Here is a 54,553-nt window from a genome sequence, read left to right as displayed (position 1 = left end):
CAAGTGTCTAATAGTGTGTGTGGTGAGTCAGCTACTTTAACAGGAGGTCTATTCACAAAGAGAACACAGATTAGACTGAAGGCAAACAGACGGGTGAAACAGTTCGTTAGAGCCGGGGCCATAGCTGGACTGGCCCAGTATGCCCGATGGTGATTTTTCATTTTTATGGGCCGATGGGTTTTTTTTTCCGTTTTTTTCCGTAACGGTATAAACACTGAAAGGTGGCGGATTGGCCAGATGCTGGGAGATGTGTAAAAATAACTCAGTTGTTTGGTGGTGGCTATTGCGGGGCTTCCACAGATTCAGTAACATTAGCAAGTGGTGGAGGCCAGCAGATGCAACACGCTGGCAGGTGGATGACGGAAAGGCAGGAGGAGCAGAGACCCGAGGTGGTGAACTGAACTTCAGGTAAGAAGTTATGACCTGCAGTCTGCCTGGGTCAGATATAAACCAAGATTAGGTGGAGTTTATTTTCGTTATGCTGACTTTTTACAGTCAGTTACAATAACTCGTACTGTGTACTAGCTAGCATGACGGAGTTTATATACTGCTGGGTGGGTGCTATGACATTATTGATGTTGAACTTGTTTTATCTTATTTTATTTATAAGGTTAGTTATTGGAGTTTCCAACCGTCCCGTAAAAAACTTAATCCTCTGGTATTCTGTGTCTTTGCTGCACAGCTGCCTCTTCTTCTTTCATTCTCCCCCCTCCCTCTCCTGTTTCTACTTCAATCATGAAACTGATCAATGATCAGGTGATCGTCTCTCTTGTTTGTTTATCGCCCACTTTGCGCCAGAAAGAGGAAACCAGCGGATGTCGTACTAAACAACAGCAGCACGTTCAAGCTTGATCAGCTGTTGTTAGAATTTATTTAATATTAATTTCTAGTATCAGCTGATGTTTGCTGGAGCCACAGCTGTAAAGCTGCTGGTCATGATGTTGGTTTGGATATGTGGTGAGAGGGAAACATGAAGATGAAACCAGGAGATGTCCTTACTGAATCATCAGAGCTGAACAGGTGATGGAGAAACAGGTTTACCTTTTAGGTGACATGAATGAGTTGAAGGGAAGTTATGAACCGTTTCTGAGAGACAAATAACACCACGATCCTTTTCTATGCAGCTGACAGCTGGTAACTGTGCAGGGGCGGGTCTAGCAAAGTTTTGCCAGGGGCCCAGGTAGGGCATTAACAGGGAAAGGGGGGGGGGGGGGGGCACAAAGAAATACTTTTCTTTGTTATGTCATTTAAAAACTTTGAATAAATATTTATCTGAATCTTACAACAAACGTTTTCATCTGATGTAAAATGTATAGAAATCCATTATTGTACATAGTAATTTTTTTAGGGTCCCATCATAATTTCTTCAGAAGTAGCTAAGTACTGTATATGATGCCAGTATTTTCCCACATTTTCTAGATTCTGTACCAGTACTGTGTGTAAAATGCCATCAAAAAGTCCATTAAGTTTTATTCTTTCTCACCTGTCTTTCTATCTCCTTTCACTTTTTAAAAGTTGCCATGTTAGAAAAAATATTTTGCCCTGCCATGCTGTTTATTGATGTAGCAAATGAATGGTTTATGAAAATATATCTAAATCTGTCATCAGTAATCAGTAATGATCATGTCTCACCTCTAGTCTTCTCTGTCTTAATTTCAGGTTTTCACCATGTGTTGTAGATAGTTCAGGAGGTTAACTCGACCAAGCAGTCTACTTTCGGGTACTGTTTAGAATACCAGAATAGGGAGGATGGTGTAGATTTAAGTTTATTAAATTGATACATATATACCAACAAGACAGTGTGCATTACTGTCACAACAGCATTTGTTTTCATTCAAAGGCTTTATGGTTTTTCCTATAATACCTGGTGGGCCAGTCTCTAGTCAAAATGCCCGGGCCGATTTTTTGTCCCAGTCCAGCCCTGGCCGGGGCTACACTGACGCGAGTGGTACAACGATCCAGTGCAGGCAGAATATATATATGTGTATATATTATTCTGAAATTTCAAGATTAAAGTTAAAAATCTATTTTGAGAAATTGTGGCGATTAGAGTTGTTGTTTCAAGGCAAATTGCCATGGTTGCCATGCCCTCTGAGTTAGTGAAATTGTACTTTAAAAGCGGTTTCAGTAACAAGGAAGGAAATGACTTTTCTTTTAGCACATAAACACAGGCTGAGGATGAGTGTAAGCACACTGAAAAGATCTGTTGAGACGGATAAACAGACAAACTTGGAAGAGTGGATTTGTAAAATAATGAAGTGGCTGGCAGTGGACTGCAAAGGATATAGATGCTTACACCCTTGTGCAGTAAAGAGGATGTAAGTTGTGGCAGTTTGTCTTGAAACAACAGTTGTTTTTGACATTTTGACTTTTTTTCTTAAAATAGTAATACGACTTTTTTCTCATGACTTTTGTGATTGGTTATTAAATGTTTGCTGTTTTTTGTTTACTATTTGTATAATTAAATAATATTTATTTCATTAAACTGTGGATTCCAGTGTTCAAGTAATAGTCTATAGTCAATAGTCTGTATTGGTCTTCACAGTCCACAGTAATTATAATGAGAGATAAGGTATTGTTTTCTTTTATATGTGTGCGTGTAATAAATAGCAGTCATACTATCAAAAACATTAATTCAGTAAACACAAACAACCCTGGTTCTTAAAAATAGGAATCCTGCCACCCAGCACTGCCTAGCAGGTAAGACACCTGTCTAAATCTCGGATTTAGTCATGATCACGTGACCTGGGTTTTGAAACCCACTTCAAAGCAGTGTTTTGAAATATCTGTGCTTCAGAAACTCAGCACGGAATTGAAAAGTCAGTATCGAGCGTTCATCCCTACTGACCTGCTTCACACCCAATTACAGGCTCAAAATGATTCATACAGAGATTTCCCTAACTTGAGGAAACTTACCGTTATCTTGGTGTTTGTTTGTGCTTTTGTTTTTATTTTTCCCCCTCCCTTCTTTTTCTTTGCTACGGAAGAGGATTAGGGCCACCGGAAAAATAGTGGCCATTTTTTTCTTCTTTTCCAGAATTCTGAGAAAAAAGTCAGAATTCAGACTTTTTTCTCAGAATTCCAACTTTAATCTCAGAATTTTTACGGGTTTTTTTTCTGACTTTAATGTCAGAATTCTGAGATTAATGTCAGAATTCTGCAAAAGAAAAATAAGATGTGTCCACTTTTCTTTCCCCAGTAGCCCCAATCCTCTTCCGTACTTTGTGCCTAGAGGATATATTCTTCTAACATTGTTTTGTTCTTCAGCCTGCTCGTTGGACATTACCAGCAGGGCTCAGAGCAGAGGGGCAGGACAAATCGCTACACAAACATTCCTCTGTTTGTATAATACTCTTTGTACACTGATACCTTTAACATATGAATTATCACTCACACGTGCAAAAATAAACCCTCTGTCCTCAGGGACCCTAAGCAGGCACTTCGTATTTGTAATGCCTTGGGCTGACTCTGCATTGCAACGTAGTTACAGCATAAAGCACTTTGAAACAACCTTTTTGACACAATTTTGTGTCTTTTCAAAAAGATACTTGTTATCCAGTGCAGCTGGTTGTCACTGAACAAAATTTCATTGTACATTTTTATAACGGCAGTTATATAACTTATTTATTAACCCCCCCCCCGCGCAAGATGTTAAAAGAGCTAAAAGATGCTGCTAAATGGGAATTTTGTCTTGTGTAAGATTAATGCCAGTGACCAAATGCACTAAATGTTAAGCACTTGCTAAACAGACTTGCTCAGTGCTCAGCCAGGCAAAACACACCAAAAATAAATATTTTGATGAGCACACAGTTTTCCAAAAGGGCCATTTTAAAAACATAAAAAAGTAACCAGGGGTCCTTGCAGGTTAAAGAATCGGATGCTGTATTACCGTGATACATGGTAATATGATACAGTGGGCTTGGGGTAACTGGACTGGTACTTACATGGCATGTTTGTACTCTGCTTGAGCACTTGAACCACTGGCGAAATTGAAAAATGGTTCCTAAAACCAACTCTGTGCTTTTTCAGTGATATTAGGGTCATTGCGATAAATCTAGGTAGGGTGCCACATCCAAATCTCGGCAAGTAACAGAAAACAACACAGCAAACACCAAAAATAATAATAAAAAAACAACACTGCAAAATGAACCTAAATGCATGATAAAATGTCTGCTTTCTTTAGACCTGCATCACTCTCAGTCTCTCTTGTTTCAGCCAATCTTTGCAGGGCTCCTGCAGCACTGTGCCTGGGGTTACTGTAATCACCCTAATACGCCTGAAAAGCGCGGAGTCGCTGCTTTCTTGAACCTTTGGAATTCTTTCAGTTCAGTAAACGGTTCAGGTGTTACGGGAGTTACAGATGAAAAAAGTGAGCTCAGCGAAGATGTGAGCACCCAGAAACCTGAAGTGAGGGGAGGGGACCTGTCTGTGCCCATAGGAGTTCTTTTGTTTTAAGGATGTTTGGCTTCAGGTTTTTTCTGAGCACCAGCGGGACAACGTCTGCCTCCGCTCTGTACGCTGTCTTATCTTTATGGGTGATGAATTAGTTGTGTAAAACGCTTTGAGTGCTCAGATAGAGTAGAAAAGCGCTATATATGAACCAGTCCATTTACTATTTGGTATTATAGCGTTGAACACTGAGCTGTAGTCTGTGAGGCAGTGTAACACAAGTAGTTAGGAAGGTGATAAGTAGACAGCATCAGCAGACTGGTCATGTTTCTTCTTGGTGTATTTTATTTTTCTGATATTCTGCCATTGTAAACCACTGGTTCCTCAAATCTTACTGGTTTTATACAGAATTTTACACACATCTGAACCTCATTAGTCTCTACCTGTCATGGTCCTGGGTCGGTGACCCAGCGCTTTGAGTTTATGATTATTATTTTCTAGTTTATTCTGATTTTGTATTAGTTCTTTGGGTTTGGTTGTCGTGTTTATTTTCCTTACCTGTGTCTCCCTCTGTGGTCTGTACGGGTCCCCGAGTTTTATGTTGTAAAACAGTCTGCGTGTTTCCTGTTTTACTTTGTAGGTCTGTGTCTCGTTATGCCCATTAGTTCCAGCTGTGTCCCCTCCTGTGTGCCATTTCCTGATTACCTGGTGTGTGTATTTATAGTTTGTGTCTGCCTGTGCTTCTCGTGGCGTTGTCTGTGTTTCTCTGTGTATCTGCCGTGTATTTAATGTTTTTCCGTGTTTCTCCGCGTCTCTCTGCTCCTCGCTCCATGTCCTCCTTTTGTATTAGCTTTTCGAGTTTAGGTTTATGTTCAGTTCTGCCCACACCTTGGTTATTGTGCATTGTAAATAAAACCCACTTGCACCTCCGCCACTGTCTGCTTTTGGATCCTCCTTCCTCACCTCCACACGACTGCCGCCCCAGCCGTGACACTACCATTAAGAAATCAGTAATTTGATTTTTTGAGTTTTCTTTGTGTTATTGTGGGATCTTTACCTTACAATATAAAGCACCTTGTGGTTGTTGTGATATGGTGCTAAATAAATACAATTTTATTGAATAAAATTAAATTGGAATTGAATCGCACTTTTTATAACTGTCCACATTTCTGTGGACTTACACAAGGGCCATGTATCATAAACCAAGACTGTGCGGATTGCTATAGTAACCAGGTGATTTACATTATGCAGCTGGGTTTTCTACATTGCAAAGGTCTGTCTGTTCTTACTGGGATATATTACCATGGTAGGTTTTTCTACAAACATATCACTCTTCCTGAACGATCCCTTGGTTCTCAGTGTGCAGGTAGGAGGGTCTAAAATGTTTCAGTAGTGTTTAAATCTGTCCATCCTTGATTATTCTTAGATGCAACTTTATTCCTTGACTGGACTGTTCCCTGTAAACTGCAAAAAATGTTCCCATTCTTCTAATAAGCATCAATATGTGATTCAGGACAGGACACCAATCTGTTGATTATTTGTGGACTTTGTGGAATTTCCTGTGATCTGAAGGTAACAGTTTGGGCTTTCTTCCTCGCAAAGTGGTGACACATCTGAATAACTTCTACTTATGTACAAATGTTTGAAATGATGACCTTGGGATGTGTAGTTGTTTAAAAATGGATCTAACTTGTGTAAATATAAATTCTCCTCAAATCTTCACTGAATTCCTCAGACTTTCCCATTGTTTTAAATACTGGTTCTTTTAAAAAAAAAAAAAATTTATGATGGCAAAAAGAAACTAGTTGTTGTTGTTCGTCATGATCACTAACGAAAATAGGCTTTGGCTTTGTTAAGTAAAAGACACATTAGAACTTCCAACAACGCTTACTACAAAATGTAAATGATTTCGGTTTTTAAAAGTCATTTAATATTGTTGTACAATCGTTCCACCACGCGCAACGAGCCGCTCAAAGAATTCAAAGAACCAAATTACCATGAAATCCATGTCACGGTGAGTGTATGTAATTTAACCATAACTGTGAGTCAATTCAGATAACGAAAGCATACCCCGAGTATGTGGTCAGTTTCAAAGTACACCACAAAAATAATATGTAGCTGTGTTCTAATCATTGTAAAGAACTAGACTACATGTTTAGAATAAAAACAGATCAAAGGAACAGGAGAAAAGAGACAAAAGACTCTCTCAGTTTATAAAGGCAACAATAATTCACACGTGATCATTTAAAAGCAAAAACATTCAGTCAGGTAGCCTCATTTCTTGTTTTTTCGAGCCTTGTCTCTTTCTGCTTTGAAAACTTTATTTCTCAATCACAGCAGCTCGTTCATTCAGAAGCAGTCAAACACGTATCGTATAGCTGATGTTTTTTGCTCAGCTAAGAACTCTGCCTCCGTGTGGACTGGAAAACTCAGCAGGAACTCAGATTCATTCCCAACCGCACATGCTAGTATCAATAAAGACGGATAAATCCAAAAGAGTTGGGGTACACTGAGCTCAGTTCATACTACAGAGAGGAGAGATTCATTTTTTGTGTCTGTTGGACACTAAGCAACACAGATGAGTAAAATGATGATGAGAGAGAATGAGAATAAAACTCAGACTGACATTTTTCTACACAGTTATATAATTACAAAATGCACTGTATTTCTACCCTGGGATTAAATTAAAACTTCCAGACACTGACAGCAGTTAGGCTATATAACACAGATTTCCCACATATTCATGAACCGGAAGGGCCATGATTTCTCTCTTTCATGTACTCAGCCTCCCAGTGAGCTCTGAGGTCTTGACAGGGCAGATGTTAGCACACCAGCAATGCTAAAATGTGTGAAAGTTAATCGTGTGCAGGACAGTGAAGCTGTAGTTAATGTCTTGGAGTATAGGAGCCTCTGACTGACCACCGAGTCACTCACCTACTCGCTTTTTTGGCAAACAACATCACAGTATGTCTGTGTTTTAGAGGTCAGACAGATTTTGAGCTCTGCTTTGTACTGGAATTGACTCCTTTAACATTTGTCAGTGTAGTTTTGCAGAAGGAAAATCCTTTCACACAGAAAAGTACTTCTGTGCCTTTTTTGGTACATCCCAATAATGGCCTCCTGTTAGTCCATAAACAAGAAAGGCTGATCTGTAAACCACATATTTTGCTCTGTCTTCCAGGATTGCTTTCTTTCTTTAGCAGTGAATCTCATAAGCAATGGGAGAGTCTATGAAGAGGCCTGTGTGGTTGAGAAACATTCCTTCTGCCTCTAATGTGATCACGGGCTCTGCCTCCCCTCCTTCCCCTGCCATTCTCCTCATGGTCCGTATGTCACCATCCTGCTGCTGCTGCTTGTCAGGGGCCAGAGTGGGGCTCATGGTCTGGCCAGGGCCCGAGGAGAGGGTGTGGCTGGAGGTATCGGATGGTGCTGAACAGCCCAGGTTAGTGGTGGACACAGCTGTTGGCGGAGCAGGAGGAAGCACAGGCTTGGCCCTGTTGAGGACATACATTTCATGGCCACGCTCATCACGATACTCCTCCAGTTGGGCGAAGGTAGTGGGGCCATCAGAGTAGTCATTCACATACAAGATGCTCTCCTCCTGTGAATTCAAATTCACCTTCATTAATATAACAATGTAAAAGACAAAAACCCACCTTACAATATACACCGCCTAGAGGTGACTTTAATTGAATTGAATTAAATTGAATTCAAACAGGCGTTACATGTAGGGACTGCAGCCTATCCCGTGCTCAGGTGACCACAGAGAGACAGACCATCATTCAGACCAACAGGTAATTTAGAGACAAGCATTTGGACTGTGGAAGGAGTCTTCACATAGAGAGCCCACACTGGCAAAAGAAGGTGGTGCAAATCCAAGACCCTCAGTGATAAATACTGCAGTGCTGCCCCCATTTAATTGATTTCATTTTCTTTCCTTTTATTGGATTTTTACTGAATTCCCAGTGCCCTGCAAAAGTCTTGAGTCACCCCTCTTTTTATATATTTTGCAAGAAAACTCAACACAAAGCTCTTCATCAGACTATCAGTGACTGATAGAGTTGCATTGTATTTTTCTATCCAGGTATCCTGGCACTGTGTTTCTGATTATTATCTGGCAGAAAAATAAAGTTGTTGCCAATCAGACTCTTTATGATGATATTGCTTGGTCAATCAAAATATAAAAAATACTTCTCTGTGCTCAAGATTTCATCAATTTTGACAAAATATCCAACATTAGTGGCTGAAATGCAGACCCAAACCTTGACAGAGCCTCCACTGTGTTTTACAAATGGCTGTACACTTCAAACTCCTGACCTCCTCGATATATATATTGATATCAATTTGAACCAACAATTTGGATTCATCACTCCATCAGATTTGTTGCCAATGATTCTTAGTTCAGGTCATGTGTAACACACCTCAGTCTTTCCTTCCTTAAAAATGGCTTCTTGACAACCACTAAGATTGTTTCTGATAAGGCTTTACAACAGAGGCTCTAGATACATTACTTAGGTCCTGTGTCAGGTCTTTGCTGGATCCCCTTTTTCTTGAAGACATAAACTTTTAGATATTGTTCATCTTCATCTTACAGATAGTTTCTTCAGTCTTTTTAAGGATAGACTGCAAACCACGCTGGGATATGCAAGATTTAGGCTAATAGCTATTTAGAAGTTGCTAGCACAAAAATACTAATTTATACCTGTCAAATTGAGTTATGTGTGGCATTACTTGGTAGATTCAACTAAAGAGTGACAAAAAATACATGTGTGTTTTTGCCACAGACTGCTGGTAAGGGGTCTAAATATACATGTTAGGTTCCCTGTATGTTTGAGTGATTCACAGGTCAGTGGTAAGTAGTTTTGACTAATAACATTATCTGAAAATGATCACATACAACAACTAGACTGAAAATAATCTGCCAATGGCCGAAGAAAAACTTTAAGCTACTTTCAGATGGATTGGAGAACTATTACTCAAGACCTCTTTAAAAAATTACAAGTCTTACTCCTCCATCCATCTATTTTCTTCCACTAGTCCTGGGCCAGGTCGTTGGGGGAGTAGCTTAAACAAGGATGCCCAGACCTCCCTCTCTCCAGCCAACCTCTCATGCTTATCTGGGAGAACACTGAGACAATCCCAGGCCACCCAAGAGATCTAATCTCCCTAGCATGTCCTGGGTTTGCTCCAGGGCTGCCTTCTGGTAGGACATGCCTAAAACACCTCATGCAGGAGGTGCCCAGGAGGCATGTCCGAATCACCTCATCTGGCTCCTTTCAATGTGAGTAGTAGCTGTAAACTGAGCCAGTCTCAGATAACTGAACTCCTCACTAAATCTCTAAGTGAGATAGCCACCCAGTGGGGAAAGCTCATTTCTGCCACTAGCCTCCATGATCTCATTCTTTCGGTCAATACCCAGAACTCATGATAGCAGGAGAGAGTAGGGACATAAATCAAGAGCTTTTCTTTAATGCTCAGCTGTCTTTACCACAATGGACCAGTCCAGCATCTGCATCACTGCAACTGTAGCCCCAACCCATCTGTTAATCTCTCACTTTCTTCTTTCCTCATTCACTAACAAGATCCCAAGATACTTAAACTTGGTTGGTGGCACTCTCACCTGGTGTTTGCTCTTTCTGTGGTACACTATCACTTCTTGTGTTTTGTGTAGCTAGCCCATTTAATTTAAACTCTTGGAAAACATATTTTTTCATAGTGTATAAGTGTATTTTTGTAGTGCAGATAATATCATCTGCTTTATCCAAAAGCAAACTCTGTTAAATCACCTGCTAATTATATTCAGAGTTTTAGTCATTGTGCCTGTAGGGATTTGCTAGCTTAGCTTAGCTCATAGCTAACTTGCTATAAGCATGGCATCTTCACCCGTCCATCTTGCACCTTCTTGCTCCATGTGCAAGATGTTTAGTTACTCCTTGGCCTCCTTTATTAATAATGGTTCTTGTAATAAATGTAGCCTGTTTTTAGCTCTGTAGGCCAGGATTCCTAAATTGGAGTTGGGACCATGAAGCAGACTTGCTATCTACATCTCTCTGCAGCCTGTCTCCTTCTGTCATCCCATAAAACTCCATCCCCTTAGAGACTCCAGTTGCTCCCAGACCACCAAAAACAAACCAGAATTATTTTATTTTTTTTTTTAGCAAAAATGATTTAAAAACATTTAAAAAATAATAATAAAAAAAATCACAAAGAAAGAACAATATAGCACCAAAGAGTAAAACTGTGGATTCTTAAACTTTAGTCCCTGTTAGTAAATGATTTAATAATTGATCAACACTGGAAATGGCATCTCACTAATTTAGAAGATCTTCATTTAGCCTGGAAAAAAGATTGTTGCTCTATTTAAAATAAAGCTCTCCATAAAGCTAGAAAGTCTTACTATTCATCCTTGTAGCCAGGCTGACAAAGAGTCAGAACTCTGTCGAGCCAAGCATTTCACCAGTCGTTACTTCACATTTCTTGAAAATAGAATTTGACTATTTAGAGAAAAATTATTCATAACCATCTGACTGATGTATCATTATGTACAGCTTCTTCCAATTCTATTGATAATTTAGCCTCTCTATCTATTAGCCTCTGATTTGATTTTTCTGAGTTAACTCCAATAATTACTTCCTCCAAATCATAAACATGTCCATTAGGCCCCTACATCTTACAAGAGTGTTTAAAGAAGTCCTTTGAGAAGTCTATTAATGCTTCAATTTAAAATATGATCTATCAATCCCTATTACTGGGCTATGTACCGAGCCATGTATCAGAAGCTTTTAAACTGGCAGTGATTAAGCCATTACTTAAAAAGCAATCATTTACTGTTTAGCTAATTATTTCAGGGGCACCACCAATGGCTGGCCAAAATTTGTAGGACCCCCAGTGGACCCCCAGGCATATGTTGGTAATAATTTTAATAAACATGAGTACAAGAGAAGACACTCTACAGTGAGTTGAAACATTAATGTGTTATTTATTCCTTCCAATTTTTGTCATTCGTTTTGTATTTGTATTTCGTATTCTATGCAGATGACACCCAACTTTATCCATGAAGCCAGATGCATCAATTAGCTAAACTGCAGGACTGTCTTCAAGACATAAATACCTGGATGACCTCCAATTTCCTGCTTCTAAATTCAGATGAAACTGGGGTTATTGAACTTGTAAAATTGTATTGTAAAAACTTAGAAATATGGTGTCTAACATATGCTTACCCTGGACAGAGGTGGCAGAAGCACAGGCATTCTCTACTGCAAATATCTATACTTCTACTTAAAAGCTACTTTTACTTTCGTACTTGAAGTACATTTTAAAGCCTGTACTTTTTCATTTTTATTTGAGTAAGGAAGTTTCTTCAGTACTTCAACTTTTCTCTAAATCTAACCTTTCTTCTTCTTCTCCTTTCCTGTCTGTCGTCCAACATCGAGTGAAGTTATCTGGCACTCTTTTCTCTCCTTTAGCTAGCAGACACAGTGCAACAAACTGCACACAGTTTGTGTGCTTGCTGATGTTTGTTGAGCTGATAGAAACATTGAACTTCAAATTACCTGTTACTTAAAAATATCCCTCTTTTCATACTTCCTCCTCTTGTGTAGAGGTAGCTAGATTCTAAAGTACCACAACCACAACTTACGGAAACCTGCACCCCTTCCGGCCCATTTTAACTCGGATTATAAACGCTATAGATGATACAGTTAAACCTAAAATAATGAGTTTGTTTTGAAAATGTAAGGAGTAGAAAGTACAGATATTTGTTTAAATCTGAGGGGAGTAAAAGTAAAAAAGTTATCAGAATACAGAGTAGTTGTACTTTACTCAAGTAAAGTATTGTGTGGAGGAGGTGTGGTCCCTGGCTCAGCTGTGAGCCAGTCTTTATAGAGTGATACTGGAAAATTCTAAGTAGAGTAACAAAGTATTTGTACTTCATTACTTCCCATCTTTTAATCTAAATGGGATTACACTGGCCTCCAGTAACTGTGTGAGGAATCTTTGAGTCATTTTTGACCAGGATATTACACAAATATGTAGGACTGATTTCTTCCATTTGTGCAATGTCTTTAAAATTAGAAACATCCTTTGTTGAGTGATGCTGAACTTGTTGATGCATTTATTATTTCTAGACTGGATTATTGTAATTCGTTATTAACAGGATGTCCTAAAAACTCCCCAAAAAGCCTTCAGTTAAAGGCTGCACTGAGGGTACTGAGAGTATATTTCGCTCATATTGGCTTTTCTTCATTGTCTCCATGTGAAATCCAGAATCAAAGTTAAAATCCTTTTCCATACAAGGTCTTGAACACATAAGGTCAAGCCCTACACTTTACTCTTAGACTCCTCGGTTACTTGTGGGATATTTAAAAGTAGGATTGTAACTGGTGACAAAGGGCAGCCCTGATGGAGTCCAGCATGCACCATGAACAAGTCGGACTTGCAATGTAAACCAAGCTACTGTAATAGCAATAGCAATAGGACAGACACACCGTGGTCCCAAAGCATACCCCAGAGGATACTCCGAGGGATGTGGAAAAGTTTCCTCCACAGTCCACAGAACACATGTAGACTGTTGAACAAACCTAAATACATAAAAGCACATCTACATCATCAGGTTGTGTGTATCTCTATTGTTATATGACTGCTGAAGATTTGTTTGATCACACATAACAAATTTTAAAGTTATAACAAGAACAGTTATTTTGAACCAGATACACTGATTGTAACATAAGCTCATAAAACATATCTTGACACATGTGGTCATAAGGTACCGTTTGTGCCAAATATTTGTTAACACGAACACTGTTTACATGGACAATACATTTGTCTGTATTTTCGACATTGCACTTTACTTCAGTTGTAACAAAACTCTTTCGACAAACAGATGGTCCATGTCAAATGCTCACCTGTCAAAACATTTGTGTGTGTCAATGCAGTTTTACTTCTGTCATCTTGTTGTGCTTCCTCTGATTTTGTTGTGTTAAACTGACACAGACAAATAATTGAAAATTAATTCATAAATTCCTATCTACTATGAGGATAAATGCCTTTATTCTACTTTTAAATATGCCAATCACATTTGTAGTATTGAACATATATGCACCTTTTCAGCCCCATCAGCCTCTTTGTCCCGTTGGTGATGTCGACTGTAGATCATGGCGACTAGCAGCAGAGCAGTCAAAGTCAGCAGTGAGATGCCCACAGCAATGGCAGTCTGAGTGGCAGCTCCCAGAGCACTGAAGGCCATGCTGCCCAGAGCATACAGGGGTTCCCGGCTTACATCTGAGCCCAAAGCAGGACCGTGGCTCCTCAGTCGAGGCCAGGCAGGTGAGTACGGTAGAGACACCTGGGACCATGAAGCCCAGATGGAGGAAGAAGATGAGGAGGATGTTGATGAGTTGATGGCAAGTTGAAAGGTGACTCTAGCCACACCTCCTGCGTTCCATGCTTCACATTCATAGAAGCCTGCATGAGCCACAGTTACATTACTGAGAAACAACATGCCACTGCCAGTGTCGGGGTCAAAGAGTTCGCCATTAGTCTTCTGGAGACTGACTCTGCCTTCCTGCGAGGGCTCCTCTGCTCCTCCCATTCCACCTCCACCTGCATCCAACTCCTGAACCAGGCCTCTTGGAGAAAGGACTACTTTACCCTGGGAAGCCTTCCTCCAGGTCACCTGCAAAAGGTATTGACATTTCTTTCTTCAGTGGTCTTACAAAGGATAAACCATTACAGTACAAAAAGAAAAACAGATACTACTGTTACAGTACTGTCAACCTGAACTGGAGTATGTAACTGATGATTCATTCAAGATGTTTTAAATAAATGAAAAAAGGAGGAAAATTGAAGTAACCACTTTAGCTGACCACACTGATTACATGCAGTGTATTTGGAACAGTCAAAGAAGACCAGTACAAACAAATTCACTCATTTGATAGGCAGGACTTATGGCAAATGGTGGGGAAAACAAAATAATTTAAAAGAATATTAAAACTTTAATTATCATTACCTGTGGCCGAGGATAACCAGTGGCATGGCACGACACCCTGAGGCTCTCTCCCAGATGCACTGCAAGCCTCTTGGGCTCCAGCTGCACCAAGGGAGGGATACAGACCAAGCTGTTGAGAGGAACCTCCACCAAGCTCAGATGGGACAGGCGTGGTGGCTCGGTGCAAACTAGTCGACGTTCTGCAGAGCTAAGCAGACGCTGACCCTCTTCATCAATCCAGGTCCTCAGCCAGTGCAACGCACAGTCACAGCGCCATGGATTATCTGCAGCATAGCACAAGACAGAAGCCACTTAATGTTCTGCCCTAAAGAGTCATGATGATTACCATATTACTAGGCTCTACATGAGTAGCTATCTGTAACTCAGTGAACATATGTTATTATGCATGAAACTGTATAAAAAACCCAACAAAAAAACCCAAAACACAACATGGGTTCCAATGTCATCAGTAAAGGAGCCTCACCTGTGATACGCAGGACCTGCAGGCTCACTAGAGGCCGCAGTGTTGCAGGGCCAATTGTGTGGAGGTTATTCCTGCTCAGGTCCAGCAGAGCCAGAGAAGTCAAACCAACTAAAGCCTGGTCGGCTAACGTCTCTATACTATTATGCTGTAAGTGGAGCTCCTGCAGACGCTGAGACATCAAGAGAATGATGTACATTATCTATGAAGCTTCATACAGGGCTCAGCAAAGCTGCTGTGTTGAACAGGAAAGTGAGACTGTACCGGTAGGCCACGGAAGGTGTAGTCCAGGAGCCGTGTGATGTCGTTTCGTGCCAGGTACAGAATGCGTAGATGTTCGAGTCCCTGAAACATGTCAGCGGTCACCAAATGGATGCGGTTTCCATTCAGTGCTAGCTCCAATAACTGACCGAGGCTCCGGAAAGAGCCAGGCTCCACGGCTGAGATGGTGTTGTTCTAGAGGAAGAGGGACATGAAAAGAAAACTAGAAAAATGTCTGCTTCTGGTTAATCTCCTGGAACTACCACTACTATGATGTCATTTGGTTTTATGAAAATTTATGTTTTATTGTAAAACGTACCTATTTTGATTGTAAGCCCAACAAGGGACTATTGTTGAAAATTAGCAATAGCTATAAACTTATGTGCGTTACATCAGTTTCATGTTTTGTCCCTGTCTGTCCCTTTTAAATAAATAAATAAATTCAAATTCAAAATACTTCTGATGATGTCTTTGAAACACATTTTCTGTCTTCTCTGTTGTGATCCTTTTATTTTGGAGCAGTCTAACATTTGACAGTGTTTTCGGCACAAGGAGGAGAGTGACTCAATTCACAATTTCACTGTTTCAAAAAATACGTACAATAGATTCATAAGAGGTAACGCCACTGATTTTCTTAATGTCTGTTTGCTGGAGTAAGGAAAGTGTTACTATACATGTTCTCAGATGATGACCACAGAGTTGAAAATTAAACATTTCTGGCGGTGTGGAGTCAGAAAGAGGTAAGTTCATTAGATGTCTACAACTACTTATCTCTGCTGCAGGCTAGCAGCTCATGGTGACAGTAGTGCCCTCTAATATAATATACCTCAAACTCTGAAGTGGTTGCAGGTGCACTGCTGGGTTTTAAAAACAATGAAAACTGTAATGTAATTTGAGTATAAATAGAAGGCCATGTATTTGGTAGACATCTGCTTTTGGAGCCAATTTTGGCCTATATGGGTTTTTGCCATGACTGGCAATGTATTTTGAAAAGTCTAGTTTTTATTTTTATTTCAGTTAACCAAAATTTCAACCCACTTTAATTTAGTTTTAGTTAACAATAACAACCTTTTGCTGCAGCCTTACAAGACATCCACCATGCTGTATTCTTAAACCTGTTCAGTGAAATCCTTCCTCTGTTGCATTAAAACATTTTGGAGGGTAATACTTCGCTATAATTTGATACTACTGAGTGAAGTAAGCACAGCGTATACCATTGCTAGAATGTATACAAATCCATACTTAGTATAAACTGTGATGTAGTCAACAGATTAAAACTGAAGGCTAAAGAGTCTTAGTGTAAGTGTTTAAGAGTGTATATGCATTTATTACCTGCAGGTACAAATAGTGCAGGTGCTTCAGCATGGTGAGGTCCTGTCGACGGATCTGACCAATCACATTGTCCTGGAGAAAGATGGTCTGGATGGAGAGATGAGCAGGGACAAAAGAGGAGTTTTAGTCACTATTGTCTTAAAACATTTGATACATTGTGATTAATGCTCTGATCCTAAGTATGATCAATCTATCTCTATTAATAGGCTCAAACCTTTATGTTATCTCAAAATTTCTTCAAAGAGTAGCTGTAAAGTAGCTAATTGGGCATGTGCAGAGAGATTGTTTATTTGAAGAGCTCCATCTATTTAACAGTCTGCAGTTTGTTCATGTACATGTGGAGTCTTTTCCCTGCACTTAGATTACGGAGTTCCACAGGGTTCAGTGCTAGGACCAATTTTATTTACATTATACATGCCTCAGGCAGTATTATTAGAAAGCACAGTATACATTTTCATTGCTAGATGAAAATGTATACATGCAGATGACACACAGCTTTATCTATCCATGAAACGGAGTGACACCCACCAGGTAAACTGCAGGAATGTCTTAAAGACAAAGGCCTGCATGACATCTAATTTTCTGCTTCTCAATTCAGCTAAAGCGGAGGATATTGTACTTATTCCTAACAATCTTAGAAACACTGTGTGTATCCATATTCTCACACTGGATAGCATTACTTTGTCCTCCAGTAACACTGTGCGGAATCTTGGAGACCTTTAATGCTCACATTAAACAAATATATAGGACTACTTTCTTGCATTTGAATTAAATTGAATCTTCTTAGGACATCGATCCTACCTGTATGGTTAAAGGGATGTATTTGGGGATGTCCCTTAGTCCTGTGGAGCCACACTCCACAGTGAGGCTGTAGCAGCGACAGCCCACAGGGCAGGAAGGAGAGGCTCGTAGAGGAGTGGAGTGTAGAGACAGGAGGAGCGTGGAGAGAAGAAGCACCAAAAACACAGCCATCACGTCAAGAGACACAACTGAGAAAGATGAGAACACAGAATGGGTCATGATCAGCATTCTTCTGACTTGTTTTGAGGCCGAACAAAAATATGTAAAATGGTCAGTGAGGAGGAGGTCCCTCCTACACAAATTAGCCTGAAAATAATACTGTAACAACAAACAATTTTTCAAATCAGCTTGAGCCATACAATCCAATGGATACATCCTAGGATTCTGTCAAAGGTCTCATTGGCATATTGTTTTAGTGACATTTCAGACTCCGAACAATTCCTATTTATTAAAACTGAACAAGAACAAAGCCAAAATGCAAAAGCAGCATGTAGTATCCCATTTGTATCCCATTTGATTTAGTGGTTTGTGGAACCACATTTTGTCAATTTTGGCTCACTGTTCTTTATAATGTTGCTCAGAAACTTCCTGCCACTGCATTACAATCATGTTGATGTTTCTTTTCAGCACTGTAGCCAGGCTGACAGGCTAACTCAGCTGTCTTAACTAATTATAGGCCAATCACCAACCTTTTTATCTAAAAAATCCTTGAAAGAGTAGTTGTAGAACAGCTAACTGATCATCTGTAGAGGAATTGTTTATTTTAAGATTTTCAGTCAGGTTTCAGAGCTCATCACAGTACAGCAACTGGCCTCTGACAGTGGACTCATCTCTGTGCTTGTCCTGCTAGACCTCAGTGCAGTGTTTGATACCATTGACCATAATATTTTATAACAGCGATTAGAGCATGCTGTAGATATTAAATGGAGTGGAGTACCTTTAAGTCATTATGGAGAATCCACTTTATTCATGCAGATGTAGAGTCCTCTTAACACACTAAGGTTAATTATGGAGTTCCACAGGGTTCAGTACTAGGACAAATTTTGTTTACATTATGCATACTTCCCTTAGTCAGTATCATTAGAAGGCATACATTTTCACTGCTATACAGATGGCACCCAACTTTATCTATCCATGAAGCCAGATAACACACACCAATTAATTAAATTACAGAAATGTCTTAAAGACATAAAGACCTGGATTACCTCTAAATGCTTCTAAATTCAGACAAAAGGGAGGTTTTTGTACTTGGCCCTGAAATTTTTAGAAATATGGTATCTAATCAGATGCTTACTCTGGATGGCATTACCTTGGCCTCCAGCAACAGTGTGAGGAATCTTGGAGTCATTTTTGACCAGGATATATCCTTCAATGTGCATATCAAACAAATGATTTCTTCCATTTGTGCAATATCTCAGCCTTCAGTTGATCCAAAATGCTGCAGGAAGAGTACTGACAGAGAGCGAGGGCATATTTCTGCTATACTGGCTTGTCTTCATTGGCTCCCTGTTAAATCCAGAATTGAATTCAAAATCCTGCTCCTCACATACAAGGTCCTACCTTAGTTATGCTGCAAAAGAAATAGACTGCTGGAGATCCCCATGATACACTGAGTGTTTCTTCTTCAGTCACCTTTTTACTCAATATGTAGTTGTACACAACTCTGTATTTAATCATGAATTCTTATTAACTAATAACTGTGGCTCCCTTCCACAGCATGTCTTCTCCTGTCTTCCTCGCAGCAGATGGCTGTCCCTCCCTGAGCCTGGTTCTTCTGCAAGTTTCTTCCTGTTAAAAGAGTTAAAAAAGTTTTGCTTTTTTCCTGCTTTCTCATAGGCGATCATGATTGTTGGGGTTTTCTCTGTTTTCTTTGTATTACTGTAGGGCATTTATGTTACATATACAGTGCCTTCAGGCAACTGTTGTTGTGATTTGGTGCTATATAAAATAAATAAAACTGAATTGATTCTTCTAAAATCTGACAGTCAGGATTCAGAAATGATTACAATAAGAAACAGCACTAGAGAAAATTCAGAATGATCCTATGACCTCTCTGACAATGAACTGATCTTTTCGTTTGTCCTGCTAGACTTCACTGCAGAATTAGATACTATTGACCACAATATTTTACTACATAGAGTAGAACAAGCGACAGGTATTAAAGGTACTGTGCTGCAGGGGTTTGAATATCTTTTGTATCTAATAAACTCCAGTTTATTCATGTAAATAGGAAAGTGTTCTTGACAAGCTAAGGTTAATTATGAACTTCCTCTGGGTGTTGTGCTGAGTCCAGTTGTATTTACATTATTTATAAACACTTCTCCTAGGCAGGAACATTAGGAAGCATTCCCTTGGCATCCAGTACTGTGAACAATCTCTGAGTCATATTTGACCAGGATATGTCCTTCAATATGCATATTAAACTTTGGACCAGTGGATAGTCTACTATCCACTATAGACTATTACTTATAAATATAAATATCTTATATATTTATATAAATATCTTATTTGAATGATTACCTCCATATCGATGAGAGAAAGCGAGAAAGACAGAGACTGAGCTCCATTCACTCAATAATGAAGAAACTGACCTCACAGCTCACTGTTTATTCAGTGGGCTTGTTTCAGGCATTATGCAAATGTACTGTTTATAAAGTTGGGGAAACCTGCAGTCAGCTGAGACTGAAGAAGTCACTTGGATGAGTGACAAAATGTTTCTCCCATTGAAAACGCTACGTCCAGATGAATCAACTTTTTGGCATAAGGAATATATTTATACTGTAAAAATGTAACTGCAATAAGTAACTGCAATAAGTTTGTTAATTAACCAATTCGCACTACAACCTGGTTTGCCTCTTACCTGTAATTATTTTTATTTTAGTTAATAACTGTACAGTACTCTCTGTTTATAGTAACCATTGTCCTTAATGTAAATATGTAAGAAAAATTGTGTATGTTTCTGTTCCGTGTCCTGTGTACTGTTTGTAGTATATTTGTCTTTTTGGCTGCTGTTACAACCAAATTTCCCCTTGTGGGACAATTAAAGGATTATTCTATTCTATTCTATTCTATTCTAAAATAAAAGCTAGAAAAACACATCCATGAATTACAAACAATCTATTTCTTAAAAATTATTCTTTTCTTTTTTCTTTTGCTTTTATACATTGCAAATAAAGTTAAGGAAAGTTTCTTCATGGTTCAACGGTTGCTCATCAGAGGATGATTTAAAAATGTACTGCCAACAATTTCTTTTTCATGGGTAGTTGCAGCGTCTATCTTTTAATACATATGCCTTTCAAGAGTCTTACTGAGATGATGCAAGAAATTCTCTGCATCTAATCTCCATTGTGGAGATATTTGCCATGTAGCCTCTCTGCCTTGCTTCCACTACTAGTTCACTACGCCGTAGTTTCTTCAACCCATTGGCTTCCTTTATGACATCTTCCCAGGGCACTGCGAACTTAATAAAGCAGGCAGCACAGTGTGAGGTCAACACACTACCACACAGTACAATGTCTGATCTTAAGTTAGCAATGGCAATTTCAATGGGTACTTGAAGTTGCCACTTGCTTTAATCCGGGAGTCCAGAACTGCAGCTTTGTTGCTTCTTTGTCAGAATACTCCCCCCTTATCATTTCAGTTGTATCAGTTAATATGATGTATTTCACACCGTCAGAGAGTTTTGTATGTTGATCTGATGATACAGCCAAACATTCTCTCTTTCATAACTCTTCTGAGGTGGTACTCCCTTTTCCCCACACCTAACCATTTCATCCACTACCTATGTTTCACCTGGGATACTGCCCAAGCACATCTTGATGTTTCCTCTTGTTAGTGGATTTCAGCCATGACTTTTTCTATACAGTCTGATGCAGATGCTTTCCCAAAGTGTTGTCGCATGCTTCTAAATCAGGGGTGGGGAACTCCAGGCCTCAAGGGCCGGTGTCCTGCAGGTTTTAGATGTGTCCTTGATCCCAAGCAGCTGATTCAAATGGCTAAATTACCTGCTCAACATGTCTTGAAGTTCTCCAGATATCTGGTAATGAACTAATCATTTTATTCAGGTGTATTGACCCAGGATGATATCTAAAACCTGCAGGACACCGGCCCTTGAAGCCTGGAGTTCCCCCACCTCTGTTCTAAGTCCTACGCCCAGGTGTATTCCCAAGAATGTCACTATGGAGAAAAGCAGATTTTGCTTCTTGATTTGCAATCCCAGCATTCCAAATTCACCCTGTTTATAGATAAATGGTAAATGGCCTGTATTTGTATAGCGCTTTACTTAGTCCCTAAGGACTCCAAAGCGCTTTACACATTCAGTCATCCACCCATTCACACACACATTCACACAAATGGCAGCAACTCTGATTGTTGTATTTGTAGATTCTAATAATTGTTTCATTTTAGTGCACTTAAAGGCCTACCTCTATCATGCTTGATGGAGAAAAGGTGCTTCCTGGCCAAACAACTCGATACTCCTCAAACATCTAGGGAGCCTCAACCTTTTCCTCTCAAAGAAACATATTACTCTTCTCTGTCTCCTTATGGGTGCTGGATTAGGTGTTGGCTCAAACTAATTCTTGTCATTGTATACTTTTGTCAAAATGGGCGTCTAGTTCTTGCCTTGTCTTCAGGTATTCCCTTTTTTGCTATGGTGAAAAGTGATTTTAGAAACTTAAAGGGATCCATAAAAATGTGATCGTACCCTCTCTTGTTTTTTTGTGCCTTTCACAAATTATCCACTTGTCTCAGGGCTTACAGCTGGTGTTTGATGTTTTCCTGGAGCTGGTTTAATCCAGAGTATTTTATAGTTGTGAATAATTTTTCTACTGTAAAAATATAGTCTTCAAATTGTTTGGAAATGGCACGTCCCAGGCTATTGAACAACAACAACTGTTTCTGTGAGACCATTTCCGATGTCTTTCCTGCTTGGCATTGTCTTATCACAACTGAATACCCAAGAACAATAAAGTGGAAAAACCTATTTTCTGACAGTGAAGGTCATAATTCCTGATGATCAAAAAGATCTGATTAGCAGCACCTGGCTGCTACCTACCCTCTCAATTCTTATGAAATAAAAAACAGCGAGGGCCTACTTCCTAAACTGCTTTTGCATTCTGTCTTACTTTTTGTTAAATAAATCTAACACTATGACATGCTTTTGTAGTTTATCTGAGGTTATGTTTACTGCATTTTGAGACCTGCAAAGGACCAGATTTTTCTAAAGCCTTAGAATTAAAGGTGAGTGTAATTTATTTTAAATCATGACTGTAAATGTAGTTTTATTCTGAGTAACATCTCAATAAATGTGATCTTTTCCATATTCACATCAGTTGGTGAATCTCTGTCACCATAGAAACAGCTCATGCCAAGAGGATTTGACTTGCATAAAAGGATCTACCATCAAGGCCACTTCACTCTGCTGCTGGTGCTCGGCTGTAAACGTCCTCTACTGTGTAACTACAGGGCTGCTGCAGCATGAACTGGGTTTCTCTGTATGTAAGATATGAAACACATAAAATATTTCCATTGACCGACAGCAATGAAACCAGAAAAGCTGTCTTTAAGGGCAGCTAAACATGCACTCGGGCAGTCATATGCTGTGCTAAAGGCCACCTTAACACAGAAGCTACACAATAACAGTAACCAGTATCTGATGGCAGCGCTGTGCATGCCAAAGGGTGATTAAATGGACTCTGCGAAGACAAACGCATATAAGATAAGAAGCACCATGATGGATGCGTGTGGAAGAATAAATACCTCGTTGGGGAAGGACGTGGGAGACCCAGATAAGGACGTCCGACCTGCACGACGTCTTCTTATTCCTTCTTAGCAGACGGTTCTAATAATTTGCCTCAAATAAATGAAAGTAGAAGAGGGGAGGAAAATATCGACAGTTTGCAGAGGACCGCGGGCCGTCGCACACACGCTTATGATGTCAACAAATGACGGGAGACAGCAGCGAAATATCAGGGAACGCTTGATAGTGTAGCACTAAGTGCAAATCTGTTCAGATCATGTCTTTGTTGAATCCCATCATCCAGCTGTTCATTCATTCGTCACTCCCAGTGAACCCTCCCATCCATTTACCCCACGCTGCTGCTCCTCAGGACGATCGTCGAGTCAGCAGTGCTCCGCAAGAAGCACAAAAGCGTCTCCTGCACACATTAATCACAGCAAAGTCTTCGTGATAAATGTTGTGCATCAAACTCATCTGTGTAAGAATCTGTGGTCGTTCGTCTTCAGATTGCCACCTCACGCTAACGTAGCGCGTAAAATCTGCATTCCGTGGAAACCGTGGACATTTTCATTACGCTCGCCGTCACAGTGCCAACAAAATATTCTCAGGTGTCAGGAACGGAACAGAAATGGTTAATATAAATACAATTATTAGTCACGTGAACAAGGTAAGAAGGCGACATTTATCGCGTCTTCAAACGCATCAAAGACAACCAGGGTTTCAAGAACATCTCAGCCCAGCTGGAAAAGTGTGTGTTCAAAAAAGACTAAGTGTGGCGAGGTTTTAAAATGATTTCTGATACATGCAAGCGGTCATCTAATGACAACCGAGCTTTCGGGGCTGGTCAGCCCTGCAAATTCAGCCCAAAAGACTGTGTTTAATGAAATCCAAATGACATCATTTCTGCTGGTTCTTGTGTCAAGTTACTGTAATCACAGAGACGGCAAAGAGTTCACCTTTATTTCAAGAAAAATTAGAACTCTCCGTTCGGCTCCAGGTCTATGAGAGGATCCTCATCACTGATTAATCTTTGTACTGCTCTTCCCAAATACAAATCCGTGACAGTGATGTGAGGTCATCTGTTTGATAGATGAACTGGAACAGTTCCTTTTAGGAAATTAATTCTGCACACACTAACAAAACCACTGAAAAATGACCCAAAGCAGACAGGTGCTTACAAAGTGGCTTAGTCAAAGCCCAGATTTTATTTGCCTTCATCTGTAGGCACAGTTTTAAGGACAAGCATGTGTTTCCTTGTCCAGACAAAAAGGAAAAGGCAACAAGTTCTTACTTTTATCCCAAGATTATTTACATTGAGCAAATCTGTAGTGTCTGACATATAACCACACACTTTAAAACACATAATGGATAATACATGTAACATATATAAGCTTCTACTTGTCAGGGTTGCTTGAGTATCAGCAGCTTTTTATTTGACCAAACAGACGCCTGACAGGATGTTAAAGCTAATTTGAACCTGATCTCTTCCACAGAGTTTTCAGTGGGTTATCTTGTGGTGAACTGTTGTATTTGAGATGTACTCTGACACGGTGCTAACTGTGTATGGGCTCAATTCAATTCCAATAATAGAATCACAATAGATCTTCGTAGCCACCTTTTTTGCTCCAACACTGCATAGGTCTATGACAGTCATATAGCAGAAATTAAAAAAAAAAAAAATTAGTTACTTTGAAACTTACTTTAAGTCATTATTTGATGGGTTTTTAACTTTATTAAAAAAGCAAAAGAAGGAAGTAGCTTTGGTGCAGAAAAGCTGCGTGAGTTGAAAGTAGAACACTTCATTCTTTGGAATGCTCTGGCATTTATATAGCATTAATCTGAGTGATCAAAGTTTTTTACACTCCGTTTATCTTTCTCATCATGTCTGATTCAAACTTGACTGTTTGCAACACTTTTGGATCATTTGTTGTCATTTTTATCTAATTACATACTTCTTTTTTAAAATTATAAAGTTGAAACAAGCACTTTAATTGCTCACCAAGAGTACAAAAGTGGTTTATAAATTCCAGTCTATTTAACTTAATCAAACCATTAAAAATGCCCTCACACAGTCAGAGGTGGGCTAGAACAGGCAACAGCATTCAGTTATGTCTGTTTATTGTTGATTTCAACATCATCATCCTGACATCTGGTATACTACAAATGCACAAAATCTATGAAAGAGTCCATCCACAGACCTGGATGAACAAGCTGCCTGGCAGCAAAGTCCTCAATCTGACTTCTGCTAATCAGTGACATGGTCACGTGTTACCGTCACCATTTGACTTTCCGTGTCCATATTTGGCACATTTCAGTTCAGTGTTGTTGTCTCCGTCACAGCTGTACCCACACAGTAAAGGCTTCTATGGTAACTAAAACAGGATCATGTGCGAGTGACCAACAAGGCTGCTGCTCCACTGTGATACTGCAACAGATGATGTAGTGCCAAGTCTCTATAACAGGACCTCAGAGTCCATTCAGTCAAAAAGTAACAAGTTGATTTCACCATGTGCGACGAGAATGACACCGCTATTGCTGCTGGGTAATAAATAGGTACCGAGTTGTCAAGTGCCATCAATCTTGGTCAGGTGCTATAGTTGAAAACAGGCTAAGACTCATTCTGTGGAAAGACGATGGGGTAGATTTGACTGTAGTGATCCACAAAGTGGACCTCCAAGCCCTGAGTGATGTAGTCTGGCAGGTCCGAGAAATCTTTCTTGTTCTCAACTGGAAGGATGATACAGGTCACACCAGCACGACGAGCCTGACAGAGGAGCAAACGAGCAAAGTTAACTCAAAGTGATTCCAAATGATTTCTCTGAAAGTAATCATAATTTTTTGTTCACATGACAGACAGCTAACACACACACACACACACACACACACACACACACACACGCTTCTGGTGACTTGCCACTATTGTCCTGGGCTAGTGTAAGCTACATTTCAACACTTATTCAACACAAATAATTGTGTTATTCTGTTAAATGGACACACTTTATTACAGACTGGCAGAATGGATAACACTTGTTGCTCAGCTGTTTCATTATAGCAATAGCTACTCTTTAAACAGCTAACATTAATATGTGTGCTGGCCATGTTAACATTTATGATACCTCTTCAGAGTTGCTGAAATGGGAGCTGTACTGACCTCAAAATCCTTCATGAAGCTGTTTTGTGAGCATCAATTACTTTAGCTGTTAGTTAATGAACGATATCCATGTTAAAGAAATGAGCAAAGAATATTTGTTGTACATACAGCAATAGTTTTCTCTTTGATCCCTCCAACTGGTAGTATTTTGCCCATCAGAGACACCTCACCAGTCATGGCTACATTCTGACGCACGGGCTTGTTGATTGCCAGGGACAAGAGTGCCGTGACAATAGTGCAACCAGCGCTTGGTCCATCTTTTGGAGTTGCTCCCTAGAAACAAGTGAAAATAGACAGGAATGAGCACTGCCAGCCACAGTTCAGTTCTACCATTATCGCAAGAAGCATCAACAGGATATTTCTGGTTCATGCATTCATTACATTATTATTGTAGGCTGTAGGCTAAAAAGTCCCTTATAAGCTTTTATCTTTCTTGCTGCAGCAAGACACTAACAGAAGTTAGAACTAATTAATTAGTTGCTTTATATTATTAGTTTATTTTAAATAATCAGGCCCCATCTTATCTTAATGACCTCATAGTACCATATCACCCCATTAGAGCACTTTACTCTCAGACTGCAGGCTTACTTGTTGTTCCTACTTTGTATTTAAAAGTAGAATTGGAGGCAGAGCCTTCAGCTTCAGCCCCCTCAAATAGAATAGAATAGAATAGCCCTTTATTGTCATCGTACATGTACAACGAAATTATGGGTGCTGCATGCCAACTGTGTGGGAATAAAATATAAATGGTAGGAGAAAGCAGGAGAAATGTATACAAACAATAGATGACCACAAATTGGAGAATATGTGCTTGGAAGCAGTGGAAAAAGACTTAGTCTGAGTATAGAGTCTGTGTGTGAGTGACCTTAGTGATGAAGGTTACTCAGACCATGATCAGATTGGTGAGGTGGGTGGGAAGGAGTGGAGTGTAGGGTGGGCAGTGTTTGTTAACAGTCCGAATGGCCCAGGGGAAGAAGTTGTTTGTGAGTCTGGAGGTCGCCTGTGCACCTGTTCTCTCTTCTGTGTAACCAGCTCCCAGGAGACAGACACCATCTCTACTTTTAAGATTAGGCTTCAAACTTTCCTTTTTGCTAAAGCATATAGTTAGGGCTGGATTAGGTGACGCTGAATCCTGCAATAGGTGTAGGCTGCTGGTGGATTCTCATGATGTAGTCAGTCAGTCTAACCTAATTGGTTGTGGCAGACGGCCTCCCCCTCTGAGCCTGGCTCTGCTCAAGGTTTCTTCCTATTAAAAGGGTTTTTTTTCCTCCCACTGTCATCAAAATACTTGGTCATACAGCACCACCTTATTGTTGGGGTTTTCTCTGCAGTGTTGTAGGGTCTTTACCTTACAATATAAAACCCCTTGAGACAACTGTTGTGATTTGGCGCTTTATAAAATTTAAAATAAAATGGAACTGAAATGAAATAAATGGTAACCTCAGGGACGTGCAGATGCAGGTGGGAGTTGACGAGGAAGTGATTCTCCGGTTCCTGAGTCATAAGGAATGCTCTGGCGAAGGTTGAAGCGATCTTCGCACTTTCCTTCATAACATCACCCAGCTGACCTGCAGAAGAGCCACATCTTTAGTATCAGTTTACCTGTATTTGTTAAGGATCATGTTTTTAAAACCTCTGAAATGGTTTGAAGACTTCCTGACTCTGTTTCTCCTATGACCAATACACAAAGCTCAGATTACGTTTGTAAAGGACTAACTGAGCGAACAATGTTTTTTCCCTACACCCACACACTGTTTTCAATGCGGTGGCGCAAGATGGGAAACTCCTGACAGACCTGTGACCTCCAATGAGCCCTCTCCTTTAGAGTCCGCTCCTCCTGGAGGCCGGCGGAGTGAAGTCTCGATGAACAGCGTCGATCCTCCTGCACAGGAGATAAATGCACACTCAGTACAGGTAACTTTTGCTGGTGCTGTGTGTGCGTGTCTCTCTTTCTCACCCAGTGCGGTCCAAGCCAGCCCCATAACCACTCCCGGTGGAGTGACATCGTACATCCGATCAACTGTGAAAATAGGTTTACCCACAAACTCCTGCAGGTTTTTAGGAGTGACCATCACTCCGGTTTGTTCACCATTCACAATACAGAACGCCACCTTACGGAAAACCTGTGGGCAATAAACGAAGAACAATAAGGAGATAAATAATAGATAAAAAATCGGATGACACAGGAAAAAAAACCTAATTTTTGGCACAACTGCTATTAAAATGAAAAAGGATATTTTTGTCACAAAGAACCAGCAACTACATACACACATTATATTCATACCACTACTCCCAGCAAAGAAGTCTAGCTTCTGTTACAAGCAGAATGTTGTTTTCTGAGTGCACTTTTACAATATTTTACCTTTTCAACTTGTTTCTGCAGGTTCCTGACTCCAGACTCCCTACAGTACTGCTTGATGAGCAGACTGAGAGCATCAGATGAGATTGAAGCCTTCTCCTCTGTCAGACCACAGAGTGAGCGCAGCTGTGGCACCAAGTAACGCTACACACAGAAATGAAAAAACAAACAAAAAAAAAACTCTGAGGTTGAGCCAAAAGAAAAGAAAAGGCTAATATGCAATGCCCGCCCATCCATCCATCTCATCCACTTATTAAAGGACGTGTCCACTACCCGCAGGAGGTGCTGTAGGGGTCGGGTGCACTGTCTATGCTGGGCGGCGGCCAAGGGCAGAAACCTTGTGTCAAAATCATTATTTCAATTTTACAATACATGGGATGCAAAGCCCAAATATTGCGATTTCCCCTAAATATTAAACTACACTGGGCTAGCTCTTTAATTAATTCTGAGTGATCATATTTACCCTAAACATTTCTATTCTGATGGTAATTAAAATAGTTAAATTAAATCAAACTGAACTGAAGTGACTGGCCCTTCTACTGGGAGCAAGAGCTTGTGGAATGGTTTAATGAAGATTAAAAGTTCACATCATATTCTGTCACCTTCGCCGTTATTACACCACCACAAGGAAAACACCCACTGTGGTAATATATTTAAAGAAACTGTGTTCATCCCTTAACAGAGCTTTACAGACATTGTAACGTGTAAGCCGCATTTGCAGATTTTACCTCAGCAATAGCCAGTTTCTCCTGAGCCACATATCCAGAAACGTTGATCATCTCCATTCTATCCCTGAGTGGCTCCGGGATGGTGTCTATCACATTGGCTGTGCAAATGAACAAAACCTTTACAGGAGGAGAGACGGTGCACATTAAAACCACATATTATGAGGAGCTGTGGAGCACTCGTTACACAGTACCTACCTTTGACAAATCTACAGGAACATCCAGGTAGTGATCAAGAAAGTTGGCATTCTGCTCAGGGTCCAGGAGCTCCAGCAGAGCAGAGGATGGATCGCCCTGGTAACCACGACCCATCTTATCAACCTGGTAATGACACGGTATGAACATCATCACATCATTTTATCACCAGTTATATAACTATTGATGAAACTTGGAAACCAACAACTCCATGCCAACCGGTTAGATCACAAAAATCAGCGCACAAGGTTCACTTGCAGACCTGGCCTGACAGTTTTGTTTTCATTTGACATGTTTCAAATGAAAATAATCATTTGAAACATGCTGTATAACCAGATATTTGGATGGCAAGAGGAATTTGAAATAAATTTTGACCAGGATATGTCCTATGTGCATATTAAATATTTTCTAAATATGTAGGACTGCTTTCTGTCTTTGGTGTAATATTGATATAATTAGCCAAATATTGTTTTAGAACAGTGCTGAAAAACTAGTTAATCCCTTTTTACTTAATAGGATGTAATAATTAAATAATTTATCATTATCAGGTTGCTCTAAAATCTCCTTGAAAAGCCTTTGGCTGAGCCAGAACAAAGACGCACTGTTGCCTCACAGCAAGAAGGTCGGGGTTTGAACGCATCATCTGGGCAGGACACTTCTATGTGCATTATCCTAATGTCTGCGTGGGTTAAATACAGTCAGTTTTATTTCTATAGCACCAAATCACAACAACTGTTGCCTCAAGGCACTTTACATTATAAGGTAAAAAGGCTAGTTTAATACCGAAAAAAGAGAGAAAAGCCCAACAATCAGATGACCTCCTATGAGAGATAAAGCACTTTATGATTGCACTATGAAACACCTGTCTAAAGTTACGTTAATTAAATGGGCTACACAGATAAACAATACTATCCCCCAACGTGTGTTGTAGCAGGAACAGGACGTGATACTGTATCAGCTCAGCAAAGTAAAAAAAAGTAAAAAATATGACAGAAATCCAGAGCAGTATGAAGCCTGAGCTTCTACTTTACCCAGCCTGTAAACTATCACACTGCTGTTTTACTTACTGATGGTCCCTGAACAGGATTTCAGCTGCAGAGATCTCTCAAACTGCTGTCAGCAAAACAACTCAGTGGCTTTAAATTAATTTGACAGTTTCTCCTTTTACTGACTGGGCACTTTTTGATATAGAGTGCATGATTTTAGTACTGCCATGAACAATATACTACAGAACGTTATAGTGACAGCCAGGATTTAACTCGAATAAAGATGTCATTCATTGCCAGATTATATCAAGCAAAAATATCTGTTTATCAAAGTGAAGCTAAAATATCGTATCAGCACAAAAATCGCACATGAACAGATGGCCTTCATATTAATGTTGCTTTGGTTACGTTATGCTGAAATCAACAGACAACTACAAGAGCATCATCACAACACTCACCTCATCTATCAGCACCAGAGGATTTTCCGTTTTGGTTTTCTTCAGACACTGAATTATCTTTCCCGGCATTGCTCCAACATATGTCCGTCTAGATACACACACATGCAATTTTTACAGTGAGTGATTTTTATCATCTTCCTCAAAATGAAAGTTGAATTGTTGCCATTTGGACACAGAGGACAAGATCGGGACACACTGTGGATGTTTCCATTAATCCATAATTACAGAAGGTCTTAAACTGGTTCAGAGACGCACAGAGAGGCAACCTGAAAGTGGCATCCAGCCAAATCTAATTCAGGGAAGATTTCACTTTTCCTTTATAAAGTCAAGCAGCCAATTAAGTTATTACTCTACCATTCGTACCTGTTCATCAGTGCCATCCCTCATGTCAGCAGGAAAGCAGAGAATGTACAATTCAAAACGTTTTGCTCTAAAACACTTGTGGAGTTTAGGTAAACAGTACTTTAGGTTACTAGCAAAGCGCCGCCCTATCATTTTTCATTCCATAGTTAGTAGTGACATTAAAAATCCCACCATGATTACAAATTTTAGTGAAGAATACACTAATACTGGCCAATTAAAATAACTAAACGACTCAATCCACAGCACTCCAAGTTTTTTTGTGGCTTGGATGTGTGCACAGTTGCCTTTTTTGATCTTGATTTGCATCCCATCATAGTCCATCACATTTAATTCTACCATTATCTGCCCTTGTGCAGGATGCCACCTTCTCTGCACATGACACTGACAATGTAATCCAGGATAAGGTCTCTCAGAAATAACAGTAGCACAGATCATACCTGTGCCCCTTGATCTCAGCCACATCTGTCATGCCTCCCACGCTGAACCTGAAGTATTCTCTGTTGAGAGCTCTGGCTATCGAGCGGGCGATGGAGGTCTTTCCTACACCCGGAGGACCGTAAAAACACAAGATCTTCCCCTGCGTGGTGCCACGAAGCTGGCTCACTGCTATAAATTCCTGTAAAAAGAAAGATGTTCATTTCTATAAAAAAGGATCCACTGTTCTGTGGGTGTGGATATATCTGATGTATCAAATACAGAGTATTAGAGTGTGTGTGCGTACCAGTATGCGTTTCTTAACATCATCCATTCCATAATGGTCTTCTTCCAGGACTTCTTTCGCTCTGTCCAGTAACAAGTTCTCTTCACTGTTGGTACCCCAGGGCATGCTGGTCAGCCAGTCTAGATAGTTACGGGTTACACTGAAACAAACAGTAGATTCCTGATTACTGCAAATAGTCAATAAAACAAGCAGATGGACAGCCAATGTTAAAACAGATGGAGCTTTGCTACACGGAGACGTAGTTAGGAGCAGCATATGAATAAAACGTTTGACAACATTAAGCCCATTAAGTTATTTTTAACAGATGCTGTATGCAGCTAAACTTTAAAACATTGTAATACCTAAAATGGAAATAAACAGTTCATTCTGAAAGACCTGTGGTTTTTCTCTTTTGAATATTTATTGTTTCTTATCTAATTACTCAATTGATCGATGGAATAATCGAGAGATTACTCAATTACTAAAATAATCAATAGCTGCTGCCCTAACTGAGATTTCCTTTCTCATAAATGTTCTAATTTCTTTATTTTGTTCCTCTTCATCTTCTCTCCTTTGTCTCTCTTTACGTAAGCTCATCGTACTGTCTCGACTCATTTACTTCATTTAAACTCAAAGAGAAAGAGGACCAAGGAGAAAGGAGGCTGCCAGGGGAGCTGTGACTGGAGACACACAGGCGTTCGCTTCGTGACGTCTTTTATACACCAGTAATGTATAAGAGTGGTGTGACACACAGCTGGAGTGCACGAAATATGGTGGGAGCAGAACTACATCAAATAAAATGCAAAACACATCACATCTACCTGATGTTTCTATAAAACTGCAGCTAAGGGCAAAGATGCCTCATTTTGTTAGAAAATGGAGCGATAAAAGGAAGTGAGGGTGCGCGAACCAAGTCTCCAAGGTAACATGTTAGCCAGGAGACTGTTTTAGTGATTGGGTTCATTAGATACTGCATAAGTGCAAATACCAATGCAATCACACACACGCACCAAGGAGCAAAGAGGGGTTCAGATAACACGTGTTAAAGTATCCTTAGCCAAACTCTGCTTCCTCTTCCTCTGTTCTATTGTCCAATAGCATAACTACATAAACTACATTTCCCTCTATTCTGTTTAGTAGTTTTCAAGTTGACTCCTGTTTTGTTTTTAGTGTAAACTGGTATTGTGGTTCAAAGGTCTTTGAAGACTAAAACAAGACGACTAACTTGAACTCTGATGAATGGTTGTCCAGAAGACCCAGCTTGTTGAGTTCTTCGTTGATCACATCCATTATATGCTGAGGGACCGTCCTGTCTTTGAGTCTTTCACGAAACTTCTCCTCAATAGCATCTTTGTCCTCCTTTTCCAGACCCAGCTCCTAAAGACAAAAAACACAGAATATTTTATGAGCCACATCTTCACACACCTGCTGCATCCACGGCGCATGCTCCTACTGTACTCTGAGTGCAGCTCACATTTTCTTTGCCTATGATAAAGATAAAATTATGCATTTGAATCTGAAATTGTGTATGCACCTGCCAAGAGAACAATACCAAAAGCATACAAATGGAAAATATGGTTCAAAGTACACCAGACAGGTGATTTGATGTAGTATGCAGTCATTTAAGCCCCTTTTCCATTAGTACCTACTCACATCCACTCAGCACAGTTTTCAATTACGTCATGCTGTAGTACCTGGTACCAGGTACTTTTTTAGTACCTGCTCGCCCGGGGTTCCAAGCAATACGAGCAGGTGCTAAAATGTGACGTCAGACGACTACATACCACTACATGGCTGATCATTTGATGAATTCCCGAAAATCAAATCTGCCATTTTTGAAACCTGAAAACAAGAAATGGCTACAAAAACATCGCTGTGATCCCAGAGAATTACAAAATGCCACAGACCGAGCTGCAGGTATATTCTTGCCTCAACATCCACCTTTGTTGTAGCATTCGTGTCGCATACTAATTACCTCTCGGGACGCCCTGACGACATGCGTGTCAGATAGCACTGTTTGTAAAAGAAAACCGGTCGATCTAAGTTGAATCGTGGCGAGTCGATCGGAGTAGGTACTAACGGAAAAGGTGCTTTAGGTGTCAGCTGTGCCGGATTGAGACTATTGGCTTGTAAGACGTGTCTTAACAGTATGCTGACAGCTGACTGCTGCAAGTCCCCAGAGTTTTTGAGAGCCCAAGTGTTTCTCCTGAATGACTTTGGGTCTGTCAGGCAAAGGGAAGACAGAGGTGGTCTGTCACAGATCAGTCTGGTGTACCTTCTTAATGATCTTGAGCTGCTCCTGCAGCAGGTACTTCCTATGGGTCTGTTTGATCTTCTCTTCCACCTGAGAACATAGAAGAGACACGGATGAATGGCCAAGGGTAACAACCTAAGCAGTAGTTATTTAATACTTCAACATTATGATGACATCTGACCTCACGACCCAAGCGCTGCTGTAGCTTACTCAGCTCGTACTCCTTCTTGAGTAAAGACAGAGCCTTGTAGAGACGTTTCGGGATCTGCATGGACACAGAAACAGGACTCAATGAACTGCACACAGAACTTTTAATGAACAGAACTCTGCTACACTGATTTCATGAATTAGAACAGCAGAGTTGGAGATGACAATAAGATTCTGTAGTAATCTCTCAGTAACAAAAAACAAAACAAAACAAAAAACGATGCTTTCTTGATTTATTATTATTTTGTATGAGAAAAGCGTTTCTTAATAAGTCTGTACACACGCATAAACGAGGGTATTAGAATCAAATAAAGACACTGCACTCAAGAGTTGAAAATCAACTGGACACTATTAGTGTATCAAAAAACAAGTTTTAGGATAAGAAAAGGAGTCACGAGTTAGCAAGTCACTGCTTGCTCTGGAAAATGCTCACACACTGAGTGTCATAAAGGTCTATAAGCAGGCAGACTGCTCACATTAGTCTCCTCCAGGACGTCTTGTAGTTCATGCGATTCAGCTCCCGTCAGAGCTGCTCCCATATCGCTGAGATAGATGGGGTTATCAACCACACGCTGACCAGCCTGCATCATCTGAAGGACCGACTCTCTGGTTCACACACAAACAAGCACATTTCAGAAAACTTCCCTTTCATCAATACTACAGTTGGATTTTGTTTTCATCCCGACAGCCTGGTACTAATATAAACATCTGACTTTAAAGTGTTTTCATTGGCAAATTAGAAAACAGCCTAATTCAGCATCAGCTGAAAAGGTGCACCGAGCACAGATTGCCTGGAAATTGCTTTAAGATGTTGAGTGCAGAACACCCTTACTAGGTTTATAGAATGGAAACCTGAAACTACAAGCAGTATAAAGTAAAAAAGTAAAGTAAAATGAAAGTTTACAGATTGCATATGATAAAACTGAAATGGTAGAACTGACCTGTAGAGGGGGTTAAGTGCAATGATGTCTCTGATGGTCTTTACTATCTCTGCTGTCAGCGCCTGTAGAACGCATGACATTACAGACGTGTGTGTTAAAGAATGACAAACAGTTTAATTTTTTTTTTTTTTTTTAAAAATCACTTGATTGAAGATGATGTCATGACGCGCTACTTTGATGCGTTTTCTGTACCTTGACCTCCTCGGTGACGGTGAACTGTTCATGCTGAACATTGTCCACTTCGACCATCAGGATGTTGGAGGAGGGTAAAGGTTGAAGCTCTGGACTCAGGTCTGCCTCTGATATCTGAATAGACCAAAAATAATTACTATCAATGTGGAAAGGACTGTAAACTATAAATATTACTATACCCATCACTAATGACACATTATCAAAAACCAAGATGCACAGCATCACAGAGGGAGGTCTGGGCCTCTTTGCTTAGGCTGCTGCCCCCGCGACCCGGCCCCGGATAAAGCGGATGAAGATGGATGGATGGATGGAAGGAAGATGCACAGCATGGTGGACACTGACTGAGCCAAATAGTTTAAAACCATCCTTAAAAAATGTAGGTCATGTTGAAAGCTTACACACTTCTATAAAGGGAACTTTTATATATTTTTTTATCTACTTAAGCTGTCAATATAGCCTCCGCTGTGGTTGCTTCATGCACCGCCGCATCATCATCACACAGATGCAGTGATTTATACCCCCAGTTAAGAAGCAAGAAGTCGCTGCAGTATTCTGTTAAACAATAGGTGTCGCCACTCAGACAAAACTGTCTAGCAGGACAAGCACAGAGATGAGTCCACTGTCAGAGGCCATAAGAAGATCATTTGTAACTTCACTAAAGCTGTTTCTGTGCTGAGCTCTGAAACCTGACTGAAACTCTTCAAATAAGCCATTCCTCTGCAGATGATCTGTTAGCTGTTCGGCAACTACTCTTTCAAGGATTTTTGAGATAAAAGGAAGATTGGAGATTGGCCTATAATTGGCTAAGACTGCTGGGTCAAGACATGGCTTTTTAAGTCAAGGTTTAACTACTGCCACCTTGAAGGCCTGTGGTACATAGCCGATTGTTAGAGATAGGTTGATCATATTTAAGATTGAAGCATTAATTAATGGCAGGACTTCTTTGAGCAGTTTTGTAGGAATGGGGTCGAAAAGACACGATGGTTTGGAGGAAGTAATTAGTTAACTCAGAAAGAAGATCAATTGGAGAAAAAGAGTCTAAATACATACCAGTGGTACGGAAAGCAACTGTACATAATGTTATGTCTGTGAGATGATTATTATGAGTACTTTTTTCTCTAAAGGTTAATTTTTTTGTGAAGAAGTTCATGAAGTCATTACTAGTTAACGTTAAAGGGATGTTTGGATAAAACAGCGCTCTGACTTTTTGTCAGCCTGGCCACAGTGCTGAAGAGAAACCTGGGGTTGTTCTTATTTTCTTCAATCAGCGAAGAATAGTAAGATGTTCTGGCTTTATGGAGGGCTTTCTTATAAAGCTGCAAACTATTTCCAAATGATGATCTTCTAAGTTTGTGATATGCCATTTCCTCTCCAGCTTACGAGCTACCTACTTTAAGGTGCGTGTATGAGAGGTATACCAGAGAGTCAAGTACGTCTGATTTGAGGCTCTATTGTTCACAGGAGCTACAGTATCCAGAGTCGTACGTAGTGAGGAGATAAAATTATAAACAAGATAATCAACCTCTCTTGCAGTAGTGTTCAGGTAGCTGCTCTGCTCTGTGTTGTTACAGGGCAAGATGATAACAGCAGGTGGATTATATCCTTAAACTTAGTTACAGCAGGTTCAGAAAGACATCTACTGTAATGAACTCTACTCCCCACTGCTGTGTGATCCATTATTTTAAATTGAAATGTTATTAGGAAATGATCAGACAAGAAAGGGGTTTTCAAGAAACTCTTAAAATGTTCCGTTTCTATATCATATGTTACAACAAGATCTAGAGTGTGATGAAATCATAAGCACCGATTTCAAACTGCTCCAACATCTTCCTCTGTGTATGTCTCTGAGCTTCTGTTCAGGATTAATATTAAAATGGAGCTAAACCATAACCGTACAGTTGTGTCTTCAACCCGGCTGCGATGGCCGCCGTTCAATACCCCAAGTTACAGAAATCAAGATGTGCACAACCGACCGACAGGACACAAAGATTGTGTCTCAATACGCATGGTGTGTGAAAATCGTCAAGCGACACCTACGACACAAGCAACACGGCAACGTGAAAACGCCTTACACTGTGATTATATACATTTGGGGGGAATCTGATCAAACCTGCCATGCTTTTTATAGCAGGTTTAGTGTGCTTGTGAACCCTGTGCTTAGAAACGATGCTGGTTTAGTCTATATGTGGTTACCTTGAAGTTTCCTGCAGTTAGGCATGTGCAAGGAAGCATTACTTAAACAATGCTACTGTGTTGGTTTAACCTCAGGCTCCACCGTTCCTGTTAATGACTTTTTCTTTGTACTGTTTTGCTTACACATAACTTTATGTAAAAGCACGCCCCCTTGGACCACCGTATACAGTTAATAGTGGTGCAATGGATCAAAAATCTCACAGGATCACGGTTTTAAGTCACGGATCGGATCAATTTTCGGATCAGCAAAAATAGAAAAAAAAGACAAAAATTCGACTCGCCATTTACTTATTTAATTATTTTTGCCTATTAAAAAACATTCAACTGAAGACTCATTCCACTCACTTATATAAAAACAAATTAAGGTGCAATATGGACATTATAGACCATGCTGGGCATCCTCTGCACACGGCCATAAACAACCAGAGGAGTCTGTTCAGTGACAGGTTGCTTCTCCCAAAGTCAAGGACCAGCAGACTTAAAAAGTGGAGTGGGATCGGTTCGGATTTCGGATCAACCGTGATCCGTTGCACCACTAACAGTTAATTTAAAGCCAAGAACAACTTAAGAGGAGGTCCAAAAGAAAATGAACGCTGTGGTGAAATGAATCTTTGTGTCCTTCTCTCGACTGTGTGCATAGAAGGCATATGTGATATAAGGCTCCTGTTACTCACCTTGTCCTCAAGCTGCTCTGGCAGAGAACTGAGATGGTCCTTGCGGCTGCGTTTGGTTTTGCGTCTTTGTGTAGGTTTCTGGTGGGACTCTGGCTCAGACTCCAACTCTGACACAGTTGAAGCTATTTCCTCTTCAGGCTCCACCTGCAGCTGTTTTGTGATCCGGATCCTTACAGCCCAGATGATATACAGAAGAAATAACATACATACTCATAAGTGAGAGCACTGTCTCCAGAGTTCTAATGAAACCAATCCCTATGCCCTTTAACCTAAAATTTCTCACCCACCAGTAATAGCAGTACATCTAACCTGCGGTGTCCCATGACAATCATCCTCAGCTTGTCTCCCAAGTCCTGCATCTCATGAATCTGAACAAAGGTTCCTGTGGTGTAGATGGCATCTATAGACTCCACTACATCCGACTCGTTACTGCAACAGACAGAAAGACATGTTTACTATCAAAACACCAGACAGAGAGCAGGGGCCTTTCTCAATATGCGTACTTGTGCGTACTTGCGTTCTCGTGTACTCGTGATACGTCATCAGTCGGAGACCAAGTACTGGTCCAATTCGAAGTACGCATCAAGCCAAGAACGCGAAAAAGTCCCGGATGTGTTCTCGCTCCGCCCGTTTTATCGAGCATGCATCGGTGGTGACTTGTGTGGACTTGGTACAGCTAAATATCCCAGAATGCATTTCGTCCAAAACTCAAACGCGGCAATGGCGGACGAGCGGGGCTAAAAACTTTTAAATATTACTCTTTCTGGGTCACAAAATAAACTTTTAAGTTCTTTTCAAGCGAGAATGTAGTTGTGTAAACTTCAAATATCTACTCGATTTATCAAGATATCATATATTTCCAAACGAGCTCCAACGTTTTCGGAGACGTCTGTGACCCGCCAGCTCCATAGCAGACAGCGAGGTCGAGGATTATTACAGCCGGCGAGAACAGCAGACTCCCGGCACATTGTTTTCAACCCCCCCGCAGTCTTTTCGCTACTCAGGTTAAACAAACCCCAAACCCGAGTAGCTGTCTATTGTATTGAGTGTCCACTAAAATAAAAATAAAAGCGTTCTAACATCTCACCTGCTTGTTTTTATTAAGGTATGTACACGTATGTACATATACACTATTTTTATTAATAGAGATTTCACTACTGAGGTTAAACATGATATATAAGTCACTTAGATCATTTCTAAATGTTAATGTTTGGTTTATTTCAGTGTTTTATTTGTTCCTGAGTAAACCGGTTTGGCTGTGATTAAAGTTAAGCTTCACAACATATTACTCACAGTTAAATTAAGGACCTAGTAAAAGCTCCGGACCTGTGACATCATCAAGTACGCTGGTGTTCCAATTGTACAAATCGCGAGTCCGTGCTTGCGTTCTCGGCGAGTCCGTACTCCCGTGCGTTCTCGGCGAGTACGTACTCGCCGAGAACGCGAGTACGTACTTGCTTACTTGAGAATTGAGAAAGGGCCCAGGTCTCTTAAATAGACTTGTCCAGGAAAAGGAAACAATGCTTTTATCAGGTGGATAAATTGGTCAGTCACCTAGACTGCAGAAACACAAAACAACCTGGTTGTTAAATCAAAGATAAGGCAGACGCAGAGAAACACAGACGCAAACGCTGAAGCATCTACGATGGCAGAAGCACAAACCGAAATGGTCATCACACCAAAAATAACAATCTTGCAAAGACCAAAAAATGAGCTTGAAAAAGCCAGAAGACCAAATCCTGAAAAGTCTCCTGTGGCACAAGCTCAAAATGAAATGTTGGTGAAACCAAAGAAAACAAAAAAGTAAAAAGAGAAAAGAGTGGCTGAAGAACCAAGAAGACCAATTACTTGGGCATATGCCCGGGCTCTTCTTGAAGCTCAAAACAACATAGGTGATGGAGCAAACCCGAGAAATAAAGAAATGCAAGAAAACACTGAAGCCACTTCTGAAAGGGAAAACCCTGAATCCCTCACTATCTCAAAAGCAAAGGAGGACATAAATATGGAGAGGGAGGGAAACGTGAATAACCCCAGCAGACCAAACCCTGGGCCTAATGGAGGGACTTGGCAATATCAGCCCAATCCCAGATTTAGACCCCATCAGGGCAGTGTCCAGTTTAATCCATGCTCTCAGACAGCAACTGGAAGTCTCCCAGAGCCATCAGAACCCCCTTTATTGGAAAATGGTAGCTGTTAACAAGAGGGCCTCTTATTACCAGTTTCAAGTGAACAACCTTCATGCACAAATGCAGGACAACAAGACAAATCCTGAGGAAACGATTAAAGACCTCAAAGAGCAGCTGGAGGAGGCTTCTAGTAATAAGCCCAATAGCAACAGTGAGACAGAGGCTCTCACAAATGACAGTGAAGCAATTGTCAAACTTGATGAGGTGATGGTTACCCTGCAGGAGGCTTCACACACACACTCTGTAGGCCTGACGTCCTCTAAGGAGCCTGAATTTGAGGTCCAATGTAGGAATCAACAAGAGCAGATAGAGATGCTACAGAAACAGCTCCTAGCAGCTGAAAATCAACTCAAAGAACAGGACATTAAACATTTGCTGTCAAAATAAAAGACGTGCACCAGATAAGAAGGTGCAACAGCGGAGCCACGCGATGGTTTTACTGTTAAAAACAGTCGTTTGTCTGTCCGTAGTGTGGTTATATTAAATATAAGAGAAAGAGAGAACTTTAAGAAATTCTACAGTGACCATCAAAACAATAAAAAAATATTGTCATAAACAGTTTATTTTGCGACACCCCGAAACAAACAATAGCGTAATATGATACCATAGACGTTTTCATATTGACAACATATATATCGTTATATCGAACAGCCCTACAGCAGCCTACACCTATTGCAGCATAAGTGAGATGTCCTGTGCAAAAGTCTTGAGCCAGTCCAGTCTTCTGATGTGAATAAAGTTTAAAGCAAAATTTTTAACAGCTATGGGATCCCTTTCTATTTCACCTGCAGTGCTGCATACAGTACAGGTACTGCCGCTTGGGAAACATAATTACATGGGTTAGCCATTTCCCAGAGTCTCACTGTGAGTGTTGGATAAATGGAATGCAATAGTGTTAGCAATTGCAGTATGTCTTTGTGAGCCCAATGGATCCATCAGACGGACGTTTGAGTTGGCACTGGATGATTCACTTATTAATCACTGCAATATTTTTCTTGGCCCGCATTATACTGTAGCCTGAAGTCTGATTTTGCTCTACAGCACTCTTTACATATTATTTGTCTATACCACAATGATGACGTTGTAAATCAATTAGCATTCAGTTTCCCCTCAAGGCAAAGGAGAAGTGCTGACATCTGAAAGGATGGCAATTCTATGAAAATGCTTTAAGAAAACAGCTGCTTTAGTAACTTCTTCAGTCCGACCCCTCTGCTGTGATGCAGATGTCAAACTAAAAACGCCACTCAACTAGTATTCTATAGATTAATCCATCAACTAATTGAGTATAACAATAAATTATATTTGTAAAGTACACTCAGACTGTATAACCACATGGAGCAAAAACACACCACTGAGATCTGTATTCATCTTGAGGCATGCAACAACCTGGTGATCAGTAATTCAACTGGAGAAGTGACTTCCAAACTTACACATCATCTCTCTTCATGAAGACTCCAGCATATGGCTGAGCCAGACGCACCTTCCTCCTCAGCAGTTCCATCAGTGCTTTGTTTTTAACCTGACATGAAGAGAGAAACATCACACACACTGAAATACAATAAACAGTCGTTTCCAGGGGTTGTCTGGAAAATGACCTTATCGGTTGTGAGACATTTTACTTTATTGACTAAATAAAGAAGAGAAACTAAGTCTTAATTTAAAAAAAATAAAATAAACAGCAGCAACAACAGCAAAAAACAATGTGCTATGCAACAGCATTTCTACCCACTCCTCACACTTGTGGCAGTCACATGGTGTTCTCTTCAAAATGTGTAGTTTTAAACAGACACTGAGATAATAATGGTAATGTGGCATTAAGTGAAATGAAGACACACTTCTACTTCTGAAGCACAATTTTAACAACCTTAATTAACCAGAGTTTACAGGTTATAAAACATATACACTATACATGACAGTAACTAAATGTTCCAAAGATTAGGAGCCACCACTAAAAAAAGGTTCTATCGCCTCTTCAGTATAAGACTGGACTTCCTCTGATAACCTAAGGTGTACTAAGTTTTACCGAAGATCGTTTAAATGTCAAATCACTCTCAGTTTGTTGCGTGATTGCGTCACCCTCATACCCTTCAACCAGACCAAGTAGCGGACAGAATTTGCAAGGTTACATCAGGCTCACCTCGATGATCTTGATGAAGCGGGGGAACACCGGGTTCCTGCTAACGGCAACCAGAGGCACATTGGGAAACACCTCGGGGACCATCATGGGGGTGAGAGCCGTCATCTGAACCCCGTTGTAAGGTGCTCCGCCGTCTCCCCCAGGCTCTTCTCCCCCGGAGCTTGCGCCGTCCTCGCCATCCTGTCCAGAGAAGCCCGCACCTGCCCGGTTTCCATACATCCTACACTGAAGCGTATACAGTCCACAGCTTCGGGTGAGGACACTGTCTTGGAAGTGTGAAACGGCCCCGACACGTATCCACCGGCGAGGTCTGCCGGTCAGCCTGCTGCCAGCTGTCAGTGCTGTGGTGGGGGACGTGCATGTTTTCTGTGGGGTTCCGATGTTGGTGTAGAACCGCGCTGGCTGTTGCCGGCTCAGTGGTGATGTCTCGGTCAAGCGGGAGACAACGCCGGGCCAATGTAATTTAGCAACAAAAGCCGAATTCCTGTGCAGTTGTTTAGCAGCTCCTATCATCTTGACACAGGTGGCCATGTTTATCTGGAGCCTTCTACGGCTGCACGTGACGATCCGTCTTCCGTCCAATATTGATGACGTAGTGTTGCTGACGCAACGATTCTAGAACAGTGTCAAACGTAAGGTCAACACTGTAAGGTCGGGGGCTAGAATCGACCGAGGAAAGACTGCTATCTAGTCTATCCTAAGGTTTCTGGGGGAAAAAATGATGAAGTGCATAGGTTTTTAACTTTAGGTTTTACAGATTTTGTACTGACTGAAGACTTCACCAGCTGGCATTCATACCACTCCAAAATAGTTAAATAATAGTTAAAAAATTAAATGACACACAAAAAAACTCCCGTTTTTCCACTATCTAGTACAGACATTTCTGGGAGTCTTTTGTTTTGATTTTTTTTTAAAGCAAATCACAGTTTGTTGAAAGAAAGACAGAGAGCAAGAAGAGAGAGTTTTTGTTTTTAGAGTAAAAAAAAGAACAAAAACTTTATGTTTTATAAAGACAGGTCAGTCTGGGCAATGAGCTAGTAGAACTTTGTAATTTTACACATTTTTCATGAAGAAACACTGGAGACGTACTTGTGAAACATCTTTTTCTAATACTTATAAGATATCCCAGGGATTATGTGAAGTTAAATGTGTTTACAACACAGTTGTAAACACACTAAGATATTCTTAGTGTGTTTACAACACATTTAACTGACAGAAATTATTTCTTTATTTTCTTAGTAGATGCATTAATGACAATAATGTATTAATTTGTGTTATATTTGATACTACTGCTACTACTATCAGTGATGGTCGAGCATTGCTGTGCCCACTAGGTGGCGATGGAGAATACCATTTGACCAAATGACCAACTGACGCATAACATGGTTGGAACCACCAGTTAAAATGTAATCTAGATCAATAATGATTATAACCTACTATGTCTTTCCTCTTCCCACTAGGAGGTGCTCTAACTATTGCAGCCAAATGGCACATCAATCTGTTCAGGGCTCGATTCTCATCATGCCCATGAAGCTTGGGAGAGATTGGCGAATGGTAAAGCTCAACGTGCAGCCATGACCACATCTTTTCACGAAACTTCAAAAGCTTTGTAACTTAACATCATTGTGGTGTGCCATTCTATGTAAACTCACAATGTCCACACTGAATCACCATGATGGTCTGACGGTTATTCTCACCACTTTTGAGGCAGATAGGTTGGCCACGCCCTATGATGAAAACTCAAAAACTATGCCATTTGAAATGGCCCAGGTCTGTAGTTGAGACTGACCAACTGTCCCACAGCCCAATAAAGGAGATGTGGAAATAGCTTCAGTCTGTTGCAGACTAACGTGAAATTCATTTGATTGATTAACAAGATATTCTTAGTGTGTGTTCTTTCCAGAGGCGTAATAGAAAGTCAGCAGCAGATCTGAATCAAGTATTACAACATTTTATACATTTTCTAAATCACCAAATTAGTGCAATCCTGTGATAATGTGACACACAGTTTGTACTTCATTCCGTGGTTTTGGTGAAGTACAGTTTAAGAGGCTGCGCTTAAAACAACCCCAGCAGCTGTGTTACAGGTAGAATTTGGAGAAAATGCCATTAGAAATCAAAATCAGCTACTGGGCCAATTGACATGGACAAGATCATCCAAGACACAACTTTCTTATACCTTGCTGAACGAACAAGGATTTTTTAAAATTCACATACAGTACAGATATATACTGATCTGTACTATAATTAAGTCCAAATCTATACAGATGCACCAAATACAGCCAGTCAAACTGGGATAGCATTAACATGTTGCAGAGTTTCACAACAAAGCAGGGGTAAGGATCAGTGATTGGTTATTAGTTTACAAGGAGAAATTCCCATAGTACTTTCAGCGTTTCAGTGGATTGAAGATGTAAAAACATTAAGATCAGTAATTTGTTCACATTCAAGTTCATTATTAGTTTGCCAGTTTGCAGCACAGTCATTTAGACAGTAGACCAGATATCCTGGTAGATGTCTAGATTTTCTGTAAGTGTTAATAAGCTATGGAATCTTAAAAAAAGGACACCTACATTTTACTTTCTGACCGCATATCACATTTGTACATAGATTAAGCCTGTGTTTGAATTCTGTTTTTATATTTAACCTTCACTCTCAAGCCCTTAAATGGCACTCAGAGTCCACAGTTCAAAAAATAAAAACTAAAACTGTCAGGAGCAGGTTATCTTTAAAGTTTTAGTTTTAAATCAGCTGGATTAGCCATGTTTTCACAAATTTCTATATTTACAGCATGTTTTCACTGTGATATTGTCAAAAAAGGCCATGAGGTTGATAACAAGAGTGAACCTAAATGCAGAACCAACAAAGAAACAAAGGTTTCCGAGTTTATTTTCACACAAAAGAGTTATGGTAAATACTGGGGAACACAGGGTTCTCTTCCAAATCTGGAGAGTGTGTCATGGTATACTGAGGGAAGAGAGGAGAAATTAGGTAAGTCCGGTCTGACGGTACATGTTGGAGGCTGATCAGGAGGTTGAACTGACTCTAAGCAGTTTTGGTGACAGTGCATACTCCATGAAATTAAATGCTATTCATTGCAATATACTGGACATTCACTGATAAGATTCAACATACTGTTTTAGAGAGCTGAGATTAGGTGAACATGGTCCTTCATGAATATGAATGTGTGCTCTTGTGTTATTAAAACAAATGTACTTAAATTAATAGTGTCATCTCTACTCTTCGTCTTGCTCGATGTCAGTAATATAAGGAGTGACGGAAGTGACAGCTATCGTTGTAATCACCCTGTCTCTGGTCTTTTAACTCAAACTACCACAAGTTTAAAGGCTGTAGATTGTAGCCATTACTTTAACGCTGTATATAAATGTAACAGGGCTCAGTGCTGGTTTTTACAGTTTGAGCTACTTCAAACTTTATTTATAGTAGATAATAGATAAGCTATGTATTATATTTAATTGCCGACTGCATCTGGGTCCAAGGACTTGCTTGTTAGGACTAAATGATGAGCTACCTGCTGGCTTTCGCAGCAAAGATCTCCTTCACATACTGCTACACTACGCTCAAAAGTGCATTATGGTACTGTGGATTTCTGATAAAGCTCCTTCTATCAACCAGTGGCTACAGTCTGTGATAAGCATTGTGCCAATGGAAGCCTTCTCTACAGCACTTAAGGACAAACCTTTCCTTTTCTACCGCACATGGGACCCTTTTTTGGCCCATCTTGACACTCCTTCTGCTCAGAGGTTGAAATCGGGCTTACGGGATTTAGCCTGGCATCAAAGGGACGATTGTTAACCTTTTTCATCATTTATTACTATTGCTGTTGGGGTTTTTTTCTACCTCCCACGTCCTGCCATACATGTAGATGCATCTTTGTCCTGTGTATGTATATGCTGGTGACTGCTGTTTTCCTGCTTTGCAATTAAAAGTTCAATTAAAAAAAAAAAAAGCGGGGTTACATCTAGTCATGCTAGCATTAGCCATGTTAGCATATTACATTCAACTGGGGTTGCCAACTTTTTAACTATCAAATAAGAGACACTCTGGCATGCCAGAAGCACAATGCACAGCCAGATGGGCATAGTGTAAATATGTGCTGTATGTTCATAATCTTTATCATATAATAAAAATACAGTAAAATGTTGGTATATCTTTTAATTAACATCTAATCTAAAACAACAAAGTAAATTATAGCAGAAATCACATGGGTATTTCCTTTGAAAAATAAGCAAAAAATATTCAAATAAAGTACTGTAAACACAGGCTAAAGTTACCCAGTTTATTATGCTACACAGACCAAACAGCACCTTTTTATTTATTACTCCTCTTATGACTGGACACAAGCACTGGTCTGAGTCGACAGGCGCACACTCAGAGGTTCAGCTCTCCGTTAAGCTTTGATTTTTAAATCCATTTACTCATAGTGCTCTTTTAAATTGTATATTTAAAAAGATTTTCAAAATCTGTTTAATTTAGAATTTAAAAATGTTTTTTTAAACAAGGCTTTCATTGAGGTTTTTTTTTTTGTGAAATCTATTTTTGATTTCAAGTATTTATTAATGGATCAATAATTCATTTTGAAATATGAAATAAGAAATCAAATCAAAAATAATACCATTTATTCAATTTATTAAAGAGTCAGTGAACCTTTCCACAACATCTCATTTTGCATCTGCCCTCTAAATATTAAAATGAATTCTCCTAAACTACATTAAAGGTCCACGAGTAAACTAATTTATTTGACACTGGCTTGCATATCTTTTTTCTTTTTAATTTAATGTCAACTTTTTACTCAGTCATCCTCTTCTTCCTCCTCTTCTGCCGCCTCCATTTCCTCTCGGACAGCCTGTTGCTCCTCTAAAGTTTCTTTCAGGGTCTGTTCCTCCTCCAATGATGGGTCCAAGGCCTCTGTGATTTCGGGTACACTAGGATATTCTTTTTGTGGCAGTGGGAAGACAGGTGGGGTATACCCTCCTCCAGTATACTTTAAACCCCATCCAATATATATGTTGTCAAACTTTCTGTATTAAGAGACAGCACATGGTACTTTGTAATTACACCTTCAGGACAATATGATATCATATGGCACTATCGGGCACTCTGATTTTCTCACTTACTTTCCACAGGCATACGCATATGCGCCTGGCCAGAGGTTAGAACGCAGCACTGCTACTGCATGCTGAGATGTTAGTGTGGAGGACAAACTAAGGCTCCAGGGAGGAGTGTTGAACATTTCTGAGAAAAAACAGACTCAATATATATGTGTATATATATATATATATATATATATATATATATATATATATATATATATATATATATATATATATACACTCATACATGTATGCTGAATGAAATTTTGGGCAGCATTATGACCTTCTCATCAGTGTGAGAAACTAAACTACTGGTTTGGCTGAAAAGTGTCCAAAGTCAAAGACTGACCTACATCTTGTGAGATGGGTGTAAACATAGGGGGTCCAACCTCTGGCTCTGGCTCATCAGGCTCTTCTTCCTTCTCATCAGCTTCTCCCTCCTCATTAGATTCCTCTCCTGGTTTTACTGCCAAGTTCACCCATGTACAGCGACCCTAAAATCATTTTTTTTACACATTATTTAAAGGCAATAGAGGCTCCAGCATCACTGTGACCCTGAAGAAGATTGATGGACAAATCCAGACACACTCAATAGGTGAAAGAATGCCCACGAACCTTGTCTGATCAGACTCGTACCTGCAGCAAGATGTGTTGAACATGATGCACCCAGTTAGACAAAGACTCAGCCATTTCAGCAGCTGGAATACCCTCAAAGTCTGGATTTGGTTCATAGTTGCTCTGGGATACTTCATCTTCCTCATCACCTTCTTCCTCTAGAACCTGGTAGAAGCCCTGAGGGCTTACTTGTGTGCCAGCAGAGATTCGGGCAATCTGTGCTCGTAAATAGTTAGCTTCATTCCCAGGAAAAGGTGGGTAGCTCACAATTGAGGTGTCCAGCTTCCCAGTGAAAATTTTGCGGATCTGTCGAGCAGCAGTGATCTGTGCAGGACTGACGGAAGGTAACTTTACCCAAGGAAGACCAGGCTCATTGCACACATAGTAAACAAACTTATTAGCACCTGATCCTGTGGCTTCCTTTGGCACAACTAATGTGGGTTTATAGGTTGACTGAGGAAGTTGATCTATCTGAAAGCAAAAGCACATTTGGACTAAATTAATAATTCACCAATTAATTTTACTTCAATACTTTGTGAAATAATAGGCTGGGGGAGTAGATCCTACCCTTTTCCTCAGCTCCACACTTCATTTTTACAACTGTTTTTGTATTTTTTTGATTGTACCATTTTTTATCATTATATTGTTTGTGATATTACAGTATATAGTATATATTGTATATCAGAATAACACAAAGTACTGTGTTAATATGATTCACTGTTGTCTAGTACTGTTATCATGTTTGAGCTCCCCAATATTGAGGAGGTACTTTGTTGTGGAAAACAAAGTAGAGAAGTACCTGGTATCAAAAGTAAATGAAGTTTACGTTGCAATGGAGCAGATGACATGCAAAAGCAGAGGAGTGTAACATCAGTGTAAAAAGTAGGAATGTGGTTTTTTTTACTACTCTTTATTACAGGCATATCTAATTCATTTTCAATACCACACTTTTTACTTCCTCACCTCATTCTCCTGAGTATCAACCTCTCGCTCCTCTTCTTCAGCTGGTTCATCAACGCTATGGTCGTCCCCTTCAACAACAGCTTCAGCAATAATATAGCTGTTCTCTGTTCCCAAAATTTTGCCCCATAGTCGGCATTGCGACAGCAGCTGTGACTCAACAAGCTGCTTGAGAGCAAGAAAAATTCTCTGCATCTCCTCTCTGCCCAAACCCACTCCAGCCTGCTCCAGGTAGAAGCTCAACTCACTCACATTAGGAAGAGGTGTTTCCACCTAAAAAGACCAATAAGCTGTGTTACACAATACAAATTCAGTTTTATATACTGAACAAGTAATACAAACATAAAGTTCCCAAGAAATTAAAAGAGTTATTAAAGATATAATATAAGATTCATTGGATTAAATTCAGCTGGAGAACAAAATATCTTACAAATGTGTTAAGTAAAATACTACAGGCAGAAACTCCGTGCTCCACAAAGCCCATACACATACAAAAAAACTATTATTATGACCTATTACTGTCCACAAAGTCAATATCCTGCATAGAAACACTAGGAAGGAGTCTGATGATGTTCACTCTACGGTTTTACCACTTTGATTAGCACTAGGATTAGCACTTTGGTTTAACACAACTTGTAGCAACTCCTTTCCCCCAATGAAGGATGACACTTTACTGATTAATTTTTAGGTTTAATGGCAATAAATCCTCATTTTCACCATAAGCTGGAAATCTGTACACAAAAACAGCGTATAAGTTAAAATCCACTCTTCAATCCCATTGACAGAGGTGTATAAAATCAATCACCTAATGAAGCAGGCTGCCTTTACAAACATTTGCAAAAGAACATCATTCTAAAGAGCTCATTGAAGCATCAAAAACAAGTGAATGAAGTATCTGCATTTTTTTAAAATGTTTTTTTATTTTTATGTATATAGTTCAAATTCTCATGTATTGCAAAATGTCAATTAAAAAGTTATAACTACATATAATGAACTTTATGCATTGCAGGGTTGGAAGGATATTGCCGCTATAGAGAGAAGAGGCTATGTATTTTTTTCTCACCTTCATACAACCTGAGGATTTACTGCAGAAAACAATGTAGCTCACTATTAATATTTTCATTAACTATCTCTAATGGTCAGCATGTCACTGTTGTCTCTAAAAATATGACAAACTAATGCCTCGTTCTCTTCTTTCCTCTGTCTTCTGTCATACACTGACCAGTACTTGGAGTATCACCTATTTGACATCACCAGAACCATCTAACCCCTGGACCAGTGATGACTCTACTTTCTGGGATTTGGAGGCTAGTAAGGAGCCCAGTAAGAAAGGGTGAAGTGGGGCTTCTCCCTGGAGGAGGCCTTAAAAGATACAGCAGGACAAGTTTCTAGACTTCTAGCCCAGAAAAGCTCCGGTGCTGGCTGGTTGTACAGGGGTTAAAGAAGAGGCCTCAACAGGAAGTTGCACAGAGGCCGCAGGACATCTGGGCAAATGGAGTGCCCAGCTCTATCAACCTGGACTCCCACAGCTACAAATGCACCAGTCAAAACCTGAATGACCCTGGACATCACAGCTATGAAGAAGCATAGGATAGCACCACATCTAAAAGCTGATGAAAAGTGACAGTTATTCACGTTTAATACAGTCCAACCTGTACCAAGAACTTCTGATGGTGAGGAAAAAACCTGAAACGGAGCAAGGCAAACACACCTCCCTGGTGAAGTTCAATCGCAGTGAATTATTAGTTATTAATAATCTCTGGCTCTCTTCCACAGCATGTCTTTGATTCCGTCTTCCTCACCTCATCCAAAACCAGTCATGACAGATGGCCATCCCTTCCTGAGCCTGTTTCTGCTCAAGGTTTGTTCCTGTTAAAACTGAAATTTTTTCTTCTCACTGTCGCCAAGGCACTTACTCATAGGAGGTCATATGATTGTTGGGGTTTTCTCTTTTTTCTCTGTATTGGTGTAGGATCTACCTTACAATATAAAACGCCTTGAGGCAACTGTTGTTGTGATTTGACACTATATAAATAAAACTGAATTGAACTGATCCACAACCTAACCTTATATCCATCACCTTAGCATTTAACAAAGGGACAGATTGCTGTATATAAAAGTTGTAGAACAAACAGTGTAGGTGTGTGTGGTCAATACCAGTTCCTCCTCGTGATCCACATCTTTTGGCCGAGTAAAGAGCAGGCGCTGTTGCTCAGCCAGCTCCACATCAGCTGTAGTCTCTGGAAGATCTTGCAGAGTGCTCTGCATCTCTTCTAACAAACCCCGTTTTACATCACTGCTCATATCCTCTATCACATCCACTGCATTTTGTGGCTGCTCATCCATCAACTTCATCAGCAAGCGAGTGAGGTGGTCATAACTAGAACATCAGTTACACAGTTATGTACATATCAACCTAGAAATCTTAGTTGTACATATTAGCACACATATTAATACACAGATACCATATTGTTCCACAAGACAAGGTTTGTCATGAGACTGTTCTGTTGTATTGCTGTATTATTTAATCTAAACTGCCTTTTCTTTTTACTGCATCTTTAAATGCTGCAAAATTTGGTCTTGCAACAGTTTTGAAGTTCTCACCTCTAAAGGTGCATTTCCCCTGGCAACTCATATGGGCGGCACAACACTAGTTAACATGCAAAAATTTAGCCAGAATTTAATTAGAGTGAAAAAGAAACTCTTGTGTCACTGAATAAGTCACAGACACCAGTTCCAGTGGCTGTGGCTCAGGATGCCGTGAGCGTACATCTACTAATCAGACCACCATCTATGGGGGTTTTATCCCGAGGGATCATCAGAGATCATCAGATGACGGAAAACTGAGACAATATATACACACAGTAAGTAATTAGGGAGGTGGTAAACATCAGGAAAGATAGCTGCAAACAACTCGGAATTAACGAGACAGGAAATAAAGAAATAATACATGAACTAAAACACACACATACAGAAACCCAATGTGCGTTCAAATAGCCAATTTTGCTTAGGAAGGTTCCTAACTAACAGACGTGACATGGAAGTATCTGCATGGAGGACATAATAGTATTCTTCAAATACTAAGGAAAGAAGCTTCAGTGCTTTAATGCTTGCATCTGCATAGCATACTGGACCATCCTTTATGAAAGGGGAGGAGAAACTGAAGAATGCAGAACGTTATTGTATAATGGCATTACAAATTGATGATTAAGATCTATATTAAATGATAAAAGTGTGCTTAAGGTTCTGTATAACCAGTATTTATTAGTAATGTTCTTTGCTGTAGAGACAAGGAAAGTGACACTGAACATGATACACATAACACTAGAGACTTTCAAAATAAAACAGCAAACAGACAGAGGCCAGACACAGGAAGACAGGGGAAACAAACAGAGACAAGACTGACTAAATAGGGGAATGCAGGGAGGCGACACAGAGACAAGACTAGGAAGACAAACACGAAGAAAGTGAAGACAGAGAGAGAGCAAGAGAGAGAATGACAGTGAAAGAGGGAGAGAGACATGGAGAGAAGACTGAGACAAAAACTTGACATTCGCAACCAGACATAACATGCTACACATAGGGGATTGCTGGGAAGGATCCACAGAGACCAAGTCAAACAGGACACGGAAGGGAACGAAACTCAGTGAAATCAGAATGAACTAGATCTAGGGGTTATACAGCTATCATTACAAAATCTTATCCATAGCCTGATAATGCCCTGGTGCCAATACAGCTTTAATATGTTTCGAACATTTTTGCATATATGTTATTAGTTACATTTGGATCACAGATCAAATAACATCGAATTAAGCAAAGGAGTTATAAAGAAAGGGAGAATGTTGAAATTCAGTGAATGTTTCTGTTTAGGAAAGTTTATTCATGCTTATTGCATTGTACAGCTAACTTTTCAAAAATGGAGGTACTGGCCTTGTAGTGTGGAGGCAAAACTATGGAATCACAAAACATAATGATACGATGTGGTGTATATATCATATTATATTATAAATGTGTTCATTATTATAACTTAGATTACATCAGCAAGGAAGCTGATTAAATATTAAATATACGTATTGCGAATGGGTGGGATTAAATAAGTGTGCACTTCTTCCCACTGCTTTCGATATGTAACTGAGTCAGAACCGGTGAAGCAATGTTGAAATGTATTGGCTTTATTTTGTATAGCTTCTTTTTCTTTTCTAAATGAACTTGTGCACATTGTTTACATGATTGAAATAAATTAACAAACAGACAAGTAGGTCATGAGAGATACTAACTAGTACTATAAAAGGTAACTTACAGGTTCAGGTTGCTCTTCGTGCTGTTTTTCAACATATAAGACTTGAACGCGGCAGCTGACTGCACTCTCTCTTCTCCGTCCATCGTTCGTCAACTACGTCTGAGGTATGGACAGAGTAACGGTTTATACAAGCGTGGAAAAGACTTCCAAAATTTTGTGTTACTGCTTTCTCAATGTACCGCCGTATACAGACTCCAAGGGTTGCTATGGTTACTGTAACGGTGGCGCTCGCTAACAGAGGGGTCTGGTTGCTAGGCTCGCGTATGCACCCTGGCGGTTAGTGATGAGCGATACCACTGCTTTCCTTTGCTATCCGAACCAGGATGTGTTTGGAAAATTAAAACTGTACCGTCATAATGAATACAAGACATCATACTTCTTATTATTGTTTAATTGTTAAGAATTATTAAAAATAATAAAAAAAAAAAACCACTGAAACATCAATACGTACATTTTAAAATATTTAAATACACAAAAACAAATGTGCCCGCCTGAATATAAAACATTATATAAACATTTTACATTATATTATCTATTTTATGTATAAAACATTTTGAGTTGTATTTTTATTTTTTAAAGCCTACATGGCTGTTTTACTGCAAGTATGCGGTCTATTCTAATACACCTAGTCTATATAATCCACTTGAAATCTCTAAATTTGGACAAATTGGATTCTGTAGTTTTAAGGATGCAGGGAATTTCCATTAATTAAACATCAACACAAATCTACACCTAGACATAAATCACTTTCCAAAATTCAGCAACAGTGGTACACGTTGCCACCAACTCACATTTGTCCTTTTGTACCTGGATAGTGTTCACCTGCAGCACCAAAGGGCTTTGTGAGAAATGCC

At 39.9% G+C, this 54,553-nt stretch overlaps 3 protein-coding genes across 7 annotated transcripts; all 3 read right to left on the bottom strand.

The window, feature by feature from the left end:
• Window positions 1-6,303: 6,303 nt before the first annotated feature.
• Window positions 6,304-23,569, bottom strand: LOC102791631 (leucine-rich repeat-containing protein 24-like). 3 transcript variants are annotated; one of them, XM_035913310.2, is made up of 9 exons: window positions 23,010-23,569; window positions 22,651-22,742; window positions 17,250-17,437; window positions 16,449-16,535; window positions 15,120-15,311; window positions 14,859-15,027; window positions 14,396-14,658; window positions 13,490-14,062; window positions 6,304-7,990 (listed from the first exon to the last, which is right to left on the bottom strand). In XM_035913310.2, exons 3-9 carry the CDS (start codon window positions 17,418-17,420, stop codon window positions 7,586-7,588), a joined length of 1,860 nt encoding a protein of 619 aa, XP_035769203.1. In that variant the 5' UTR covers window positions 17,421-17,437; window positions 22,651-22,742; window positions 23,010-23,569; the 3' UTR covers window positions 6,304-7,585. The 3 variants fall into 3 exon arrangements, with proteins under 3 accessions (XP_035769203.1, XP_006803644.1, XP_035769202.1); XM_006803581.3 differs by lacking the exon at window positions 22,651-22,742; XM_035913309.2 differs by lacking the exons at window positions 22,651-22,742; window positions 23,010-23,569 and having other exon boundaries at window positions 17,250-17,678.
• A 594-nt stretch (window positions 23,570-24,163) lies between these two features.
• lonp1 (lon peptidase 1, mitochondrial) lies at window positions 24,164-43,300 on the bottom strand. Of its 2 annotated transcripts, XM_006803580.3 has the most exons (21): window positions 42,711-43,300; window positions 42,004-42,092; window positions 38,697-38,816; window positions 38,388-38,556; window positions 35,521-35,634; window positions 35,329-35,390; window positions 34,864-34,993; window positions 34,362-34,445; window positions 34,202-34,270; window positions 33,152-33,303; window positions 31,948-32,086; window positions 31,664-31,842; window positions 30,864-30,951; window positions 29,423-29,545; window positions 29,228-29,344; window positions 28,503-28,643; window positions 28,098-28,263; window positions 27,936-28,022; window positions 27,581-27,708; window positions 26,249-26,413; window positions 24,164-25,753 (listed from the first exon to the last, which is right to left on the bottom strand). In XM_006803580.3, exons 1-21 carry the CDS (start codon window positions 43,239-43,241, stop codon window positions 25,598-25,600), a joined length of 3,009 nt encoding a protein of 1,002 aa, XP_006803643.2. In that variant the 5' UTR covers window positions 43,242-43,300; the 3' UTR covers window positions 24,164-25,597. The 2 variants fall into 2 exon arrangements, with proteins under 2 accessions (XP_006803643.2, XP_035769200.2); XM_035913307.2 differs by lacking the exons at window positions 24,164-25,753; window positions 26,249-26,413 and adding an exon at window positions 26,436-26,865.
• A 4,025-nt stretch (window positions 43,301-47,325) lies between these two features.
• On the bottom strand, window positions 47,326-53,903 carry rsph4a (radial spoke head component 4A). 2 transcript variants are annotated; one of them, XM_006803579.2, is made up of 7 exons: window positions 53,700-53,903; window positions 51,557-51,779; window positions 49,403-49,672; window positions 48,461-48,910; window positions 48,174-48,318; window positions 47,849-47,966; window positions 47,326-47,752 (listed from the first exon to the last, which is right to left on the bottom strand). In XM_006803579.2, exons 1-7 carry the CDS (start codon window positions 53,780-53,782, stop codon window positions 47,524-47,526), a joined length of 1,518 nt encoding a protein of 505 aa, XP_006803642.2. In that variant the 5' UTR covers window positions 53,783-53,903; the 3' UTR covers window positions 47,326-47,523. The 2 variants fall into 2 exon arrangements, 1 of the variants encoding a protein (XP_006803642.2); XR_437393.3 differs by having other exon boundaries at window positions 47,617-47,752; window positions 48,178-48,318.
• Between the last annotated feature and the right edge of the window lie 650 nt (window positions 53,904-54,553).

This window comes from Neolamprologus brichardi, chromosome 17, assembly GCF_056152115.1.
Source record: "Neolamprologus brichardi isolate AB-2024 chromosome 17, ASM5615211v1, whole genome shotgun sequence".
In the NCBI taxonomy this organism is placed as follows: domain Eukaryota; kingdom Metazoa; phylum Chordata; class Actinopteri; order Cichliformes; family Cichlidae; genus Neolamprologus; species Neolamprologus brichardi.
Note: the sequence above shows the minus strand (reverse complement) of the source record. Positions and strands in the feature narration are given on the sequence as shown.

What these genes read in the sequence shown, in the direction of transcription:
- LOC102791631 (XM_035913309.2), bottom strand. Translation starts at nt 17,624, where the DNA reads ATGTATCCATTGGATTGTATGGCTCAAGCTGATTTGAAAAATTGTTTG. An exon ending in ACACCTTCCGTGGCCTACCG is followed by an intron (nt 15,028 to 15,119) that starts GTACAGTCTCAC and finishes TTGATGTCTCAG; the next exon opens with CGTCTGCAGGAGCTCCACTT. An exon ending in AGGCTGATGGGGCTGAAAAG is followed by an intron (nt 7,991 to 13,489) that starts GTGCATATATGT and finishes TTGAATTCACAG; the next exon opens with GAGGAGAGCATCTTGTATGT.
- lonp1 (XM_006803580.3), bottom strand. Translation starts at nt 43,241, where the DNA reads ATGGCCACCTGTGTCAAGATGATAGGAGCTGCTAAACAACTGCACAGG. An exon ending in AGCTCAAGATCATTAAGAAG is followed by an intron (nt 33,304 to 34,201) that starts GTACACCAGACT and finishes TTTTGTCTTTAG; the next exon opens with GAGCTGGGTCTGGAAAAGGA. An exon ending in AACCATTCATCAGAGTTCAA is followed by an intron (nt 32,087 to 33,151) that starts GTTAGTCGTCTT and finishes TGTTTGTTTCAG; the next exon opens with TGTAACCCGTAACTATCTAG.
- rsph4a (XM_006803579.2), bottom strand. Translation starts at nt 53,782, where the DNA reads ATGGACGGAGAAGAGAGAGTGCAGTCAGCTGCCGCGTTCAAGTCTTAT. An exon ending in TGGATCACGAGGAGGAACTG is followed by an intron (nt 49,673 to 51,556) that starts GTATTGACCACA and finishes TGGTCTTTTTAG; the next exon opens with GTGGAAACACCTCTTCCTAA. An exon ending in TATGCGTATGCCTGTGGAAA is followed by an intron (nt 47,753 to 47,848) that starts GTAAGTGAGAAA and finishes CTCTTAATACAG; the next exon opens with AAAGTTTGACAACATATATA.